The 72,089-nt window shown below is 37.7% G+C and overlaps 2 protein-coding genes across 2 annotated transcripts; both read right to left on the reverse strand.

The window, feature by feature from the left end:
• Positions 1 to 11,424: 11,424 nt before the first annotated feature.
• LOC145100507 (uncharacterized) lies at positions 11,425 to 13,591 on the reverse strand. The gene is made up of 3 exons (XM_079037757.1): positions 13,264 to 13,591; positions 12,434 to 12,874; positions 11,425 to 12,349 (listed from the first exon to the last, which is right to left on the reverse strand). The coding sequence occupies exons 1-3, from the start codon at positions 13,453 to 13,455 to the stop codon at positions 11,549 to 11,551; spliced, it is 1,434 nt and encodes a 477-aa protein (XP_078893883.1). The 5' UTR covers positions 13,456 to 13,591; the 3' UTR covers positions 11,425 to 11,548.
• A 26,210-nt stretch (positions 13,592 to 39,801) lies between these two features.
• On the reverse strand, positions 39,802 to 41,911 carry LOC145103171 (uncharacterized). The gene has a single exon (XM_079040728.1). It carries the CDS (start codon positions 41,487 to 41,489, stop codon positions 40,023 to 40,025), a length of 1,467 nt encoding a protein of 488 aa, XP_078896854.1. The 5' UTR covers positions 41,490 to 41,911; the 3' UTR covers positions 39,802 to 40,022.
• Positions 41,912 to 72,089: the final 30,178 nt, after the last annotated feature.

The raw sequence follows: 72,089 nt of genomic DNA on the forward strand, positions 1-72,089 counted from the left end.
TATAGTTTTATTATTTAAAATAAAACATTTGAAGTAGTGTAAATACTGTAAACAAATGTTTTAGTTGATACTATTGTGAGTTTCATATAACCATGCTAAAATGACTAGTGGCCTCTACGACGTTCTTCAGGCGTCAGAATGTTATGACATTTGTCACCCCAGGCCTGTCGGCCTAGCTGTTGCAAGCAGCTCAGGTATGGGATTGTCAGTCCCGTATAAATCTATACACAAATTCACGCTCTCCTTCCAGGAGACTCTATTTATAAGTTATAGGACTTGAACCTGTACCCTGGTGGGTACAATGAAGTAGTGTCTCACAGTCCTGTATTAACTAGTTTATGTCTAGTGTTATAGTTCTCTTTTGTACTTGAAAATGTATGTATTACCTTGTAGTAGTGTACTTGTAATGTAAAATAATTAAACTTAAATAATTATTTAGTAGTGTATCCTTGAATTAGTGAAATAGAGTAGTGTTCCATAAACTATACCTATTATAGTTTATATACTTGTTTCTGTATAGTGTTCTTGAGCTTGTAAATTAGTGTAGTGGTTCTCAAACTATACCAATTATAGCTTAAATGTATGCTCTGTAATGAACTGAAAACCTTTGCAAATTACCAGTGTGCATAAGGCAGTAATAAAAGATTTATATAACATACCCTTTTGCTCGACATGTTACAAAAGGGTAAACAATTGCAAATGGTTTGAAAACATTTGAATATTAACACAAGATTCCTTGTGGTTTACTTGTATTCCCTATTGAAAACATTGAAAATAATGAAAACGTAGGGGTAGACAATATCCTGTTGAAAGAGACCGAAGGGGTAGGCTAACACCCAGATATGCTAGGCAGTATGTTGATATGTATGGTATGTGGTATTTGGGGAACTCACTAAGCTTCGTGCTTACGGTTTTCATTTTTGGTTTCAGGTATTTTGTTTTCAAAGGAAAGGAGCCAACGATCGCAGCGCATCACACTATGTTTTCCGCACATGAGATCTTTGGGATTACAATCTGATATTGTTTTACGATAACACGTTTTGATTATTGACACTTGGGATTTGACATGTGATGTTAGTATGGATGTTTTTATACTATTGGTTTTATAATAAATTATTTAAAAATAAAATTTTTGGCCCGTAATTTTGGGATGTTACAAGTTGGTATCAGAGCCTTGGTTTGAGGGATTTGGGCACACTCTCGGGTGTGTCTGAACTCAAACTAAGGACTTGGTATGAAAATTTTTCAAAAGTAAAAACCCTTTTATAAAAAGAAGTTTGAAAAGAATTTGAAAAGAGAATAGAACTTTGAAAAGAACAAAGTGTGTGATGCCTGCAATCAGCCGAGCTCAAGTAAGTTTTCCCCTAGATACCCATACATGTTATGTTATGAAATGATATGATTATGAGAACTGCATGCTAGATTAGGGCTAAGGGTCTAGGAAGATGCCTTATATGCATGTTGTATGTGCTTAATGAGTTGCATGATAGTACCGATCAGTAAGTAATAGGATGGCCTGTTTAGGTTATGCTGGATTGTACGACCCTTTGAATCACCATCTTCATCTTCTTCAAGAACAAGCTTCATCCCTAGAAAAATCAAGAACACCAAGATCAACAACAAGCAAAATTAAGAACACCATCAACAATCTTCATCAAGTTCATTGATATTCTTTAGAGCTAGCAGGTGAGGTTCACGTGGATTAGCTTGAAACCTAGTACAATAGCAAACAGAGAACATTATGTTTGGTCGACTAGCTGTTAGGTACATTATGGACCCTATCATCTGAATTGGTGTGTAGATTGTCTGAAAGGTATTAGACATAACAAAGGTTTGTTACAACGTTCATGAGTGCTTATGAATAAGTTTTGAGCATTGGAATAAACCCGCGCTTGTTGGAATCACTTCATGGAATTTATCATGAGTGATCGCAAGACGATAATATCATATGGTCTTAAAACCAAGATATTTGGTTTATTGGTTGTTGATTGATTGTGCATTGATAATGCGAAACCGCATCAATAACTTGATGTCATAAAACACATTGTTGTGTATAATTTGATTAGTGAGTAGTAAATGCATATAAGTCGAAGTTTATCTGTTTCTTTTATGCTAAGAGGGTAAAAGTGATATCAAGGCCCCTCGATGATTTGATTTGACTTATGTGACGGGCCCGGTCAGGACTGAATTGATGTGGTCAATTAAGTTCTATGTCAAATGAATCTGAGATTGAGAAACAAGTTTTTGGACAATAAGTATGACTATGTTCCATGAGATTGTCCGTACGATATCTTAAACAGAGGACTGTACAATCCCTTATCTAAAGGACAAGTTGCTGATAAGATTAGAGTTCGACAGCGTCTTTGAGAGCTACGATTGCTAATTGAGTTATACTTTCATTTGTGGTTACTAGACTTATCCAAGTAGGAGACTGTTGGATTAGTGTCTAAGCCCGTAACCATATTTGGTAAGTAGTTGACCCGGTTATGCATGATCCTTTTGGGTTGCCTTCATCAAAGCAACTTGACTGGAGAAATAATAGAGAAAGAGGTTATTATGATTTATTAATATATTATAAGAATAATATATTAAAGGAGAAATCTTATTTGTTTAATTAATATTGGTCAATAACTAATTAAGAATTAATTATGTGATCAAATGTAATTAATTAAACTAGAGGGGCTGAATTGTAATTATGTGGTAGTTGCAAATTAGGGAATTGGATTCCCCTAGGATAGGGTGGATGAATTCAAGGTGATAAGGCCTTAGAATTTGTCCATGATAAGGATTCAAGGCTTATCTTATGGGCTGCTTGGTGGGCAAGTAACCAGATAAGGATAAGGACTAAAACCCTAATCTCTACCCTATATAAAGACCCCTTAGGCCTTAGAAATCGGCCACTTGATCCCAAGAAGACCTAGAGCCAATTTTTGCCTCTCCCCCCCTCTCTCTCTTGCCTCTCCATTTGATTGTGGTGTTTGTGAGCCATTAGAGGTACTACACTGGTGGTACTTGCTTTCCAAGACAAGGAGATTGAAGACTAGTGTTGTTATTACGATATAACAACAAGAGGTATGTAATCCCTTATACTATATAGATTTCGAAATACCTAGGTGCATGCTAGGGTTCCTCTTGTGTTCATAAAGTTGTGTATCTAATAGTGAAAACATAGATCCAAATCTAGGGTTGCATGCACACATAGGATTGTTTGTATAAAACCCATCAAAAGCAACCCAGTTCGATGCCATGGTAACATAGAACAAAACAAGCGAAGCGTTACGTAGAATGGAAAAGAACTTCGAAGTCAAGGAGGACGGAGCACATTATTTCATGAACCGAATTTGGATCCCTAAACTTGGGGGATTCAGAGAGGTAGTCATGAATGAAGCCCATAAGACATGATACTCCATCCATCCAGGTTCAGATAAAATATACTTGGATCTCAAGCAACATTATTAGTGGCCTAACATGAAGGCAGAAATTGCCACCTACGTTAGCAAATGCCTTACTTGCGCTAAAGTGAAGGTAGAATATCAGAAGCCCTCGGGACTATTACAACAACCGGCAATACCCGAGTGGAAATGGGAAATGATTACTATGGACTTTGTGACCAAATTACCCAAGACAATAGTTGGATTAGATACCATATGGGTAATAGTCGACAGCTTGACAAAATCCGCCCATTTCCTGCCAATAAAGGAATCATACAAGATGGAACGATTGACGAGAATCTACATCACGGAAATCGTGAGACTCCATGGAGTACCAATATCTATCATCTCAGATCGAGACAGTAGATTTACTTCACGCTTCTGGAAATCGCTTCAGAAAGCTATGGGAACACAACTCGACATGAGCACTGCCTACCACCCACAAATCGATGGTCAAAGTGAGTGAACCATTAAAACGCTTGAAGATATGCGTCGTGCATGTGTGATAGAATTTGGAAGGTCGTGGGATACCCACTTGCCTTTAATTGAGTTTTTATAAAACAATAGTTATCACTCAAGCATCAAAGTTGCTCCTTCTGAAGCATTATATGGGCGTAAATGTAGATCACCATTATGTTGGGATGAGGTAGGTGACACTCAGCTAGCAGGAGGACAGACACCAAACAATGCATTAACAGGACCAGAAATCACACGCGAAACGACAGAGAAGATAATTCAAATCAGAGGTCGACTACAAGCATCACGAGACTGACAGAAGAGCTACGCTGATAAACGGCGAAATCCCTTGGAATTTCAAGTTGGGGACCAGGTGTTGTTAAAGGTCTCTCCTTGGAAAAGGGTGATTCGTTTTGGGAAATGAGGAAAACTAAACCCACGATACATTGGACCATTCGAGATTCTTGCCCGAATCGGTCCATTGTCTTATAGACTGCAGCTACCTGCCGAGCTCAGTAGTGTACAGCCCGTGTTCCACGTTTACAATTTGAAGAAGTGCTTATCCAACAAAACTCTCATCATCCCATTGGAAGAAATCGAAATAAACAAGAATCTCCTGTTCGTCGAAGAACCCGTTGAAATCATGGACAGGGAAGTGAAGCGTACTAAGCAAAGTCACATTCCGATTGTGAAAGTTCAGTGGAACGCGAAACGTGGACCGGAATTCACATGGGAACGCGAAGACCAAATGAAGCAAAAATACCCTCACCTATTCTCGCATTCTCAAATCTAGCTTCAAAAAGAATTTTGGGACGAAATTTCCTCTGACGGGGGGATGATGTCACAACTAGGAATTCTAATGCTTTGTAAACATTAAACAAGGATAACATTGTAACTAAAAATTGAAAGCATGTATGATGCTTATTCAATGACAACAAAATTCCATCAAACACCCTATACAAACACTCAAATAGTCAACAAAAGATTGGAAACCCTAGAAATCCCGGTTTAAGTCCAATATGGACTAGGATTTCCGTATGGGGCCTAATGGACCAATAAGCTTCCAATTTGACTATTTTGTGCTTAGAAATCTTAAATGGGCTCTAATTGGACCCACTCTCATGGGACTTAACCTTTATGTGCCTTATAAGTCTAAAATGGACTAGTTTACCTTTAATGTGCCTTGTTGGACCATGACAAATCCAATTAGCCTTAGTGGAATCAAACCCATTCTTTAATGTAATATTTGGGCCGTGAAATACTTTAAAGTCCCAATGGGCCGAAAACCATCAAATTGGGCCTCATATTATGCGACTCAAGCTCAAAAGGCCCAATCCATTCTCTTCCTTTTCTCTCTCTCTCTCGTCCCAAGTAGAAAACAAACAAAAAAAAAGGAAATTAAGGGAATTAAGGAGGGTTAGCCACCTCCTTATTACATGTTGGATTTCCATGCAACTTAACCACTATGTAATCCCAAATCTCATGCACCTAGGTAACTATCACATCCTCTCTTTCTCTCCTCTCTTCTTCCTCTCGGCCGAGAATCACCAAGCACACACACACACACACACACATCTTCAAACTTTCATCCCAAACACTCTCAAGCACATCCTCTTCTCCATCCAAATTTTCGAGATCTTGGAACATTTCAAGGAGGTTCTTCCATAAGAATCATCATCTTTGGTAAGTTGTTGTTTAGATCCATAACCTAGTTTCCTTATTTCATAAAAACTTCTTCCTAACTCATACAATTTTCATGATCTACTCCTTAGAAGCTTCTTAAGTTCGAAATCAACTCTAAGAGGCATGTTGGGACCAAAAATCTCTCCATATCTTCCTCAAAACCGAACCAACAAACCTCAAGGTGAGTTCATACCCCCTTTTTTCGGTTTTTACTTGTTTTTTGGGGGATAATAAAAGTATTATGTGGTGATCTATGTGTGTTTGCATGCTATATGTGAATTCTTTAGTTTTTGGTTGTGATAATATGAAATATTTGTTATATTCTAAAATCTATACCAAAAAAGGTGAAGTAATCATGAACAAAAACTTGAGAAACAAACATATATCATAGATCTAAGGGTTCTTAAGTTAAAGAGGTGAAAAACAAAATCAAAGAACCTTACAAGTGTCATTTTTGCAAAAATAACAAAGATTGGGTGTAAATTGTAAATTTTTGGTTTTATGGAGGTTATAAGTTGTTTATTAGTGTAAAAACTGTTTTTTATGTAAACTATACTTTTTAAAGGGTCAAAAACATAAAATTTGGCATATTGGGCTTTTGATTGGGCCTCACGAGATTTTGAGCCCAAAGTTGCGAAAAAGGAAATTTTGAGGGTCTGAACTGGAAAACTTAACAACCTATGAGTCTAAAGCGTAAATAAACTTTTTCAAGGGTTGAAAATGAATTTAGTACTAAATTGGACTAAAAATGCAAAGTTTTTGATTTTAGGGTCAAAATTGTAAAACATATGGAAATTGGGCCAAAAATGTAACTTTTTACAAATAAAGGCTGGAAATGACAAATGGAATATTTTTGTACTGAAATTACTATTCAAATAAAGTTTGGGTGGAAAATGTCAATAAAAATGGTTTAAGGACCAAAAATGTCAATTTTCATAAAAAGGGACTAAAACTGTCACTTTTATAGAAAAAGGTATATATATATGTGTGTATATATATATATATATATATATATATATATAAAATAAAAACTTCGTTATAAATCAAACGTTAAAATATTTCGTTATTGAGAATAAACATTTAACATACCACGAATACCAACAATACGAACTTAAATTCCATAAAACATAAGCGATTTATAAAGTTGGGCTCAAATACCTTTTATACGTGCTATTGGGCCTTTGTGGCCCAATATCATGTTTATTCGGCCCGATATATTCATACATGTTTATTGGGCCTCCTGCGACCCAATTACATGCCTAAGGAACCCTCAATGGCTTTTACATGCTATTGGGCCTCAGTGGCCCATTGACATTGCTAGTAAGGTCCAAATCAAACATATGCATGATGGGCCAACGTGCCTGTCTCATACTCGACAACCTATAATAACATACATGATTAGTGGGCCTCTGCTACCCTCTTATCGTCGCCTGTTAGACTTATCTCTGTTATTCAACTAAACATAAAATTAGGTTGATAAACAGGGTTATTCAAATTCAGTTGGATTAATGGGAAATAACGGGTGACACTATTAAGTGTCGGTCGTAGTCTGTAGTTATAACCAGAGTCTCCGAGAGGGAAAGCGAGAGTTTGTGTATAGATCTATACGGGGGTGACTCCCCCTCACCTAAGTTGTTCGCTACAGTTAGACTCGGCCAGTCTATGGTGAAAAAATCTTAAATCAATTCCCGCATTCGCTAGAATGCCAAGACAGACGAACTAGTCATTATTGTGCATGGTTATAACGACTCACATAGAGATCCAACACCATTAAAGTAATCAGGGGAAATCATATTTATTCGATTGTGACGATGCGATAATATGAAAAGATCATACTATCTAAGTCGAGAAAACATCGGATTTTCCTGGGAAACAACATTATTCACTTTTACTTTCAACAACGATAACACAAGAATTCATTATGGGAAACATATCACTTTTACATGGTTGAAATCATTCATGCATATCCTCATGGATCATCGCACCTATTTCGTAAACAATTGTTGTTTCAGAAAATATCAGATTTTCTGGGTTTTACAAACAATACAAACTATTTTTATATCAAATATGCTTATGAACTCACCAACATTATATATGTTGAGGTTTTCAAAATTACTTGTATTCACAGGTAACAGATAAGCTGAAGAACAATACCAAGTGTGTTAGGATGTTTCATTTTGAAAATTCTCAAACAATTTATGTTATGGATGTGTAATGTTTAAACAATTCACTTGATGTGAACAATGACAATTGTACTATGTAATGTTGGTGATGTATGTGTTGTTAATGTATATTCATTGTGATGATATTTCAATTTAAGTCACGTGAGCCCTCGGACGTTTCTGTCGTCTGGTTCGGGGTGTGACACAATATATCAAAAGCAAACTTTTTGATATGAGAATAAATAATTTGGAGCTTGATTTGTTAGCAAGAAATGTCTAGTGTTCTATGGCTCATCTACCATTTATCTACTTAGGAATACCGGTGAGTGTCGCGATCTCTCGTGCGACTTACTGGAGTTGCCTTATATCTAAATTCCAATCCAAACTTTCTAAATGGAAGGCCTCAACACTCTCATTTGGAGGAAGACTAACCCTATGCAAATTGGTCTTAGGGAGTCTTGGTACTTTTTTGTTCTCAATCTACAAAGCTCCGGTCAAAGTGATTAACAACCTTGAGAAACTATGAAAGCGATTCTTCTGGGGCGATTGGTAGAAATATAAAAAATTCCATGGATAGCGTGGGAGAAAGACCTTTTGAAACAAACATATGGCGGGCTGAATATCGAAAGTCTTAAAGCCCACAACCTTGCATTACATAGTAAGTGGTGGTGGCGCTTTAAAGAAAACAGAGAGGATCTTTGAAAGAGCTTAATTTTTGCAATATACGAAAAGGATGGGGGTTTAAATGCACCTTAGAGGGAAAAAAGGAAAAGTTGTTGTTGGGGAAACATTGCAAACCTAACAACAATCCTCTCAAAAGAGAACATAGATTTCAAGGGTCTATTCTCAGAGTCTAGATCAGCTCATCATATCAAATGGTCTTGGAATTTAGAGTCTTCAAGGATATTCTCAGTCTCATCCCTAAGGAATCTCACTGATAACTCCATCTTACCTAGAACTACTATTGAGTGGGATTGGAATAATCTTGTCCCTAAAAAAGTTAACATCTTATCTTGGAGAGTTGCTCACGGCAGAATCCCAACTAGAGTGAACTTGCTTAAAAGAGGCATTGGTAACAATCTATTATGCGTTTTGCGTAACCAAGAAACAGAAATAGAAGAACACCTTTTCCTTAGGTGTAAAATGTCTGCTGAGGTCTGGAATGACCTCAAAGCTTGGTGGCAGCTACTCCCGGACCAATTGGTATTACCGTCTGACCTGCTATTCTAGAAGAGTGAAATGGTGTCTAGTACTATAGCCCAATTTCAATAAGCCATTATACTTGTATACATTTGGATAGTTTGGAGCCACAGAAACCTTAAAGCTCATTCAGACGGTCAAGCCTCTCATAATGGTTTGGCAAATAACATACAAACTCTCTCCCACCTCTGGATTAACTCCAGATTAAGGAACAAATCTATTGGATGGAGGGATTGGTGTTTTGACCTTGTTAGCACAAGCTTTCTTATCTAAGCTGGGGGGGGGGGGGGTATAACGTTGTGTGTCTCTTGGTGTCTTGGTGCGTGCCAGATGCAGCCTAGTATATGTTTGGTGGGTGTTTTCTTTTCATTCGGGTAGTCTGAATTTTAGGCTTTTGGCTGCTCGCTGTAGCACTCCTTTCGGGTTTCTTTGTTGTGTGGTGTGGTTGTATCTCCTAGTGTAAGTTGGGGGGGGGGGTATCTATTGGTGTTTGTAGTGTTTTTTTCTCTCCTATCTATTTCTCATCTCCAAGCCCCAATTATCCTCTTTGCTCGATATGCAGCCTGCTGTGTGACGTATACTTTCTTACAGCAGGTGTTTTGCATGCCTCCAATGGGTCTGCTGGATCTACTATTGCTAGCAGCTTTACAGAATTAATGGTGAATTAGATGCATGAAGTGTGGTTTTGCTTTCGCTTGGAGTCATTCCCTGAATGCTGGCTTGGACGATTTTACCCCTGCATTCCATGTTTTAACTGTTGTGACAAGTCCTTGGTTATGGTTCATTTTCAGGGGTGGAAACTCTTTGATGATATGGTCTTTTCAGTTTCTATTAATTTGGTGCTAGCTCTAGTGCTAGTCTGGAGAGTTGGTCATTTCTCTTCTGACATAATTTTATCATTTTATAGATGATATGTGTAGCTCGATTTCCTTTTCTTTTTGTGTAGTTCTAGTGTTGGTCTTGTTTAGCCCTTTTGTTGTACTATTTGCAACTTTGTGTTGTTTTTGTTTTTTAATATATTCTTGCCTTTTAAAAAAAAACATAAATGGAATTAAAATTTTCATTCAAATTTTTATAAAGATGATGGGAGGGAGACTTTGTTGTTCCCATAACATTTTATCGTCAGGTTCAAAAATTTTCTAAATAAAAGCTTTTTCAAAACTGACATAAACATTTTATCGTCATGAAAAGTCCAAAACTTTTCTAGTTTTGAAATATAAATTTTTGCGAGGAAAAGAATTTTGCATAAAGTAAAATAAAATAAAATAAAAAGTTGAACAGATGGTAGGGACTGGGTATTACCATTCCCTTGGGAATTGGACCAAATCTTTTACATTGAACGTTATAAACTAATCCTATGAAACCGGTCTGTTCAAATCAACTTAAGCCCAAGCAGGCATCAAACACTTCCCGATGCGATTTAGCAAGTTAAAAACTAATAAAATAAAATAAATTGTTTTCATTAAAAAATAATATATTATATTATTTCCAAAAAAATAACAAAAGTTTTTTTTGTCCTACGTAAGATGCCGTGAGAAAACTTAAAGAAAACATTCATAAGTACTGAATGTGTACAAAAACAAAAATGTCTTATTTTGAAACAACAAAAATATTAAGGACTAAATATGTACAAAATGATAAATATATTACCATATTAAATCATTTTTCTTGGCTAACCCGGAGTAACCGGTTATAAGGACTAAATGTATACAGTTCAACAAGTTAAAGGGATAAATGTGAACGAAAAAAAAAAAAAACTCAGTGACCAAATATATAAAAACTAAAAGATATATTATCCTTTTAAATCATTATCCTCTTGAAAACTTCAAAACTTTACTAAATAAAATCTTTTTCAAAACTGACAAACATTTTATCCTCATAAAAAGTTCAAAACTTTTCTTAGTTTTGATAAATCTTTGTTAGGAAAAGAATTTTGCATAAAGTAAAATAAAATAAAATAAAAAGTTGAATAGAGAGTGGTGACTCGGTACTACCATTCCCTTGAAAGTTGGACCAAATCTTTTACATAGATACTGATCCTATGAAACCCACCTGTTCAAATCAGTTTAAGCCCAAGCAGCCAATCAAACACTATGCGATTTAGCAGGTAAAACAATAAAAACTAATAAAATAAAATAAATAACTTTCATTCAAAAATATTATATCCGATAATACAACAAAAGTTTTTTAATTCCAATGAAATCAAACATTTCATTTTTTGGTTAATTTCATAATACCATACACTATCTATTTTTTTTAGTAGGTGAAAGGATCTTACAACATTTAATTTCAATAAGTTAGTGAGATATACAACTACTATGGGTTGATATCACAAGTAACGAACTATTAGTATTTTGAAAAAAACATCATTAGTTTAAAAAAGTTAGTATCAAATGTAAGCAACTAAAACGTTATGTTTACAAGTTATTTTCTAAACACAACACTATAGTAATTTACCTTCTGACATCATTTTTTTTTAAAACAACTGTTTATAAAATAAAAAAAATAGTTCGTTACTCATTTAGAGATTAACCCCTTTAACATTTGAACTTTTTTCAAAAACCTATTTTCTAAATAGCTATATTACTAATATCTTTCTCTATAACATTCATGTTATCATACTTGTTTCAAAACCATGGCACAATGCTCTTGTCCTTTAAGATGATCCATATAGTCCACCACGCTAGTCCAACCCACATTGCATACTGTACAAGTTATCAAAGCACCAGATGCTGTTCCCCCTTCTTTCATCATCTTCTTCCTCTTTACATCTCCATCCTCTTCGCTTGCTAATGAGTCATTAGCTTTCCTTTTACCCTTCTCCGAAATGACAACTTTACCCTCTCCATTCACCATATCCTGCAACATTCTTTCTCCTTTCATTCGCTTTCCAGTTTTATATTCGGCTTTTTTGTGTTTCTTCCCTGAAAGGTGCCTGTTGAGCTCATCATAGGAATTGCAACAAACCTTACAAAGTTCACATCGTGTAGAGCTTCCTTCGTTTGGATTTACAACTTCGCCCTTGGTCAACTTCCCCGAATCAGTATGGGTTGAGGGCAAACCCGTCATTTTCTTTGATTCTTGAAGATTCCTCTTATGATTCCTCCCTCGCAGATGCCTGTAGAAGGTATCGCTGCTATAATCGATCTTACAAACTTCACACCATCGAAACTTAACTTCCTTTGAATCCTTAACTTTTTCCACATGCTTGGAAACTGGTGTCTTTGCCATTGAAGCAGTAGGCGTTGTCGATGGTGGGGTTTGTATTGTTTCTGAATCTTTAAGGTTTTTCAGGTGATTTTTCGCTGGATTGTGTTCTACAAGCTTCTGTTCGCTGTTACAAGTGACTTTACAAACTTCTTCTTCCAATTTCTCTGTGCCATTGTTGGAAGACTGAACCAGAGTACCATTGTTCACCTGATTTCAACGAATTTTCATAAATCAATTTTCAAAAAGGGATGCAATTGTACAGTTAACACAGTAATTTTGCTCAATTGTTACCTGGGTTTCTTGTTTCTCACCATGGAGATGCTCTGTATCTATGTTTCGATCATGGCATACCAGATCAGGAATGGTGCAAGTAAACAAAGATTCAATTGAGGGTACATTTTGTAAGAAATCTTCCTTCTTTTTCTTCTTCTTATCTGACTCATGGTAAGAATTAGCGTCTGCAACCGGTGGTGGCGTTTCTTGGATGATCGAAGATGAAACAGAGAGCTTTTGCGTATTTTTTAAATGCTTCTTTCCTTCCTTGTGTTCCCTTAACATTTCCTCGCTGTTACAAAATACATTACAGATCTCACAACGGATGCTTTGCGACTTTTTACTTTCAATCTTTGTTTCTACAACGTCATTCACGATCTGCGGAGGACTAGTTTCCGAGTTTGCAGGGGAATTGGAAGCCATGGGCGCCATTAGAGGTTCAGTGAAGCTTCCACCTGCCTGAATACAGATCGCTAATGATTTCCTTTCCCATTTTATCGAGTAACAAAACAATATTAAATTGATTCAAGATTCGTAATGAACTAATAATTAATTATTTATGAAATTGAAAAAAGAATGTACTGAAACAGACCTACAAACTCATCGTCATGAAGCAAACCCAATTATCCAACTGTATAGCTTACAAAACTTCATCCGTTGACAATAACAACAAATAAACAGTGGACTAAAAAATGAGTAAGGTGGGCCCTACAACCATGAACTATGGTGACGGAGGTACAAATCCGTCGTCGCCCCCACTGAAAGCGAAGGGACTTTCGCAAAAATCACGATCTTGAATTCTTAATAGGGGACAAAAAAGACATGGAACTTAGAGCGTAGGTACTTACATGTTCAGATGGAGTTAAATCACTTGTGTTTGTGTATGTGATGACATCAGTTCGTGAAGCTGCACAAGGGTCGACATCTAATGGTGACATCGGCTTTAATTTATCGTCAGCATTAGGTTTAGGGTTCAAGAATGAACAGGGGTGGATTCCTTGAGGATGAATCATGGTTTTGGAAATGTTAAATGATCGCATTGAAGGATTAGGGTTTGGAAACAGGAAGAAGGAAGATGAAGATGAAGATGTTTGCTGTTCTTACAACATTTTTGTTTCAGGAATCAGGGTTTGAGGGTTTTGAAGATAAAGATTGTTTGTTTGCAAGCTTTTTAAGTCTTTGTTATATTCAAATATACAGCCATTTATGGGAGAATTTTCAGACGAAAAGTGATTGCGTATGTTTGTTATATTTACCATTTATAGATGACACAGCTAAGAATCTGATTTGACATTAAATCATGCAATTATTTAGTTTACTGCTTTTTCTTCAAATAGTAATTATTAGATTAAAAAAAAGTAGGAGTATCAAAATGTTTATAATAATCCGAGAATTTTAGCTAAATAATAATTAAATCCACTCAATGTTTGTAATGTTATAATCCATCTATAAGATGCATGACAGTTTTTTGTACATCCCATCTACAAAAACAAAAGAAACGCCGACATGAATAATTCAATCTATAAAAACAAAAGAAACCCCGCCGACATGAATAATTCAATAGAGAAAAGGTTATAAAAATAACTATAGGGTATATAACAAGTGAGCATACCCGGGGGAGTGATGTGGCCGTATCGATGCTTAGTGGTAGCTCAAGCACATCGCCCTCGAGTGTGGCCTACGACATGAACAAGGCAAAGACATATCTTTGTGTGTGTGTGTTCGAGGGTGTTTGGGCACATCATGCCCATTAAAGCCCAAAATATTATGTTTCATGTATGTGGATCCAATTAGAGCCCATTAGAGTGTTCTAGATTCAAGATAGATAAATTGGAAGTTTATTAGTCTATTAGGCCCAATAAGGAAATCCTAGTCCAAAATAGACTTAAACTGAGATTTCAAAGGTTTCCGATTATTTGTTGACCATTTGGAGTGTTAGAATGAAGTATTTGATGAAGTTTTGTTGTTATAGAATAAGCATCATACATGCTTTCATGTTATTGATTCATAGTTGTTATAGGTGTTGTAGTTACAGGGCACCAAAATTTCTAGTTGTGATATTTGGTAAGCCAAAAAGTAGCTTATAAGCTAGTTTTTTGAAAAGTTACTTAGACTAGTTTTTTAAGAGTTTTTTTAAAAATTTCCAAATACACCCCTTAATTAATTATAGAAACAAATACTCTTACATGTCCTTTTATATAATTTTATATATTTCAGCTATTTTTACCAAACGTCATTTTTTTTATCAGCTAGCTTTTTATTTAAAAGTTAGTTTTTCAACTATCAGCTAGCTTTTCAGCTAGTATGCCAAATATAGTCTTTGTATTAATACTTTCAATTTTGTCATTTATACAATTGTGTCAAATGGATTTATCATTTGAATACTCATCATCAAGTTCAGATTTTGATGTCATCTGCCAATACATACACACGTATTACTTTAGTTATTTATTTTGTTGTATTTTTTAATTAAAATTTAAATTTTAATGTGTTAATTTTGTTTTTTTAATTATAAATATTTTATTAAAAATATAAAAAGTGGAGAGATATAAAAAGATGTTATTTTTTATGATTAGAGATGTCGATAGAAGAATGAAGAGATGGAAAGATCACAATTCACACGTCTTCTTGTGAGAAACATATTATAAAATCGGTGTTCCATATTAACATAGCATCCCACATAAGAAAAAGATTACAACATTTGTATTGACAAAATCATTAAAAAAAAAAAGTATGACATATATATTACAAGATCAGCTTGTAGATATAGAATTATTATATATAGATCACGTATCCTATAAAAAAACATATTACAAAATCACCTTTTTGTAAACAAACGCTTACACGAGAAACCTATTATGAGATTTTGGTTTCGCGTACAAACGTCACATGCCACACGACAATTTTTATTAGAAAAAGCGAAGGAAGCTTTTCATTAAAAATTGGCTAGCAAAAAGTATCACAAAATACAAAGCAAATTTAGAAATACTTAGAACTAAAAGAAGCGCAACTTTAAGAGTAAGGTGCTGTTTGTTTTTCTATAAAAACCTCTTCAAACCACTTATTGCTGCGCGGCGCAGCACACACGCAACACTTTCTCTCTCGCAGCAGTTTGTTTTTTGGAAGACTTCAGACTACAAAACCTCTGCGCGTGTGCTGCGTGGCGCAGCACTTGACATGCCTCTTCTAACCTCTTCAGCTTTTATTTTTTCTAAGTGTTTTTTAAGAATTTTTGTATAACTTTTTTTTTAATTTTTTTTTTAAACTTTGATTTTCTTAAATTTTTATTTACGGACGTGACACAATTTATTTTTATAATTTCCACGATTTTTTTAAACATGATTTTTTTAATTTTTTTTACCCTTTTATTAATAATATTTTCAATTTCAGTTGCATCTTTTTTAACGTGTGTAATTTTTTACGAACTTTATAGACAATGTTTGCAATACTTTCTTAATTTTTTTATTATTTCCTTTTTTAATGTTTTTTAAAAATTAGTTTTTTTTTCTAGAATAAAACTATTAGCTTCTTTTATATTATTTTAAGTTTTTTTTTTTAAAAAAAAAGTTTTATATTTTTGTTTTTTTACATGTTCTTTTTATTATTACTTCAATGTTTTAAAACTAGAATTATTAAATTTCGGTGTTGAGAACTATTTTCAGTTTATAAAATTAGTTTATTTAAATTTCAGTTTACTGTAGCAGTCTGTAGATGTTAAAAAACAAACATGTTTCTTATTATAGGTTGCAGTCGTTTGTTCCACCTCTTCTGCTACAAAGGATTGCAGAGGTGGTCCGCAGACTTCATGAATTTTCACTTCGAAAAAACAAACAGCACCTAAGAGTAAAAATCTAAGGGCATGTTTGCGTTAGCTTTTTTAGCATAAAAATGATTTTTAAGAAAAATATTTAGCTTATAACATTCAGAAAATGTTGATTTTAAAAAATATTTGGATAAGAAAAACTGTTTTTTAGAAGTAAATGGCTTAAAAAGCTAGGATTTTCCAACTTTTTGAAAGTTTTATTTTTTCCTATCCAAAAAGCTGTTTTAAAAAACGTTTTTTAAATATACAAACACTTTTTTAGCTTATTAACTTTTTGAAAAGCTAAAAAACTAATAAGCTATTTTAAAAGTTATCCCAAACACCCACTAAGCTGAAATCTTTGGCTTATGCTTCAACCAATTAAACAAATTTTAGTTGAATATCATCCGCAATATTTAAATAATTAATCCTAATTTTTCTGAAATAATAAAATTTCTCGCAAAACAATAAACCAAAAACCGAGTAAAGCTGACAATTCTCGACACGAAATTAATGGGTTTGGGCTGAGTTATTCAACTCGCTAACCTATCAACCCATTTATTAAACGGGTCATATATAAGTTTCTCAAAAAATAAACGGGTTGACCCGCCAACTCGTTTATATTCTTAATAAAAAAATTATTTTGTTTTTAAATGTATTTATGTATCAAGTATTAATATTTAATAAGTATTATGAGATATATATATATATATATATATATATATATATATATATATATATATATATATATATATATCATTGATTCATAGACCATTTGATTGTTTTGACATTTTGACTTGTGGTGGATGGTCTAAGGTCGTAAGTCGTAACCTATAAGGCTAGGTCTGTAACATGTTTTTATGAATGTTTTAATTTTTATTTGGATATTTAAGATTTAAATGTCTAAAATTTGATATGTTTGCATCAACCATTAAAAATTTATTCATGTTTAATTCTCAATTTTATTTATGAAATCTGACCCACGAACCCGTCAACTTGTGAACCCGTATAAATAAATGGGTTGGCGGGTCATATATGAATTTATGTTCCAAACCCGCCAACCCGTGACCTGTATATTTAAATGGGTCGTGTTTCGGTTGACATATTTTGACCCGCCAACCCATCAACCCACGACACATCAGCACGAACACGACACGATTACCATACGTAAAACCGAGGACAACAATACAGAAAAAAAAAAAAAAAAAAACGCTAGTTTTGGCATTACAAGGATGGAAAGCAATTGATCATGTCTAAGGCCCAATATAAGCTCCACTCCAACCTAGGGCCCACATCTAAACCTCGTTGAGACATATTGGTAGAATGGTAGTAGAAAAGGTAATGGTCCAATCCTTCAAAATCCAATGAACAGAAATGACATAAAATCAGTTGTAAAGACCACCCCCATCATGAGTAAGTTTGGAAATAATGAGATTCTATATAGACCAAGTCTCCAAGAAAAACAATAATTTCAATGGCACCCAACTATTCCATTTTATTATGCTTTGAACGAGAAAATAATTAGCGGAATCGATTACTGCCCTGCCCTTAGGGAGGAGGGAGTCATTCCCTCCCAACCCACTGAGCCCATTACCACATCATTTTTTTTTTTCTTCATCTTTTCGAACCCACAATACACGAAAACCTATCTTTTTGAACCCACTCAACCCACTTAGTTAAAAAAAAATACAAAAAATCAAATGTAAAATCTTAATTAGCAATAGAGTTATCGGCGATACCACTCCCGCTTCAACGAGTGGGTTGATTGGTTTCACTAACCCACTTCATCATCTCTCTCTACTTTCTCTTTTTTATTTTCTCTTGTACCATATGTTTTAAAATTTGTACCTTAGTTGTTTCGTATTTTTTTTAATCGAGTGGGTTGAGTGGGCTCAAAAAGATAGGATTTCTATGTGTTGTGAGTTGAGAAAGATGAAGAAAAAAAAGAAAAAAATTAATGTGGCAGTAGGTTCGGTGGGTTGGGAGAGAACGACTCCCTCCTCCCTTAAAGAGAACAACTATGGGATAACTACATACTTGATCCGATTAACAAACCAAGATATGTAAAAGGGGATTTTGAAGGTTCATAATTAACAAAATTATCTAATTTAGAAACTTCAACATCATCGATTTCAATGACATAATTAACAAAATTAAGAACGAAACAGAGATAAAAGCACATAATAATTCATTTTAACTTGAGAAACTTTATCGGTGATTACTCACTGAAAAAAAAATGACATTGGCAAACATGAGGTATGACAAAATCGGCCCATTATTGGGAAGAGAAAAACCATGAAAAATATTGTTTCCGCAGGCCGACTTCATCACTACATGCCTTTCATCGCTAAAATTAAAGGGAATGGCGAGACCATGTCCCCTTTATACTTGAAAAGATTTGTATTACAAATAAAATCATTAAAATAAATGAGAGTTGCTTTCACAAAAAAGAGTTGAATTCGTCCATGAACATCCATGACCCCTCTTTTGAAGCTTTTAAAGTCAAAAACACTTCCTGTAAAAAACGTCTATCGAATGGATTGGTTGGGGAATAAACATACACCAAATTTATTTCATCATTAGATTTAAACCCCAAAATTGGCCATAAATAACTATAAAATATTGAGATTTTATAAATAACCCCAAATTCTTCTTGGGACATTGGATACAATATCACCTTCGATTTCCTCTCTCAACTCGGGTACAAAGCCAACCAGATTGATGCCAATTGAATTGCAAATGTCCATGGATTTAATGACTTCGAAAGAAGTTGAATTTGCTGAAATGTTGTTGGGACTATATGGTCACCCGGAGCAACACGATGAGAGTCTAACCCAATTAAAAGGTTCACAAGATTCTAAACGCTAATTCCTGGAAGAGGAATCTCGAACAATGTTCTTAAATTTTAGTGATATTCGTTTGTTTTTAAAATTGGAGTTTAAAGGTGTTTAGAATGTGTTGTAGGTTTGGAAGGAATAAACAAATATGATCCAAAATCTGATTTATATGCTGAAAAATGGCGTTGGTGAGATGGAGGAGGAGATGGATTCATATTCAGATTAGGTATGCTGTTAAAATTGGAGCATTGTCCGGATTAGATGGCATGGATTGTGATTTGCAGCCCACCTCATGAATGGGATCCACTATATCAAGGTTATTAGACCTGCACATTCGTGGTCCCATACCAGTCTTGGTTTGGTCTCGAAACGATTCAGTCTTTTTGAGGTCGGTCTGGGAATGATCCGGTCTTTTCTCAGATCGGCCCCGTTCGGTCGTTTTTCCATCCGGTCTTTTTTTGGATCGGTCTTTTCAGACCGGTCTTTTTGCGAACCGCTCTTTTTTTGGACCAGTCTTTTTCGGTCTCGTCTCTCGGTCTTTCCATACGTCTTTTTCGGTTCGATTTACGGGTTTTTATTGTTCAGTTTCGATATTTTTTGATTCTTTTGTTTTGGTTTCGAGTTTTTTCCATTAATAAATATGAGATTATCACCAAAATAATAAATTAAAAATTATTAAAAATGATAATTTAAATTTTATCAAAGAAAAAAATAAAATAAATTAGATAGTTTGGGAATAAAAATTGTATAATTAACACAAAAATTATATATTTATAAAGTTTGGTTACAAGTCTATTTTTCTAGACCGCTCTCAAACCGGTCCGGTCTTTTTTAGGACCAATCTTCGAACGGACAGACTTTTTCTGAACCGGTCCGGAACAGTCTCAAGCCAGCCTTTTTTCGGTCCGGTCTCGTTTTAGACCGGTTCGGTCTCGGTCTTTTTTTGGGTCCGGTTCGAGATCAATCTTTTTGTGCAGGTCTAAAGGTTATCAACATCAAAAATTACCAATTAGTGAGGCCCATACCTATTATGTATTACATTAGTATTAGGATTTTACCCGTCTCACATTGCGGCGACAGTAACGTATTTAAGAATAAGTAGAAAGTAAGTTGTTACGTGTTGAAATGTTGAATAGAACTTAGAAAGACTTAAATTGGCAAACGACAAAAGTCATGGGCCAAAGCCATGCCAAGCAAAAATAATAAAAATTGTATTATATGTGACACATATATAAAAATAAGTAAGATTTCTTTTAAGTTAACGAACAGGAGTTCAAATAATTAAAAATGCTTTATATGAGTTCCAGCTCATATATAGGAAACGTACGTCAAAACATAGATGAACTCGAATTCAAACAAACACGTATATAAAAAAGCAAGTAATTTTTTTTTTTAAAATCAATGAACGAAAGTTCTTAATTTACACTGAAACGTTGACCACCTCTAATTTATACTGACGCATGCCAAAGTTTAGAAAGTCGGAAGGGTGGTAACTATAGGAAAATCAGATCGTATATATTACAAGAGAAAATACAAAAGTTTAGAAAATGAAAATGGTGAAATTGATATTTTTCAAAGTTCAAACTACGGATGGAAATGACATTTTAAAAAATAGAGAGTTAAAAATGTCATTTTACAAAGTATAAATGTAGACGAACTCGAATTTATACCGACACATACATAAAAAAGAAAAAAATATATATTTTTAAGTCAACGAACGAAAGTTCTAAATTAACGTCGAAACGTTGACCACCTCTAATTTATACTGACGCATGCGAAAGTTTAAAAAGTCGGAAGAGTGGTAACTGTAGGAATTACGAGAAATAAAACAAAAGTTTAAAAAAATGATGAAATTGAAATTTGTCAAAGTTCGAACACGGGGATGAAAATAACATTTTAAAAAGTAGATGCTTAAAATTTTCATTTTTCAAAATGTAAACATAGATGAGCTCGAATTTATACCGACACTTATATTAAAAAACAAGTAATTTTTTTAAGTCAACAAACAAAAGTTCTTAATTTACGTCGAAATGTTCACCACTCTAATTTATATCGACGCATACGAAAGTTTAAACAATCGGAAGAATGGTAACTATAGGAAAATTAGATTGTATATATTACGGGGAATAAAACAAAAAAAATTAGAAAATAATAAGATGAAAATGATATTTTTTAATGTTCAAACACACCATGAAAATGATATTTTAAAACGTAGATGGTTGAAATATATCATTTTACAAAAGTATAAGAATAATAACAATAGAAAATTAGTAAATTAGTAGAGGGACTAAAAAAACTATAAATTGAAAATCAAATGAACGCAGGACCCAAAATGTAAAATAAAAAAATGGAAGGAACGAAAAAGTAAAAAAAAGGGCCATCGACTTTACTATTTAGAATAGATATAAATTATCTGGAGGTTTTCCAATAGTCCCTCTTTTGTTGCAATACAGAAAAGGATTTCAGAGTCTCATAATTGAATGGATATTTAATTATGTGATGGCAATAACTTTCAGATGAGGCTGATTATCCTCTATTCCAAACTGCTTAGGTTTCCTTTGATGTCACGGTATCCTTTCCAGCCACCAAGACTTCCTCTCTCCTCTCTGTCACCCTCATTAGTGTTTGTCAAATTTGTTTGGGTTCATAGATTCGAAAATTCACTGTCATTTTTTCAAACATTTGATGTGCACGCCCTTATCACAACCCTATGTTAATTACACTTCAAATTCATGCTCACCATGTATATTTCTGTCATAAACATCGTTCCATTTTTCTAATTAACATAAAGTACCCACATCCTAATGTTAATTACACATAAACCATGATCATCGTGTATATTTCTAGTGGAAGAACACTAGATGATGAAGAAGAAGAATTATATGAACAAGTTAGATTTTAGAGGAACCGAGATAGTATCATGTAAAGGATCGAACCAGTTAAAGAAGAGTCTACGGATGGTACCTTTGGGTCTTTAGGTCGAGATTAAAAGAGCTTCTGACTTAATAACCGGAACGTGGGAATTCTGTATGGAGGAACTGCAACCCAATGGGAAGGCCAACCCAAGTGAGAACTAAGTACTCACCGAACCCTATGTAGTAGGAAATATGACCATAGAAATAAACCCTAAGGCTAGTGAGTGCGGTGTCACATTTGTCGCGGTCTACGTAGGCGCCACGTCAATTTTGCCACACTCCTTCAAAATTGTCAATTTCATGTCATGGATGGCCACACTTGTCATGATATATATTTTTTTTAAATTAATTAAGTTAATAAAATAATCATTTCAAACATATATATATATATATATATATATATATATATATATATATATATATATATATATATATATATATATATATATATATATATATAACTAAAGATTGATTTAACTAGAAAAATAATTAGGATTTATAAGTCAAGGGTTGATTCTGTAATTTTAGAAACTATTTATGTAGAGAAAATTTAGGATGGGTACTTTTTGTTAGTAGACTAAACCCTAGGGACCTTTTATGTTAAATCTGTAAAATTTTGTTGTCTTCTCCATTTAATATTCACAGTACAGGGGAAGTTTCTTCTATTTGTTACCTGCAATTCAAAACAAAAATTAAATTCCCATTTTCTCTCCATTTTGCCTAAACCATACACTATCTCTCATTGGTATAATTCTACCAAGTTGCCGAGCCGAGCTCGGCATGTCGAGGGCTCGCCCGATGTTTGCTGATGTAACATCCCAAAATTTACGACAAAAAATTTCATTTTTAATTTAATAATTATAAAACCATTTGTCTAAAACAACATCATAATATTATCTCATATCAAAATCAATGTATCCATAGTTAAAACATGTCATGAAAAAATAATATCAGAGTATAAATCTCATAGATCTCATGTACGGAATTCCTGGTGTGATGCGTTGCAGTCATGCCGACTCATTTCCCTTCGAAGAGGAAGTACCTGAAACCAAAACTGAAAACCGTAAGCACAAGACTTAGTCAGTTCCTCCATCATACCACATACCATACAATAAACCTACTACTAGGCATATATGGGTGCCCGACCTACCCTGATGATCATATATGGGTGCTCAACCTATCCTTGTCAGGCATACCGGGGTGCCCGACCTACCCCTATCAAACATATATGGATGCTCGACCTACCCTGCTAGGCATATCTGGGTGTTTGACTTATCCTTCGGTCTCTTTCAACCAGCTACGGGGACTATTTCAGGTCTACCACTACCACATAATAACATAACATAACATATTGTCAGGCATATCTGGATGCCCGATCTACCCTCCGGTTTATCTCAGCTGGCTACGGAGTCTAACCTACCCCCTACCACTATCACATAATATCATAGCACACTAGCACATAAAGCATAACAGATAGTGGCATAGTAGACAATTATCATAAAGACAATCATCTCAACTATAATCAACTATTAGTGGGTCGGCATTGGTGCCTTCTGTAACACCGTAAATTACTAAATTTTCAAACCAAATTTTCATTTAATAATCGCATAATTTTCATAACACATTTCTCGAAATCCCCATTTATTTAATTTACAAAACACATCACCATAATTATTTAATTAATAATTTAGGATCCTCGAACATAACTCCTTCTCTGGTGTGTACAATCAAGCCGATGCCTTCCTGCGATCCCGATAAGAACCTGAAACACATAACACATAACACGGTAAGCACGAAGCTTAGTGAGTTCCCCAAAATACCACACACATATAATTAGCCACTCGAGACTATAGCTCTGTAAGACCCTCTAGTCAATGTGTCTCTGTGGGACCCTCCAGTCCCACAACTCTAATGGACCCGGAGCCTCCGGTCCTAACTCTGTGGAGCCTCCGGTCCTAACTCTGAGTAATACACAACATAAATCACAAAGAAATAATGAAGGATATCATGATACATAGATAAGCACATAAGAAATCTCTATCACACAAAATACCACTCATGGTAAAGTATAGTGAGAAGACTCACCTCGGATGATGAACAACCTCTATAAATGTTGCTGCTACGCACCTGCCACTAACTATGTGCCAAACCCACAATTATCCCAATTAGAAACTAAGCCCATACTCTCACTCATTAGGTCTAAAGGTAGTCCACTAACCAGCCCATCAATGACCTAAAACCCATTGGGCCTACCAAGGCCCAATAATAGATGGGCTCTCATAAGGCCTAATTCTCAATCTAAACGACATGCCCAACCCAAGGGCCCAAAGCACAATATAATATTTCACTGATCAAAGTCACTAATACACAAGTCCAAAGATCTAGGCCCAAATACGAGATTTTGCCCAAAAGTCCACAGTGAGGTTACGTGGCGCGTACCTCCCTTGGTACGCTCAACGTACTCATGCATGCATGAAACTGATCGGGGACACTAACCCAATACGCGGGGCATATTGGACCTTACGTTGAACGTACGCTCAGTTTTGCCTAGCCCATTCTCTTGGTCTTAACCCGTTAAGACCTTAGCTCATTTCTTAGATTTGGACTCCCTTATAGCTCTTACTCCATAAAGTCAGTGACTTTAAGCCTTTGCATGGCTGATTAGGTCAAAAACACACAAAACTATTACTCTCTTAACTCAAAATGCTCATATCTCATGCATGGGTTGATTCTCATGATCAAGTCCTCATTTTTATGGATCCTCTCCGCTAGAAACACTTAAAAGGACAGTTATTAAGCTCTGGAGTGCAACAACTCATAAAGCCTCAAGCTTTGGGACCAAAAACCCTAAAATGGTCCATATCATGCATAAAACTAAAGGATGGGAAAGCTTTGAGCTTTATACCTTTAAATGATGCTCCAACCATAGAAAAGCTCAGATCCAAAGCCTGAGTTCCAACTCTATTCTCTTCCATGCTCCTTCTTCGCTCTAATAATCCCACAAGACACTTAAAAGCTCACCATGGTTACACACAAGCACAAGAACGAGGATTAGGGTTTAAGAGGGTTTATGGACTGAGGATGGTGGCCAGGAATGAGGCCATCTCATTCTTTATATAGGGACACTCCTCACAATTAGGGTTTTACTTTTGTGCCTAATATGCCCAGCGTACCCTCTGTTACGCCCAGCGTACTAGGTGGCTCCGCTTACAAGTTACGCTGATGAGTACGCTAAGCGTACACAAACGTATGCCCAACGTACTTCATTGCCACCTTATTCAATTCAAGGACTTATCCTTCCATAACTTCAAACTTCCATTGCTTCCTTGATATAACTCCGTTTCTCAATGAATCTAATGTCCTCGAAAAGGTGTCAAGATGCTCTACCCCTCCAGCAACTCGTCGCAATCCCCGAGACTTCCTCCTGCCCGGGTTGCAGCTCATAACCCTAATCTCGAACGATCTGAAGTAGCTGATCTATCCTTATCTATGAAATCTGCCCCACTCAAACTCCTACACATAAAGATTTCCTTTAGTTACCCATTTTCATGCTCATAACCCCTTAAGGGTCAACTTTGGTCTAAGTCAAGGTCAAGGTCAACACCTTGGTCAAAGTCAACATCTGGTCAAAGTCAATGTTCCGAGTTGAATCAACTCACCAAGTTGACCCATCAACTCGTCGAGTTCCATAAATCCAAAAACTCTGAACTCGCGATCCAACTCGTCGAGTTCTTTCACAACTCGTTAAGTTCCTCCTATCCATGGTATTGGGACTTTCCCATTCTACTCGTCGAGTCATCCTTGAACTCGTCGAGTTTCCGTTTTACATAATTAGGACATTTCAACCCAACTCGTCGAGTTCCTCTATGGACTTGACGAGTTCTTCACTCTGTTGAGCCATCTTAATAGATTAAGCTCCTATCCTTCATATCTAAACCACATACTTCATCTACATACTAGAAATGCCCTTTGAAGGGTAAAGTTTCCAACTTTACCCGTTAATAGTCCTTCTTAATGGGTTTAGCTCAAGCCCTAGTTCTTTAAGACTTAGATCTTGGTCCAAAAGCCATAATACTCCAAACCAAAGCATGAAAACTAAGATCTAGGCCCTAGACACCAAATAAGCATGTAAAGTCTCAGACTTTCCCTCCATGCATGACATTTTGGGGCTTAAAAGGTCAAAATGACACCTTAAAGCTTGCATGGGGCTTCCATGGCCATAAATTTTGCACCTTTATGCCATGAAACCCCTTCTAGACCCCATATCTGAAAGGTAAATCACTTGGGACGTCTATTTCCCAAGGACCAAGCTACTTGGACCAAAAACTCAACAAAATTGGAGATATCTAAGAACATAATGGACAAGTTAGGAGATTTTTACCTTTATTAAACCAGAAATGGAGCTTAACTTCTAGATCTACTCTCCTCTTTTAGGTCCTTTCTCTTTCTTCAAGGATCCTCTTCTTGAACTTCACAAAGAACACACAAAAATGACCCAAAAACACTCAAAAGTGGATTAGGGTTTCATGGCTAGGGTTTGGGGTGATTGAGGCTGCAAATGAGGCCAACCTTTGGAGGTTAAGTTGTTTAAATAGGGTGCAAAACCCTAAAATTAGAGTTTCACTCTGCTAGACCTACTCGTCGAGTTGGGGCTCCCAACTCGTCGAGTAGGTTTCTTAACCCGCGTCCAAGAAATAATTCCTACTCGACGAGTTTGGGGCTCCAACTATATTTGGCAAGTATTTGACCCGATTGTGCATGGTCTTTTTGGGTTGCCTTCACCATAGCAACTTGACAGGATGATTTATAATGAGAGAAGAAATATTATTAATATATTATGGGAATAATATAAGGAATAATAATATTGTTATTTGATTAATATATAAGTCATAAATTAATTAGGAATTAATTTGGTGACTTAAAGTGATTAATTGAATAAAGGGGCATAAACTGTCAATTGTATGATAGTTGTACTTTGGGCTATGATTCCTTATGTATAAGGGAGTGGACGATTTTAGGGTTAGGAAAGGCCTAGAAATCGTCCAAGGCTTATCAATAAGGAGATTGGATTGCTTAGGGCCTAAGTTATCCAATTAGGGTTTAAGAGTGAAACCCTAGGAGGCTCACTAGTATAAATAGACCCTTAAGGCTAAGAAAATCGGCACCCTTGTGATTGAAGAAACCCTGGCCGACTTTTCTTACTCTCCCCTCTCTCTCTAATCATCCTCTTGCTAAGTTGGTGTTTGTAAGCCATTAGAGGAGTGACATTTGTGACTCTAAGCTCCAAGGACAAGAAGATTCAAGCAAGCAATTCAAGGTAATCTTTCAGATCTGATTTCATGTGTTATGATATGAATGTTTTTTCGTTAGATCTATCAATCAAAGTCTTGGATACATTGCATGTTCAATTAGAGAAACCTAGATCCAAGCATTAGGGTTTGTATGTGCACATAGGAATGTTCTTATGGCTCAAACCCATCATTAGCGTCCTTTCCAGAAAATCCTATATTTTCTAAATAAAAGCAGTCTTCTACCAAGACTCGACAGAGTTATGTTGTAAAGAGTAATTTTCCCTTAAACACTATCATTACCAAAATACGGTATTTGACTTTAAAGAGTAAGAGAATATCACTAGTAGAATACTAGGAGAAAATAACATATGCCTCAGTAGAAATACTGCTGACTAAGGCAAAAGAATCATAGACTCCAGGAGAGTATCGAATGAATGATACACCTGGCTCAATCTAAAAAAGGGAAACATAGACCCCAGATGGTATCAAATGTACGATACGGCTAGCAAGGTCTAAAACAAAGAAACACAGACCCAAGACAGTATCAAATGAACGATACAGCTAGTAAGGTCTAAAAAGAAACACAAACCCCAGACAGTATCAAATGAACGATACAGCTAGCAAGGTCTCAAACAAAGAAACACAGACCCCAGACAGTATCAAATGAACGATACAGCTAGCAAGGTCTAAAACAAAGAAGACACAGACCCCAGACAGTATCAAATGAACGATACGGCTAGCAAGGTCTAAAACAAAGAAGTAATCCTAAGAGTATTGTTTCAAGAATACAATGTTAATTATCGTTACCTTAAGGCCATGAATTATAAGGTAAGCATGGAGATAAGAGTACTTGACGCTCTGCAAGCATCGGAATAAATACGAAATTTGTCACCCCTTGGCTTGGTAGGCCGTGGACTGTAGCTAGCAGTCAGGGTGCGGGAGTGTCAGTCCCATATAGATCTATACACATAATGCCCGCTCTCCCTACAGGAGACTCTGGTTACCAACATGACAACGTGGAAATCTGTGTCCTGAAGATGCATCTCATATAGTGAATTCTGATGTAGGTACTGGACTAACGATAGAGACTCACAAATGAACTGACTCCTTTGGAATTCGCATACTAGAAAGAGTAAATAGAGCTTCCTAACTATTCCTATAATAGTTACTAGTGTCTCTGATCTATGAATGATGAATGAAAGGATGCCCTTGCTACCCAAGGGAAATGAACTGGCCGATGTAAACCTTTATGTCTATACGTGTATACATGATATATAACTAATGTTTAAACGACCTTCGGACGGATATCCGATACCCACTAGACCACATCCCAACGAGGAAAAGGAAATAGGGCGAACTAGCCTTCCTAAGTCTTTTAAACATTATTTATATAACTATACAAGTACAGACATGCATTTAACGAAGCAGAAGTATAGAAGTATAGGAGAAAACTTTGGAAAAACCTTTACACATAAGAAATTTACGACTTGAAGTCAGTTTGTTAAACAAGTTTGAAAATCGTTCATAAACACGTTTAGAATATAATTTGATAAAACAATATAAGTAAAGAAAACCTTTGTTTAAAACACTGTTGTAACTGGTTTAGAAGTAAAACATACAGCACGAGAGATAAATTGATGAAAGAATTAAACAAGTAAAGACGTTTTGGAAAACCATCTATAGTATTATACTTGGTAAAACAACTGAAAGTGTAATAAATCCTTGTGCATGTGGGTTATTAATCACATATGATTGATATTATAACTAGCATGTTTTAACTTGTATCCCCCCCCCCATAAAAGCATGTAAAAACATTTAAAAGGTTGATTCAGGGGTATGAACTCACCTGTTGTAAGTGGATCGGGCGAAGGTGCCGGTTGAGTGCTCGGTGTCAAGTAAGGACTTGAACACACTTAGTGACCTATTAACATATGATGTCATATGTTTACATACAATTAGTAATTATAATACTAATTAAACACATATACGCATCCTAATGAACGGAAAACACTTTGGTCAAGTGCTAGGAGTGCCCCGGGTAACATCTAAGGGAGTATATGGCCTAGTTAGGGAGTTTACTCTTTATAGATTTTACGGCCCAATTGACCAACTCCCCATGAGTTTACGGCTGTAAACTCATGGGTGGTGTATCTTTGGATGCTAAAAGGTCTTATATCACTTGTGGAATTATGCTAGGCTCAAATCTAGGGCTTATGAAGGGTTTAAGGCCTCAAAATGACCATTTTAGGGAGTTTACGACAGTAAACATAGAGTTTACGGCCGTAAACTCCTACTAGCCCCTTCCTTTTGTGTTTTGAGGTCTTAAATGGTAGAGGATAAAGTTCTATGCGTTTTTCCAAGTCAAATGGAGAAGTTAGGGCATCATTTGGGCACTTTTTGGGAGTTTACGGCCCATGGACCAATCCTAGGGGGGTTTTCGTAAACTCCTAAGTCTAATGTTTCCTTGATGTTTAAGGCCTTTACTTCAATGGTGGTTGCTTCTAGACATTTTTCAAAGCCTTAGGAGGTGTTTGAGGGCAATTCTAACACCTTAATTGGTGTTCACGGCTCTTGAAGAGGGGTTTACGGTCCAACAATGTTCTTGGGCCGTAAACTCAAGTTTACTCTCCAAAATGCAAGGTTTTGGTTTTTCTAAGCTCGAAGGTGTAAGTCCACAAGTCATATCTAAGCCCTAGGAGAAATTTAGAGGGGTTTTGGGGCTTCAAAACCCCACTTAAGGGTGTTCACGGTCCAAGAGTGTTCTTGGGCCATAAACACATGAGTTTGCCCCTATTTGATGTCTTAAACACGAATTTGTATGTTAACTAAGCTAAACAACAAGTTAGGGTAGATTACTTACTAGTTTGGGGCTCGAAATGGGCGTTTTTGGATCGAAAGCAAGTTGTAGAGAGAGAGTGTAGAGAGAGGTGGAAAGGTTTCAAATGGAGTCCACTCCCCCTTATATAGGGGTTGAGCTTGTGGCTCAGTAGAAATCTACCCAATACTGACATTAAACGGGGCTTTTGGTCGCACCCGATTAAATGGTCATATTTTGACTTGTTTGTAACTAAAACTTTTCAAGGGATTAATGAGGGCGTTTCTAATGTGTTCCAACCCTTAAGAATTCATAATAAAAAGTCCCCATTTAAATTATCCTAATCCAAAAAGGTTAAAGGACAATTTAACAAAGCGGGTTTTATTAACGGACGATGGGGTTAAAAATGACGGGATAAATTTCGGGTTGTCACGGAATCTTCGAGTTGGTCACTTAAACATGTGGCCAAAAATCGTTCCTACTCGAAGAGTCAGGGTATCCAACTCGTCGAGTAGACATTTCAATGATGAAAATAAAGTTGTAGAGAGTCGGGGTGTTACAGGTATGAATCACATGTGCTTCCTTTGATTGGTCATCAGGAGCTTCATCAGTGTGTTTCACATCCTCATGTGGTTCATCTAACTATACAAGGGTAACCTTCATAATAGGTTTAGGATTCAAGAAATAGGTGGGTAGTCTTGTCTCACCATGTTCTGTGTATACCTTCATCACTTTGTGCTTACTAACATACTGAGAAAAGTTTGCAACATCTTCATCATTTCCTAAAGGGTGAAGACCAAAGTAGAAGTCTCCACCGGGCACAGGAAAATGGTAGTATATAACAGGAGGAACCTCGTATCTAAAACCTTTCATGATTGCATAGTTTACAGTTCCTTCGATGTAACAGACATCAGGATACTTGGTGAACTCACCTCCATGGAGTTACTTCAAAAAAATTCAACAAATCAAAAGAGGAAAAAAGGGAAAACTACATACCATAAACAACCTTGGGGTTGAAGGGTTTGTTTAACAACCTTACGTGCCACATTGGTATGTTCATCCACCGTTAATCTCTACAAATCGCAACTTAACTAACAGAACATATTTTGTGTCTAGGGCTTTTGTTGATCTTGGTTAAACAACGACGAGCTACTTTATTGAGGAGATGGACTGATTTTATTGAGATTAAGCGGGAATGATTACAAGGATAAATGGACTAAAATATCCTCAAGTTAGAGGGCCTGAGTAAATTAACAGGACCTTGGTAACGACTGTTAAGCCATTAGACCAAACTTGCAACAAAAAGAAACTATTGGACCATCCTTGCAAGCCCAAATCATTTTTGACCAAACTTGCTAGTTTTGACATACCACAAGGATCATTCTTACAATTTTGTCCTAAATTGATTGTTAAAGTTATAATATACATTTTAAACTATTCCGACGGTGGAGGATGTAACAACCCAAATTTTACAAAGAAAATTTTTCGTTTTAATTAATCAAACCGATTACACATTCCATAGGTTTTCAAAACATTTGTTTCCAAATCACATTCATTACATCATTGTTGTCTTTTTCTGAAAACATCTGAGAGTCCCAAAACATCCAAAAGAGAGGTAGAGTACGCGCCGCGTCATCACGCCTTGCCCTTGCCCTTAGGCTCTGAAGTACCTGCAACAATCAACAACCTGTAAGCGAAATGCTTAGTGATTTCCCCAGAGCATACCACACACAATCCACACAACACATATCCTGATAGCCATAAAAGCTACACACATAACACATAAGCCATGCATATATAAAATCTGTAATAGTGCCATGGGCTACCCCGCATGGTCTTTACCTAGGACTGCCATGGGCTCCCCCTCATGGTCTTACATCCAATGCCATGGGCTACCCCACATGGTCTTCACCTAGGACTGCCATGGGCTACCCCTCATGGTCTTACATCCAATGCCACGGGCTTCCCCTGGGGTCTTCATACACATGCAATCACATATCATAACAAACACAAGATATCTATCACATCTACAGTAATCACATAATGGGCCAACCTTGGTGCCTTAGACCCATAGGTATGGTGAGAAGACTCACCTGACACGAATGCTGCACTAACACTTTTTGACTGAATATACCCCACGAGCTGATCCAACTTAGTTGCCTAAAGAGCGACATATGATAACCAGTCATTACCCTCAAAATCTGCCCTGGTCCACTTCAGTTAAGATCGAGTCAACAGTCCATGTTGACCCTAACTCGCCGAGTGCAACTAGTGACTCGCCGAGTTTTAGGGAAAATATTCTACACGTCGAGTCACCTAGGTGACTCGTCGAGTTGCTCCTTCGACTAGCTGAGTCTATGACAATCTTCATCCGACTCGTTGAGTTGTTCATCCAACTCGTCGAATTTATGGCAACATTCGTCAGGTTCGCCGAGTTGTTCATCCAACTCGCCGAGTCCATGCCTATCTTCATAAGACTCGTCGAGTCACCCTATGCGACTCACCGAGTTCCTACAGATCCGAGGCCATGCAGACCCATTTGAAGCCATGCAAAGCTTCCAAATTACAGATGTAAGCTTCTAAGGTATGCTTCTCACGTAAAGTTGCAAACTTTACGTGAATGCAAGGCTTTTAAGCTCTCAAATAGCAATCTAAGCTTAGAATGGAGTCATACACTTGAGGGGAAGGCTCATGCTAGGCACAAATGATAACTTTATGCATCTAAAGTCCAAAGGGAGTCCAAATCTGAAGTTACAACTTCAGATCTTGGCTTAAACTCAAAAGCCCTTTCTTAGATTTCATGCAAAAGAGGGTTTTTGGTGGAAGTGATCCAAAGAATGGCCTCATACCTTCAGGGAGTGCTTCACAAGGGTGGATCTTGAATCCCCACGAGTTCTTTGCCGCCTCTAGCTTGCTTCCTCAAGTGTTCCCTTCACCAAGTCCTTCCTTCAAGCTTAAACCCACTAAAGATCACACACACACGAATCAGGGTTTTTGGAAGATGAGGAGTTGTAAAGGGAAAGCTAGGGGAGGCTAATGGCCCCTTTAAATAGGGCTCATGGCCCCGAACTTAGGGTTTTATCTGCTAGAATCTACTCGTTGAGTGCCTTCCTGGACTCGACGAGTAGGTCGTTAAACTTCGCGGACTAACCAGCTACTACTCGATGAGTAGGGAAGCCAACTCATCGAGTAGATCCTTTAAAACTTGAACGAAGCAATACTAATATTAGTACCTGAGGATCAGGGTGTTACAGAGGAAAAGGAGACCGGTGATATATTGGTGAGAAAATGAAAGGATTAATGGATTAATAGCACTATTGCTAGATTAGGACCGTTATACCCTTGATACAAATCAATAAATAGGTGGAAATAGCATTATTGCTAGATTAGGACAAGAAATTCTTCTGAAGTGTCAGAGAATAGCACAAACTTTGAGAATCCAAGAACTGACTTTTCATTCCCAATTTCTAGTATATAATGTGAAAACAAAATAACCGCTACTCTACTAGTTCCCACGATCTTATTTTGAGTGGAGAACCAACTAACTTTTCTGATAAGTTCAAATTAAATAACAAAGACATAAAATTAAAACATGCTTGGAATTAAAAAGTCGGAGCTTGTAACTGAATCAAATTGACCCACTTCTCATTTGGGCTTGGCGGTGTTGGGTGAATGGTTGGGTTCTTCCTGTCATCCTCTCCCTCTTCAGAAAAGTTTGTCCTCAAACTTGGAATTGGCTCATTAGGGTCAAGTAGTAGGGTTGTAGATCAGCTACATTAAAAGTAGCAACAATGGCATAAGTACCTGGGAGGTCAATCTGATACGCGTTGCCATTGACTTTGGCAAGGACCTTGAAGAGTCCGTCAGATCGAGGGCTTAGTTTAGAGTGACGTTTCAATGGAAACCTTTCCTTGCGTAAATGTACCCTTACAAGATCACCCGGTTGAAACAAGATGTGTTTGCGGCCTTTGTCACGACGATACTTGAGATGCTCGTTATTTGTAGTGATTCGATTGTGCACCTATTGATGGATGGATTTAATATCAGTTGCCAAATCACTGGCCTGCTGACTGAATTTGGAAGTTGTATCAAGGACTGTCAAATCCAGCGGGGTGGAAGGATTCAAACCATACACGACAATAAAAGGACTGATTCCGGTTGTTTTATTCGGGGCCCGATTGTAAGCAAATTCAGCCCGAGGTAGTAACTCGTCCCACTATTTCAGGTTGGTTGTAATAAGGGCACGTAATAACGAACCAAGAGTGTGATTTGTAACCTCGGTCTGTTCATCAGTTTATGGATGGCTTGAAGTGCTAAACTTGAGTTTGGTCCCCATTTTTCGCCACAATGTCAACCCAAAGTGGCTAAGAAATTTGACATCCTGGTCACTAACCATCATTTGGGTTATTCCATGAAGACAAACAATTTCTTTAAAATAGAGATTGGTGACTTGAACAGCGTCATATGTGGTATGGGAAGCAATAAAATGGGCCATCTTTGAAAACATGTCTACTACAACCATCACAGAATCTTTCTGAAGCTGTGTGCGTGGCAAACCGGTAATGAAATCCAAGCTAACATCTTCCCATGGAGAAGTTGACACTGGTAATGGCATGTATAAACCATATGGTGCAGAATGACTTTTGGCTCGATGACATTGTAAGCAATTCCTGATAAAATGCTCGACATCACGAATTAGTTTTGGCTAGAAAAAATGACTTTTCAGAATGTGAACTGTCTTATCAAGACCCAGATGGCTAGCTAGTCCTCCTCCATGAGTTTCTTATATCAAAACAATTCGAAAACTATGGTGAGGAATTCAAATTGTTGTGTTTTGAACAAATACACATTAACAATGTGGTATTCACCCGCAGAATGAGTCTGACAGTTAAAATACGACTCCCCAAAGTCGGCATTTGTTGGGTATTCAATTTTAAGCATGTCGAGCCCAAGGACTTGTGGTTGAAGGGAAGTAAGCAGAGAATATTTGCGAGAAAAGGCGTTTGCACCCTTAGTGAGTTTCCCGGATTTGTGTTTAATTGTGAAATTGAAGATTTGTAGAAATTCCACCCATTTTGCATGACGAGGTTGCAACTTGTGCTGGCCTTGAATATACTTCAGAGATTCATGATCTGAGTGTAATATAAATTCTTTAGAGATCAAGTAGTGCTGCCAGTGGGTTAAATATCGAATTAGGGCATAGAACTCTTTGTCGTAGGTGGAGTGTCTCCGCTTAGCATCATTGAGTTTCTCACTAAAATAAGCAATTGGACGACCTAGTTGGGACAACACAGCTCCGATTCCGACTCCTGAAGAATCACATTCAACTTCAAAGACTTCTAAGAAACATGGTAGCGCTAACACAGGAGTGGAGGATAGTTGTTTCTTGAGTTCTTCAAAAGCAAGTTGGGCAGACGAATTCCAATGAAATTGCTTGAACTTGGTAATTTTAGTCATCGGGGCTACAATGGTACTAAATTTTTTGATGAATCGTTTATAAAAAGATGCAAGACCATGGAAACTCCGCACTTGTTGTATCGATTGTGGAACCGGCCAGTCTTTGATAGCTTGAATCTTCTTGTCATCTACTCGGATTCCCTGTGCAGAAACCAAATACCCGAGAAAAGTCACTTGACCTGAGAAAATTTCACATTTCTCTAAATTCCCATAGATTTGTTCTTTATCGAGTACTTGAAACAGTTGAAGTAAATGAGAATGATGATTCTCGGGTGAACGGATGTATACTAGGATGTCGTCAAAATAGACGACAATAAATTTTCCCAAAAACAAATTGAGTACTTGATTCATCAAATGCATAAAGGTTCTTGGTGCATTTGATAAACCAAAAGGCATAACGAGACACTCATATAGCCCTTCTTTAGTCTTGAAAGCCGTTTTCCATTCATCTCCTTCAAAGATCCGAATTTGATGATACCCACTTCGTAAATCGATCTTTGAAAACACAGTCGCCCCATGGAGTTTGTCTAGTAAATCATTCAATCTTGGTATCGGAAAATAGTATTTGATAGTGATCTTATTAATAGACTGACTATCCATGCACATTCTCCATTCTCCATTTTTTTTGGTACAAGTAATGTGGATACTGCACACAGGCTAAGGGATTCACGAATGAGTCCCTTCTCTAGCAATTGATCTACTTGTCTTCTCATCTCAGCCGTTTCTTAAGGATTGGAACAATAGGCGGGATTGTTAGGTAAAGGTGAGCCAGGGATTAAATCAATTTTATGTTGAATGGAAGGTCTGGGAGGTAAACCAGGTGGGATTTCAGATGGAAAAACTTGTTTATATGACTGTAATAACGACTGCACGGATGGGTGTTGTTGTAGTGGTGTCTTGCCTTCGTCATCCTCAAGCCCGAGTAACATGATATCTTTGTAGTGGAAATATTCATGTTACTCGGATTGAAGTAGAATGCTTAAGGGCGGTGATGATTTAGGCCGTGGTGATGTAGGTGTAATCGAAATGAGTATTATTTTCTTATGGTTGTGAACAATGGAATAAGTGTTGAGATACCCGTCGTGGATCACTTTCCTATCAAATTTCCATGGTCGTCCGAGTAGAACATGACACGCGTCCATCAGAATGACGTCGCACCAGATGTTGTCAAAATAAGATTTTCTAATGGTAAACTGCAGCAATACTCGATGCTTTACTCGAATTCCTTTCCCTTGATTCAACTAGTGGATCCTGTAGGGCGAGGGATGAGGCTCTATAGAGAGATTCAACTTAGTTACCATGGTTTGAGAGGCGACATTAGTGCAACTTTCTCCATCAATTATTAAAGAGTAGACCTTTTGAGAAATTGTGCAATGCGTGTGGAAAATAGACTCCCGTTGGAGATCTTCTTCCGAAATAGAAGTGGTGCTCAATGCTCGTCGCACTACCAGGCATTCTCCTTCATCGGGACCAATCAATTCTTCTTCCTCTTCAATGGTTGGTGTGGGAGTCGATACTAAATCAATCGCAAAAATAGAACCATTAGCGATCTCAAAGTCAGCTAGTGTAATAATATGTTTGTTTGGACACTCTGACGTTATGTGACCTAACCCTTGACAACGAAAACACCGTTGAGGAGCCTTTGGGATTTCGGTGTTTGTGTTCGTATTAGTTAAAGGTTTAAAAGTTGTGGTAGGATCGGGCTTGGTGCTGCTATGGTTTTTTTTTTTGATAATTAGTGGGTTTGATGAAAGTTCGGTTGGGCTCAGACTTCCCTTTAATTCGTTGTTGGGCATCTACTTTGTGGGCCATTAATGTTAGGTCGGTTAGGGTTTGGTAGGAATATAATAGCACTATTGCTAGATTAGGACCGTTATACCCTTGATACAAATCCATAACATGTGGAAATCTAACCTAGGTTTTTCGATACAGATTCACCACGAAAACTAAGAGTTAGTTGTCCAAGTTCACCTTCTAATTTACCTGTTAAAAATTAGAATAGCAGGGACATGAAATTCTTCTGAAGTGTCAGAGAATAGCACAAACTTTGAGAATCCAAGAATTGACTTTTCATTCCTAATTTCCAGTACATAATGTGAAAACAAAATAACCGCTACTCTACTAGTTCCCATGATCTTATTTTGAGCGGAGAACCAACTGTTCTGATAAGTTCAAATTAAATAACAAAGACATAAAATTAAAACATGCTTGGAATTAAAAAGTCGGAGCTTGTAACTAATCAAATTGACCCACTTCTGATTTGGGCTTGGCGGTGTTGGGTCAATGGTTGGGGTCTTCCTATCATAGATCTTCTTTAATCCGTCATGGACAAGTATAGACCAAAATGGAAGGATTAATAGATGTTCTTCTAAATGTCATACACTGTTCAAGTGACAATATGTGTTTGAAACTCCTCTTTTCATTTATCTTTCTTATATTAGAAATTAAATATTCTTTTACTTTTTGTCCCTACAAATCCTCATATCCAATTAAATAGTGACATATGTAATATTTAATGCTCATTTAATGAAATTTAATAATATTTAGTATATATACTATTATGACACATGTTATCATTTAATTGGATAGACAGATTTGTACGAACAAAAAATAGGATAATATTTAATTTCTCTTTTTATATTACCATACTAGTTGTGAAACCCGTATATCATACGAGTTGATTAAAACAAAATGTTAAATAGAAAAGATTAAATGAGAAATTTATCTGAATTAAAATTATGAAATAACTGAAAATGGAAGAAAAAAAATGCAAAAAATAAATAAATTATAATTATGTGTTTAGTTATTCGATCTATGTACTAAACGGGTAAATTATAACAAAATGCTAAACACAAAAGTGTAAACTATAAATTTATTTGAAATTGAAATTGAAATTCAAAATTTAAAATTTGAAATTAATAGTCATTATGATAGGTTTAATTTATGGAAACTAAATTAATGATATATTGGAAATAAAAAATGAAGTAAATGACAAGTGGAAAATAAATATTTTTCAAAATTATGACAAAATGACATGTGGCCAATTGAATGAAAGAATGACATGTGACAAAATCATTCTTATTTATTAGGGTAGATTTTCTAAACAATAAATTATTCATGATAATTCTCTATGTATTTTCAGTTAGGATTAACATATCAAACTATGTATAAAAAATTATTCAAATCTATAATTAATGGTTGTTATTATTATATTCTAAATATTATTTTAGCTCATGGATTTCATAGTTATAACCTAGTTTCCTTATAAAATAATTTGTTATTGTTGGTCCATGTTATAAACCGGTGGAAAAGAAATTTATGAAAAAAAAAGGTTTATGACACCTCGCTATTTTTACATGTTTATTTATTGAAGAATGAAGATGATGTTTGAACCAAGATAAAAAAATTATTATTAGCAGATAATTTAATACTTGTAAATGATACAATACAAATTTCTATTAAATTAATTCTTATTAATTATACAATTTTTTAACTAACAATTACGTGAGGCGGAATACCACAATTTCATCTACACAAGTATGTCATGTTTAAACAGAATAAAAACAACGTATTTCACAGTAGCAATATTGGTATATTCCATCTATTATATTCATCAATGTTCATAATCTTTTAGAAACATGATTCAAATATTCGTCTAAACCCCAAAATATCATTTCAGGATCAATGAATTTACACATAATAAACACTATAGTCATATTACCTGGTAAAATACCAACTTCACATAAAACTACTACATGTCATAAAACAATTCAAAAATCAAAGTCAATGCTGCAACTACTTTTATTAAATGATAACTTCAAAAGTTTTGATACTTATATTAAGAACATCATTAACATAATAATATAATTAACATGAAACCCAAAGTAAACTATAATCCACTAGCACTATATAGTTATGACTTATGAAAGATTCATAGAGGTGAAACAAGGAGTTGTCAATGTGTGTTGTGATGGTTGGTGACTATACAACCCACTTTTCATCATATTTTATAATTCTCCCCTTCATCTTTTCAACCACTTCACCCTTGTTTTGCTCTCATTTTACAATTTCTCATATCCATATGCTCCTAATTTGACTTTCTCGAATCTATGTGTAGCTACTAACTTTGATTTATTTTCCCCTGTATTCCACAGTTGCACATGTCATATATGTAATAAAGTTGCTCCCTTTTGAAGAAGTGATTGAGATTTCAATTCTAACTCATTTTCCAAAACAGAGAGTAAGAAAATATATTAAAACCCAAGATAATGAGTTAAACAAATGAAATCTCGAATGTTACAAGAATTATCCCTTGATCAAAACAATGTAGTTAAAAGCACAAAAAAAAAATGAAAGTGTTGCGGTAGTGTGTGTAAGTGGTGTTTGTGTGTGTAACTGTGTATGGCTACTATTCAAGCAGCATATTACATCGATTATGCAAAGAATTAATGAAATCTGTACACTCTTAAAATGATGTTACTACTGTTTTTTTAAATTGCTGAGAGCAAACCAAGTAGTGTCGTTGATTCATGATGCCATGGTTCTTCTTCCATTGTATCGGGAAGCATGTTGAGATCAAAAAACCCTCGAACAGGTTCATTCTTTTTCTCAATAAGATTCATGCTTGTTTGTTGATTCAATTTAGCCTCTGCAATCATATGCGATCTCTTGTGACCTCCCAAAGCTTGCCCAGATGAGAAGATTTTCAAGCAAATTGGACATTCATGTGCTCCCAACGCCATTGATTTCTTCAAAGAACGAACACCAAGATTGAAAGCTTTTGTCGTTTGATGATTATCAGATGGTTTTGAATCAAACCCATTGATTATATGCTCATGATCGAAAAAGGGTTTGTTTTCGATTGTGTTTTCACCTTCGGTTTTCGGATCTAGACTTCCCTTTAACTTCTTGTGACTTGCGTTATGCCCACCAAGTGCTTGATAAGAATCGAAGCTTTTGTTACAAGTAATGCACTCAAACTTTCTCTTGCTTCCAAAAAACAACTCACATTCGTCGTTAAAATCATCGTTTTGGATCATAATTTTCTCAACTCCAGTAAAACCCACTTCAGATCTTCCAAGATAATCAACACCCACTTGTGTTTCTGCTAATTTCTTGATCTTGAAACCCTTCCCAATTCGCTTTTTACCCTCAACTTTAGTCAACCCCACAAAAGCAGAGGAATTGCAGTAATTAGATGATTCAAATTCATTGCCCCATTTTCCCTCATCTCTCGAAAGCATCATCAAACACATAGCAATTTCAGATTCTTGATCTTGCTCAATCTCAGATACAATACTCGTTGAAGCATGATTACTACTTATTTGATTGTTGTTGTTATTATTATTATTAGCATTCATCGAGATTGATGATGAAGCTGTTGTAATGGTGGTTGTTGTAACAGTAGCAGTTGTAGCAGAAGTAACTTTATACCTTTTAATTTTTCCGTTTCTTGATTTTGATTTCTTCAAACGTCGATCTTTCACACCAGAATTCTCATTATCCGATTGACTAGTCCAAGAATCTTGATTCAATTTGTTGTTGTTTGCGACTTTTTCAGAGTGACATTTCATGTGCCCAAACAACGCCTTCCAAGATTGAAAACCTTTTCCACATTCTTTACAGAGCTTATCAAGAACCACCAAACAATTCTCCATTTGACTTGAATCATTGACTTTTGGAGTCTTTTTTGGATCTTTCCTCAGCTCATAACCCAAATCATTCGAAGAACCATCGATTTCTACTACAGTATCGTTCTTGATTAATTCTCCGCCATTGTTGACAGATGAGAGCTTCTTCATCTGTTTCTGGTGTTGATGAAGATGATGATCGGGGGAGTTGATCACGTGAGACCTCATGTGACCTCCCAAGGATCTACCAGAAGGGAAGCTCTTGTCGCACAGCTTACACGAGTGTTTCATCAATTCTTGATTACTTTCTTGGATCAAATTCGACATTTTTGGTAAAAAGTACGAAATTCTGATCGAATTGAAGTCAAACAGAGAAGAATTCAAGATCAAAACTGAAAATCGAGAAACACCCAGATCAATAAACCAGATTAAAAGCTAAAATTCTGTAAGATCGAAGCGAAAAACAAAGAACCCATCTCGGATTTCACTCAAGAAAAATATCAAGATCTACTCATAGCAAGTAGCTTTAGTTAGTTGAGATTTGAAGTAAGAAAAAAGATTGACGATAGGCGATGATGGATGATAGATGATCGATGATGAAGCAAAGAAAAGCTACTCTCTCTCTAAACTTTTTTGAGTGATTCTCTCTCTAGAAATATATAGAGACAGAAGAGAAGAGGTGGAGATGGAGAAACCCATGCATGGAAGCAAGGATAAAAAGAGATGGAAGCACGTGTACTCAACTGAGAATCCTACGCTAGTACAGATCCAACGGCTGAGATTTCTCCACATTTGATCATCTCTATGGCTATATATGGAAGCTAAGATCCTCTTCCTCAACTCTTGAAACCAACCAACTGCCCCTCAACTATTCTTTACTTTGAAAGCTTCTTCGACTTTCCGGCGGTTATTCTTTTCTACTTTCTTTCGCTTTCAATTAACTCAATTTCCTACATCCAGAAAATGTACAAGTGGTAATGCATAGTATACAAGTCTCTAGAGCATCATTGTTCTGGATATAGGTGTGTTTTAGCTCTTTCGGATGAATAAATTTAGAGAAAAATAGTAGTGGGTGTGGGTCCCAGAAACACCTCAAGTTTGCCGTCAGTATGATCAACTAATGGCGCCATTAGGTAATGACAAGTTGCACCTGTTTCAAAAAGTAAATGGTAGTATTTATTGGGTGGCAAAATGAGGGGCGGTTTCGTCATTATAAAATGAGAAAAGGCCCACAACCTCCAACCAGTATGTATGTAAAGTAACAAAGTACAAAGCCTGCAGAGTTTAAAACCTAAAAAGCTGAAAAAATAAAAATAAAATAGCGAAAATAGATTTTCTTCTTTTTTTCAAAAAAATAAAAAATAAATAAATAATAATTTAAAAAATTGTCATTTGATATGTATTTTTTTCATTGGTATAGTCTAAATTTTGATATTTTTTTTGTTTCGTGATTCTTTTAAGTTAGTTTCGTTGCAGATTTGGTCTCTAAGTAAATTGAAATAACAATAATATCCGTGGGGTAATTATATTTTTTTTCTTTTATTTTTTTAAATCTAATACTTATTTATTTATTTAAACAATTAAAAAATAAAAGAGTCTCTCTCTCTCTCTCTCTATCTCTCTCTTTCTCTCCCTCTCTCCCTCTGTGTGTGTGTGTGTGGATTGATTCTTGCGATTTTGAGAATGATTTCAGATCCATGAGTATGGGTGTTTATTTTGTAAAACAAAACTAAAAAAATTTGAAGTGTATATGTGTTTACTGTGTGTTTGAGAGAGAGAGAGAGAGAGACTAACATCCCATAATCAAGGTAAAATTTTCATTTTTAAAATCCAACCAAAAATCATAATTGTTTACAAAACATAATTCCCACAAGTAATAATCAAGAATCAGCGTATCCTAAAATCAAATATCATCAAATCAGAAGGATGGGCACGATCATGCATTTGTTTTCCCCCAATCATCTGAAGTACATGAAACATAAAACTTAAATTGTAAGTCAAAACTTAATGAGTTTTCCCCAAATGCCTCACAACAGAACATATACAAATAATATGTATTGGGTCCACAACCACCCGGTTGGATTACCCCTGGCCCACAACCTTCCGGTTGGATTGCCCCAGCTCACAACCTAATGGTTGGATTGTCCCCTTCTGGCCCACAACCTCACGGTTGGATTGCCATCTGCCCACAACTCTTCGGTTGGCTTGCCCGGGTTTGTTGACTGGCAACATAAAGCAATACAATCTCAACCCAACCACACTATGTCGACATGTAAAACAAACAAACACATAATAGCAACTAGATAATCATGCAAATCTTAACAATGCACTACAATATAACAACATTCTAAACTAGAATACAAAATCTACTGGCCCGGCATTGCTACCTTCGACACACAAGTATAGTGAGGAAAACTCACCTCACAGTTTGAAAAGTTAGCAGAGACAAATGCTACTCCAAAGCCAACACTACATGTTACATATACAACAAACAATGACCTAGACTCAAACTACAGTTCAAAATACCCACAATTCCCCTACTCAAACTTTGAGTCAAAGGTCAATGTCAACAAGTCAAAAATCAAGGGAAGGTCAAGCTGGCTGAGTACGCCCTATGTACTAATATATTACATTGGGCGTAGTCGAATACTAAGCGGACCATCGAGGCTTCAGCCTAGTACGCATAACGTACCACTTGGTATGCTCGACATTTTGTGCCTGAACCCCTTTCCTCTTCAAATGTGCTTATTCCATTAAGACCTCCCATCCAAAAACAGATCTAGACTCAACACATTGTTCTATGTCATAAAGTTTCTACCTTTATGACTTTTCATGGCTAGAAAATGCCCAAAAGCTAAAACCCTAACTTGGTAATCTATTAAGACATCACAACTCTTGCATGGAAGGAAAATAAGGAACAAGATCACATTTTTATGATCCCTAACACCTAAAAACGTCTGAAAGGACAACTCTTCTGGTTAGAGTAACCCATACTCATGAACACTAAGCTTATGGGACCAAAAATGAACACAAAACCAAGGCTAACAAGACCTAAGCAAATAACTTATGAAGATCTGGACTTTATATATCCAAAGCATGCTTGAGGGTGACATACTTATGGATCTAGATGGTCTTGAGCTTCCAAGTTGTAACCACTTCCTTCTTCCTCCTTTAAGAATAACAAAAACGCACTCTAAGGCTCAAGGATGCTTGTAAGAACATATTAAGGTTTGCAAGGTATGAAATAGGATTGGAGGCTGATGAGGGAAGAAGTATTGGGGAGTTAATGATGCTTAAATAATGATTAAACCCTAAAAATTAGGGTTTGCACTTTGTCACGTACACTCAGTGTACAAAAACGTATGCCCAACGTACGTACAAAGTGGGGCGTTTCCACTTATGGAGCCATGTGACCACTCTTGCAATTAATTTTCATTCTTAGGGTAAAAAATATCAATTATCATGAATGTTACAATTCTCCCCCACTTGAATCATACTTCGTCTTTGAAGTCCGATGTTGCGAATAACTCAGGGTAGTGCTCTCGCATCTCAACCTCGGGTTCCTAAGTCCATTCAAAACCCTTCTGATGTTTCCACTAGACCTTGACCAAAAATACTACCTTGTTGCATAAGGCCTTCATCTTCCTACCCAAGATTTCCATTGGTCTCTCATGTCACACCCCAAAATCGGAACGACGGAAACGTTCTGGGGTGGATGACGTCATGTCAAGTATCACAACATATGCAGTATAGTAATCAAAGTACAACAACCATTGCATTAATAGTAATAATTTTACATAGGTTACATTTCGTAGCAACATCAAAGTAATACAAGGAATAATATAAATGCAACTCGGTACTAGGCTGTCTCCGCAAAAAGCTCCCGGGATGTACCTGTCTATCGATGACCTAAGAATACAAGTTATTTTAAAAGCGAGTATCAGCATTTTTATAATGTTGGTGAGTTCATAAGTATTTAGTGTCATTTGTATAAATACACGTTTTTATTCAAAATAACTCTATGAAAATTGTAGTTTAGGATCTACAGAGTATTAGAGTTCTTTCTAGAAAATCCTATATTTTCTAAATAAAAGCAGTCTTCTACCAAGACCCGACATATTTGTGTTCTAAGGAGTAATTTTTCCCAAAATACTATCATTACCAAAATACGGTATTGACTTTAAAGAAAATATGAGAAAATCACAAGTAAAAATACTAGGGAAAAATAACATATACCTCAGCAGTAATACTGCTGACTAAGGCAAAATAAATCATAGACTCCAGGAGAGTATCGAATGAATGATACGCTTGGCTCAGTCTAACAAAAGGAAGCACAGACTCCAGACAGTATCGAATGAATGATACAGCTAGCAAAGTCTAAAACAAGGAAATACAGACTCCAGACAGTATCGAATGAACGACACAACTAGCAAAGTCTAAAGCATCCGGTAATCCTAAGTGGGCTGGTTTAAAGGCTTATAACGTGACCTAGTATATAATTAGGAAAATAGGTTAAGATGGTTTCAAAAATACTGTGTTAATTCTTGTTACCTTAAGGCCATGAATTATAAGGTAAACATAGAGATACTCGTAACCATACTGATTGACAATCAAATACTTGACGCCCTGCAAGCGTCGGAATGAATGTGACATTTGTCACCCCTTGGCTTGGTCGGCCGGGACTGTAGTTAGCAGTCAGGGTGTGGGAGTGTCTGTCCCATATAGATCTATACACACAATGCCCACTCTCCCTCCAGAAGACTCTGGTTACCAACTTGACAATGGGGAAATCTGTGTCCTGAAGATGCATCTCGTATTTTGAATTCTATTATAAGTACTGGAATAATGATATAGACTCACGAATGAACTGACTCCTTTGGAATTCTCCGTACTGGAAAGAGTAAATAGAATCTCCTAACTATTCCTATAATAGTTCCTAATGTTTCTGGTCTATGAATGACGAATGGAAGGATGCCCATGCTACCCAAGGGAAATGAACTGGTTGATGGAAACCTTTATGTCTATACATGTATACATGATATATAACTAATGTTTAAACGACCTTCGGACGGATAACCGATACCCACCAGACCACATCCCAATGAGGAAAAGGAAATAGGGTGAACTAGCCTTCTTAAGTCCTTTAAACATTATTTATATAACTATACAAATATAGACATGCATTTAACGAAATAAAAGCATAGAAGAAAACTTTGATGAAACCTTTGGAAAACTTTCATACATAAGAAATTTACGACTTGATGTCATTTTGTAAAACAAGTTTTGAAAATCTTTGGAATCCTTTGAAAAACCTTTCATAAACAGCTTTGAAAATGATTTTTATAAAACAGTTTAAGTAAAGAAAACCTTTGATAAGAAATTACGACTGGATGTCTCTTAAGTAAACAAACTTTGAAAAACTTTGGATAACCTTTAATGATCTAAAAAGGGATATTCATACTTTAACAAGATTTGAAAACATCATTTGGAAATCTTTAAGCTGGATAAACAGTTTAACATGCAAAATCTATTTTGCTATACAATTATTAATCACATGTGATTTATCTAATAACTATACAGTTCAACTTGTATTCCTCCCTATAAAAGCAGTTAAAATCATTTAAAAGGTTATTTCAGGGGTATGAACTCACCTGCTGCGGGTGGATCGGATGGAGGTGTCGGTTGGGTGCTCGGTGTCAAGTAAAGACTTGAACACACTTAATGACCTAATAACATATGAAGACATATGTTTACATATAATTAGTGATTATTACACTAATTAAACACGTATAAGTATCCTAATGTGCGGAAAACACTTTGGTCAAGTGTTAGGAGGCTATTGGGTTGCAATAAGGGGGGTGTATGACCTAGTTAGGGAGTTTACTCTTCAAGAGTAAACTCTTTGGGGAGATTTCGGCCCAAAGACCATATCCCCATGAGTTTATGGCCATAAAATCATGGGTGATGTGTTCTTGGATGTTTAAAGGTCTTACAACACTTGGGGAATTAAGCTAGGTTCAATTCTAAGGCATAGGAAGTGACTAAGGCTCCAAATGAACCATTTAAGGGAGTTCACGGCTGTAAACATAGAGTTTATGGCCGTAAACTCTCACTTGGCCCTTCAATTCATGATTTAAGGTCTTAAATGAAAGAATACAAGGTTCTATGCATTATTCCAAGCCATAGGGGGAAGTTAGGGCATCATTTGACCTCCTTAAGGGAGTTTACGGCCCAGGGACCAATCCTTGGGGGGTTCACGACTGTAAACTCCTAAGGTCATGGTTTCTCTGATGTTTAAGGGCCCAACTTCAATGGTGGTTGATTCTAGACATCTACTCAAGCCATAGGAGGTGTTTAAGGGCAAATTTAACAACTTAAAAGGTGTTCACGGCCCATGAAGAGGGGTTTACGGTCCAAGAGTGTTCTTGGGCCGTAAACTCATGTTTACTCTCCATATGATATGATTTTGGGGTTCTAAGCTCATACATGCAAGTCCTTAAGTCATAGTTAAGCACTAGAAGGGACTTGGAAGGGTTTTGGGGCTTCAAAACCCCACTTATGGGTGTTTGCGGTCCAAGAGTGTTCTTGGGCCGTAAAAAAATGATTTTGAGGCTTTTGGATGATTTAAACACGAATTTGCATGTATATCAAGCTAAACAACAAGCTAGGATAGATTACTTACGATTATGGAGCTCGAAAGAGGCGTTTTTGGATCAAAATCGGCTTTGTAGAGAGAGGGTGTTAAGAGTGGGAAAGGCTTCAATGTGACCACTCAATCCCTTATATAGGGGTTGAGTTTGTGGCCCGGTGGAAATCTACCCGATACCGACGTTAAACGGGGCTTATGGTCGCACCCAATTAAGTGGTCGCAACTCGACGTGGTCGTAATCTAAAAACTTTTCAAAGGGATACTGAGAATGTTTCATGCGTTTCTAATTCGTTTGGACACTCATGAAGTCATAATAAAAGTCCCAATTTAATTAACCTAATCCAAAAAGTTTAACGGAACAATTTAATAAAGCGAGTTTTATTAGCGGAAAATGGATTACTGTGACGGGATAAATTTCAGGTTGTCACATCTCGACATAGCTTAACCGATCATCAACCTGTATATCATCCAAAGGAACCACTGCTGAACCATCAACTACACACTTCCATAGCTGAGAGACATGAAAGGTGTTGTGAATATAACTTAGCTCCTCAGGCCAATCCAGTCAATAGACTACCTTGCCAACCCTGCATATCACTCAAAACGGCCCAATATAGCAGGACCCACATTTTCCCCTCTTCCTAAAGCATATCACACCCTTCCATGGTGATACCTTTAGGAATACCATATCACAACTTGGAACCCCAACTCGGATCGATATCTGTTAGCATAACTCTTTTGTCGACTTTGAGCCGCTTACAACCGCTACCTATTCGATGTTGTTGTAACTTCCACTTGAAAACAGTGTTGTAAATATCGGCCTAGGCGGCCGATTAATCGGCGCCTAGGCGCTTGGCGGTCCTCCACCGTCGATGTTTATAGCTAATCGGACCCTATTATCAGACGTGGTCAAAATTGTTCAAGACGGATTTTATCGGATCTAGGCGGGTCTAGGCGGGCCTAGGCGCCCTAATCGGTAAAAAAAAATTAAGGGCAAAAGTGTCAAATTGTTAGAATTGCTTCTAGGGTTCTTCTCACTCCATCGCATTCATTTCTTTTCTTTTTTGAAATTCTCTCTGTGGTCTGAAGGAATGAAAGAAAGCATGAACTGAAGCTTATAAAACGACGCCATCTTCTTCTTTGCTGTCATCTGTCCTTCCTCTGACACCGTATTTTTCTATAACTCCTTATAACCACTTCGAAATCTAGGCATCTTATAAAGAAAATGCCACAACTAGCAAATTAGGGTTAAGAGGTTGCTCCTTGTACAAGATAATTTCCTCCATGTAACCTTTCAACATTACATTTAGTGAAATTCAAACTTCAATGCTATTAAGTTCCGTGTTCATGCAATGTGATTCAAGCCGAAACAACCTCATGCAAATCCAAAAGTCGATCCAATAAGCCAAGTCCAATCAATTTTGGGCCTAAGTCCAAGGATTCTTGGCCTAAATCCCTTATTGGACCAAGACTTCTTTATTAGGACTTATTGGGCCGATAACCTCTTCAATTGGTCTTTTTTGGCCGAAAACCCATATTTGAGCCCTAATGGGCCGAAAAACTTCTATTGGTCTATATATTGGGCCAAAAACCTTTTATTACGCATTAGTGGGCCAAAAACCCCTATTGGGCCTCCCATTGGGCCAAAAGCTCTTAATTGGTTTTCTTGGGGCCGAAAACTCATACTTGGGCCCAATTTGGGCCGAAAACCTCTTAATTAGACCAAGAACCCTTCATATAATATTAGGGGGTCAAGAACTCTTTTGGGCCAAGCCAAGATTGAAGCCCACTATCCTTTTTGGGCCACCCGTGGGCCGAAAACCCCCCTTGCTCGGTTATGGCCATGAACAAAAAAAACAAATAAATAAGATGGACAATGAGCTTGCCACCACATCATTGTCCAACATGTCTCCAAGCTCTTTAACCTCCATACACCAAGGCACTTCACATCACCTTGGAAGAAGTCAACTTCCACTCTTTCCCCATCCTCTCTCTTGAATCGGCCGACCCTCCTCTCTCCACACCCATTTCAAACTTCCTCTCAACTCATTTCCTCTCAAACACTCAAAATCCCTCTCATCTCCTTTCTTTCCAAAAAAATTGTGGGTGTGTGTGTGTGTTAGCTTCAAGGAGTCTTCTTCAAAGGTTCATAAACTTGGTAAGTTCTAGGCTAAATTCAAGTGTTTTGGTTTCATATTTGTACTAAGATCATTCCTCTTACACCTTCATTTTCGTGGATATGGCCCTTAGAACACCCACATTTCGAGAATCTCACCAAGAACACAAGCTAGGCTCAAAAGTTTCTTCTTCATCTTCTTCTACATCTCGAAAATCCCCAAGGTGAGCTTCATACCCTGCTATTTTCGAGTTTTCATCTTTTTTTGGTGGGGGGGGGGGGGGAATACAAATCAATTCTTGTTTAAATCCTTGGATATCTACATGCACTTGTATGTTTATGTGACTATGTGTGTTGAAATGTTGATTGCCTCATGTTAACACCCCAACAAACTCGAGATTTTTCCAACCTCATGTTGATAGAACAAAGTTATCTTTGTGTAGTTTCACATATTTTGGTATTATGTTGAAGATAGAACAAGTTACCAAGTAAAAATGTATTTTATTTAGTGTGTGTTAAAAATCACAAATAATGTCCAAGAAAATATTATAGCATCTTTGGTTATAAAAGTTTGATAGACGGTGAAAACATGAGAGTTACACTCAAAAATGGTGAATTGTTAGTCACATATATTTTTAACACTAACACTTGTACAAATATTGAAATATTATAAATTTCAAGTATTTTGTGTACTTTTTTTGGAAATTGTGACATGTTCTAGCCTCAACAAAAATAGAATATGTTTGTGTTACAAAACACTCAAATTAATTTTGGTGTGTTAAAACCTGTCACACCCCAAAACCAAGAACGGCGGAAACATTCTGAGGCGGAGGACGTCATGTAATGTATCACAACAATGCAAAGTAGTAAACAAGCAACAACATCATCCATTGCATTAATAGTATAATTTTAATTACATGTGAGTTCTTTCATAGTATAATTCTACAAAATGAACATTCAAAATAAAAGACGAGTCTTCACCGCTCCGTCTTCACAAAACCTGGTAGTCGTACATGTCTATTTGTGACCTGAGAATACAAGTTATTTTGAAGCGAGTATCAGCAATAATGCTGGTGAATTCATAAGTATTTATGTGACTTTGATTTGTAAAACTGTAAAGAAAGACCTGCAAATGTTTGAAGGAAATTTTGTACCGATGAACATGTTTGTAAGTAATTGTAAACGTTTGAAAACCCTAGAAAATCCCATATTTTCTACTAGTATAAAAAGTAGCCCTCTACAAAGACCCGACTGTTTTGAATGTTTGCTTTTAGAAATCCAATATTAGCGCATAAGTGGGTGGCAGTTTAAAAGTCCCAAAACTGAAATGCAATAGTGTTTTTCATGCCTAGAATAGTAGATTTGTGTACGTATAAAATCGCTAAGGTATTTGATAACCCTGTAAATCAACGTGTTTTTAATACTCAGTGTGAGTTTTATAACCATGCTAATGACCCAGACTGCCTGTACCAACGTTCTTCAGGCATTGGAATATTATGACGTTTGTCACCCCAGACCTGTCGGTCTAACTATAGCTAACAGTTTAGGTGCGGGATTGTCAATCCCGTATAGATCTATACACAAGTATCACGCTCTCCCTCCAAGAGATTATGGTATATAATACAGGACTTTAACTGCATACTCGAAAGTACGTGAAGCTGAATGTCTCACAATTCTTAGTATTAAATAGATTTATATATGAAAGTCCATTTGTTTTTGTATATGAAAGTATTTCCTTGACATAGTACTTGTAGTATGTAAAATTTCATGAATTTCTAGTAAACTATCTATGTATTCGTATCTCTTGTAATTGTAATGTGTTCGTATTTCATATAGTCTGTAATGTATTAGTATAGACTCATGAATGAACTGACTCTTGTATGATTCCTTGTACTTGTAATAGTAAGTAGTATCTCCTAACTATACCTATTATAGTTACTAGTATTGTACGTGTATAACCGAAATATGCCTTTGGTACTCAAAGGTACTGAACCAACTGATGGAACCTTTATGTCTATATATGTATACCTGATATATATATAACTAATATTTAGACGACATTCGGACGATTAACTGATGCCCTAAGGCCACATCCCAAGTCCTTTAAACATTACTTATATAACTTTACATATATAGGCATGCATTTGACAATACAATAATATAAAAGAAGTTTTATAAAACCTTTGAAAATTTTAATAACTAAGAAATAATGACTTGATGTCAGTTTGTAAAAACGATTTGAAAGCAGTTTGTTTGATAAGAATAGTTTTAAGTATAAGAAAACCTTTGTGTTGAAACACAATTGTAACAGAGTTTGAAAGGAAACAGACATTATGTAAGACAGTTTGATAAAGAGTTTTAACATGTAAAAATGTTTGAGAAAGTCATTTGAAGTAATATGTTTGGTAAAACAGCTAAACGTGTAGTAAATCCACTTGTATACTAGTTATATATCCCCTATGATTGATTAAATAACAACAAGCATAGCAAAAGATTGATGTTTTTTGCACGAGGATAATCATGTGTTTATTTGTATTCCCCCCCCCCCCCTTAAAAGTGTATAAAAGAATTTACATAGTATTTGAAAACATAGTTGTAGGGGTATGAACTCACTTGATAGATTGAAGAAGGCGAGACGAAAACCAAGCACAACTTTGACTGGAAAAGTTGATTTTCTCGGGATTCTCGGGAATCTCAGGAGCGTAAAACTTCCTTCGGGGCTTGGTTATGAAGACCAGGGCTTCGGTATAATTCTCGCACGCAAAACGGAGTAAAACCGCAAGAAAAGGAGAGAAAATGGGCAATTCTACCCGGAACCCTCGCATCCCTTTTATAGGGGGCTGGAACCCTCGTGTACGCGGGGCGTACCAGCGAGGTTACGCTAGACGTACGCGACGTCAACGCTTACCGCATCCTCGGACGAAGCATCGAAGCGACGTGGACGGATTGAGGCCTAGCATCCGAGTACGTTGGGCATAAATCGTCTCGGTGTGTGTGCATCGAACTTGTAAAATCCGTAACTTTCGTATATGTGCTCCGTTTTTGACGTTCTTTATATGCACGCGTAGGTGAGAATGTACTCTACAACTTTTATTTAGACTTCATCGGGTAGTTTTGACCTTATTTTTAATTGTATATTTTTAATTGGCCGGGACACGAAAAATCTGTTTAAAATCCATAACTTCTTCATCCGATGTCCGTTTCTGTCAGACTTTTTACCGTTGTGCTACCATTGACGAGATCTTCGATTCTCGTTTAGGTTGTGTCGGCCACAAATCACTCGATCATTGTTTCGAGTTTTTAGCTGTCTACTGCCACTTCGGAACTTAGAAAAACCATAATTTCTTCATACGATGTCAGATTTGGGCATTCTTTTTAAGTATGCTCACGGTTTAATGAAATCTACGACTTTCGTTTAGACACCTAAGGCTAAAAATTATTGTATTGAAACTTCGCATTTTACGTCTATCAGCGTTGCCGATTTTTGCCGCGAATCTTAGATTGGTCATAACTTTTTCGTTATAACTCGGATTTTAGTGTTCTTTATATGTACGAAAACCTTGATACGATTCCTACCACTTTATTTAACCCAAATAAAATTTTAGGAAAGTTAAATTTTGACCTAAATTTTACTGGTGTTACATTATATTGTCTCGAAATGTCGGGTTGTCACATCATCCCCTCGTTAGAGAGAATTTCGTCCCGAAATTAATTTTTAAGCAGAATTGATACTACGCTACGGATAGAAGTTTCATTTGATCCTCGCGTTCCCAAGTGAATTCAGGTCCTCGCATGGCCTTCCAGCGAACCTTTCACTATCAGGGAACGACTTTGTCTCTTTTGTTTGCCTTCACAAGGGTAATAACTCTTCCTGGTCAGATGTGTGTTGCATGTTCTCGTGTCTGTGAATATAGTACTCCTTGGAGGTGTTGACTCTGCTCCTCCTTACTTTGGGAGTAGATAAGGATGTTATTGATGAAACGATCCGTCTTTCTTCTTCACGAACTAGACTGATGCTTCCCATGGTGAGAAGCTTGGCCTAATGAATCCTTTCTTGAAAAGTTCGTTAAGCTGACTGGAAAGGCTATGCATATCCGTTGGAGCTAGACGATAAGGCGATTTGGCTACCGGGGTAGTCCTTGGAACTAAGTCGATTCTGAAACTCGTCTTGGCGCTGTGGTGGAAGAGTTGCGTACTTCTGGAATGTTCTGAATGTTTTTCACTTCTTGGCTCGTATCGACGATGTGTGCAAGGAATGTATGCCATTCCTTTCGCAAGCACTTCTGAGCTTGCATACACGAAATGATGAGAAGGTTCGTACTTGATTCGTTGCAGCAAATAACTAGAGTTTCGTGTTTAGGGAGGTTAGGAAGAGCTGCTCTATCAAAGCACATGATGTCGGTTCAACATAGACTTAACCAACTCATACTGTTTATGACGTCAAAATTCTTAGGGTGGGTTAGATGTCGTGAAGATCTAAAAGAAAGTATGATTACTCATGAATTAAGGAAGAAAAGATAGGTACTTGTAAGTTTATTCTCAAGGAAGCACGATTACTTGTAGTCTTGGGCAATCTCTGTCCTGAAGTTCATAATAGAATTCATACCTGGTTCATCAATCATAGTCACGGGTATATGAGTCGTATATAATTAAGATTGAAAAGGTAGTCGAATAAATGATTCTTCTCCAAGTTCACATCCAAACAAGGAAAAGAAGTTAAAGCAGAATCATCAATTCTAAACCTATAGAACCTTGATTATATACCACCCTCGTGTATACACTCTTCAGCGATAGATCAACTGTATGGGTCTTTGGATTGAACTTGACGTACTGTACGAGTGGTACGCTGGGGAGGTTTGTTGAGGTTTCTCTGGAAAAGATAAGATACATGAGGTACTCTACGCATGAGTACTTCAGAGTTCTGAAATGATGGATTCGCTAGAAAGACGGTTACTGAGAAAAAGATGTATGCACAAACTGATATTATGAGGATTTGAATTGAATCAAGTTGAAAGATAATGTCGGACTACTTGGAATAAATAAAGGCATTAGGTTAGATCATAAAGGTGTTATAGAAAAAACCCAAAAGTGCAACTTTTAACAGAGTTTCAGTATTGTAGGTTAGCTACAAGACTACTGTTGCGAAAAAGGTATACTACGAAATGCAAGGATACGCAGCACGAGGATCTCTTTACTGATGGGATCTCACAAAAGATAAGACTCGAGTTGCACTAGTTTTAAACAGTTTAGGAGTTTGCTACAATGAAACGCCTTAACTACTTTAACGTGGGTCCGAAGTAGCCTTTCCTGCGGCGGTGATCCTTAGTATCTTCCCGTCTGTGCCGGAGTTCTTTGTTATTGGACAATCCTTCTTGAGGTGCCCTCTCTCACCGCATTGGTGACATATCTGGCTAGTACTATCATCATTGGTGGAAGTGATGTGTCGAGTCAGAGTTATGTGGACACGGGTGTGTTCTTTGTTCATCCACTTTGAACATTTCCTTTTATAGTGTCCGGTTTCACTACCACTATATTAATCCCGGGTCACTCCGATGTCAGGGGCTTGAGTGATGGGTCGTGCCGGTGCTCCACAGCTACGAGCATGGTGCCCTATTTTGTGGAAATTGTAGCATTGCATTTCATGGCAAGCCCCATTATGGTGAAAGTTACACTTGTCACACTTCGGGAGTTTTCCTTCATATGGTCTGATCGGTGCTGGAATGGCAGGGGTTGCCACTTGTTTCTGTTGCATGGCAAGTCTTTGGGATTGCTTGCGCTCCTTTTGGGTTTGGCACTTTAGTTTCTTTTTCTTGGTTTTACGATTTTGCAAGTCTGTGACTGTTGTCATTTGTTGGCTTCTCGGATCAATACAACAATCGGAATTGTCAACTCCTTTGCCAGTCGTGTTTGCGTTGCCAGAGTTGAGGTTTGCAAGGACAGCTGTCACGACAGCTATTAGCGCGGCTTGGAATGTAGCGGCGTCGATATGAAGGACAGGGGTTTTGTTGTTCGGCTGTTTACTTCTGGGTGATGACATGATTCTGTTATACAAAAGAAAATGAGCTCGTGATTGATTATGGTTTAACCTAGATGTATTACGATCATTCATGTAAAGAGTAAAATGTGTTCTCGAGGGTTGACCTACATCCCTATGATGCAGTCCTAGTAAAGAATAGAGGTAAGTTCATAGAATGGTTACAAGAGGTTTGTCGTCCAAACTGGGGTGCCATTGGTTGGTGGATAACATGGTCCAACCTTTGAAAGAGAATTGGGATTGATCCCTGAGCTAAATTACCATAGCTCAATAACCCGAATAGATTGCATTTCAGATAGAGTTCTAACGATAGTAGGATGAAAGTTTTTGAACAAAGGATGACACAGAAATTAGTTGACTGTCCATATCGTTGGTATTTATGATGCAATAAGTTTGGGAAGATTGACCATATAGTAGGTCTTATATCTGAAGAAGGGAAGTTTTGATAGCATAACGGCTTAACTAAGAGTACTCACGGTACTGTGGTAGTCACATAGAAAAGTGCTACATAGGGTATAGACAGGAAAAATGATTTTTTTATAACAAGGAAGGAGAGATAAAGCATCTTTTACTGGTGACAATCATCCATCTGGTGAACCCTTAGTTCAGCCAGTTGACGTTCCATATCTAGTAGGTGTCTTTCGTACACCCTCTGGCGTACTCGGAGCTCTATGACTTCGGCTCGAGTTTCAGCTAGTGTTTGCAGTAAGGCCTCATGGTCTCCCCTAGATCTCTCGCGAGCATCTTGCAAACGAATGGTACGGAGGGTATGCATTCTCTCATTGGTGATAACTTCCGTGATTTGGTGCTGTCCTGATCTGAATGTCGTTTCAGGTAACTCTGCAGACCAGGATTGACAGAACCCTGTCTGCTAAGCTTCCCTTGCTCAGGTTATAGAAACTTCTGTCTCCGTTAAACAGAATAGGTTGGTCTTGCTCTATGCTTCACGTCTCCAAACACTCAACCCAAGGAGGTGTCAGGCCTTTGGAAAGTTGGACGAGGGTTAGGATTTGGATTGGGAGCCACCGGGGGTAAGTTCTCAACCTCGGGTTCGAATTTAGCACCATCCGAAAAGCCTTCAGCATGGTGATCGTCCAAAGGGATTGGATGATCATTTTCTGGCTCTTCTCTAAAGCATGCATCATTTCCTTCGTTCGGGAAGTATGGGTCGCCGTGGGGATGGGGTCCAACCATGTTATCTATGCGAAAATTGGGGTATAAGAATCTAACACATAAGTAGTTTATAGTAACACACAAAATACTCCTATAGTATTTTAGGTTTATGTTCTATTGTTCTTATTGTAGTATTGTGGGTAAGTTTTTAGACTTGTTGCAACCTCACAACCACACGTAGGCATATGCTAGTCAACCCTCGGATAATATAGTTGATCAGGCTATATCTTCCCAGTTTTGACTATATGTCTCTAAGTCTACTTGTGCTGCCCAACAATCGTAATACTTTTGTTCTGTCCTAGTGACACTGATTTTAGTATGAATGCAGGTATGTATACTTAAATAAATATTTTTTTTATTATTTAAAAGTATAGACTCTTTATCAGAGTATTTTAATCCCTATTGTATTTATAGTCTGTATATGTTTTATGGGTTGATATACTCAATTCGTTATAAACAATGCTCTGATACCAATCTGTCACACCCCAAAACCAAGAACGAAGGAAACGTTCTGGGGCGGAGGACGTCATGTAATGTATCACAACAATGCAAAGTAGTAAACAAGCAACAACATCATCCATTGCATTAATAGTATAATTTTAATTACACGTGAGTTCTTTCATAGTATAACTCTACAAAATGAATATTCAAAATAAAAGACGAGTCTTGACCGCTCCGTCTTCACAAAACCTGGTAGTCGTACCTGTCTATTTGTGACCTGAGAATACAAGTTATTTTGAAGCGAGTATCAGCAATAATGCTGGTGAATTCATAAGTATTGATGTGACTTTGATTTGTAAAACTGTAAAGAAAGACCTATAAATGTTTGAAGGAAATTTTGTACCGATGAACATGTTTGTAAGTAATTGTAAACGTTTGAAAACCCTAGAAAATCCCATATTTTCTACTAGTATAAAAAGTAGCCTTCTACCAAGACCCGACTGTTTTGAATGTTTGCTTTTAGAAATCCAATATTTGCCCATAAGTGGGTGGCAGTTTAAAAGTCCCAAAACTGAAATGCAATAGTGTTTTTCATGCCTAGAATAGTAGATTTGTGTACGTATAAAATCGTTAAGGTATTTGATAACCCTGTAAATCAACGTGTTTTTAATACTCCATGTGAGTTTTATAACCATGCTAATGACCCAGACTGCCTGTACCAACGTTCTTCAGGCGTTGGAATATTATGACGTTTGTCACCCCAGACCTGTCGGTCTAACTATAGCTAACAGTTTAGGTGCGGGATTGTCAATCCCGTATAGATCTATACACAAGTATCACGCTCTCCCTCCAAGAGATTATGGTATATAATACAAGACTTTAACTGCATACTCGAAAGTACGTGAAGCTGAATGTCTCACAATTCTTAGTATTAAATAGATTTATATATGAAAGTCCATTTGTTTTTGTATATGAAAGTATTTCCTTGACATAGTACTTGTAGTATGTAAAATTTCATGAATTTCTAGTAAACTATCTATGTATTCGTATCTCTTGTAATTGTAATGTGTTCGTATTTCATATAGTCTGTAATGTATTAGTATAGACTCATGAATGAACTGACTCTTGTATGATTCCTTGTACTTGTAATAGTAAGTAATATCTCCTAACTATACCTATTATAGTTATTAGTATTGTACGTGTATAACCATATATATATATATATATATATATATATATATATATATATATATATATATATATATATATATATATATATATAACTAATATTTAGACGACATTCGGACGATTAACTGATGCCCTAAGGCCACATCCCAACGAGGAAAAGGAAATAACGTGAGCTAGCCGTCCTAAGTCCTTTAAACATTACTTATATAACTTTACATATATAGGCATGCATTTGACAATACAATAGTATAAAAGAAGTTTTATAAAACCTTTGAAAATTTTAATAACTAAGAAATAATGACTTGATGTCAGTTTTTAAAAACGATTTGAAAGCAGTTTGTTTGATAAGAATAGTTTTAAGTATAAGAAAACCTTTGTGTTGAAACACAATTGTAACTGTTGGGCTGAAGATTTTGTTAAAGATTGCGTCAATTGGGCTCAACTGTTATTTATTTATTTTGTATTCCGGTTTGGGCCTGTCCAACCGAGAGCCCATTATGTTTAATATATAAGTATATGCTTGCATGCATATTAGGTTAACGATTCTTAGAGTTTCATCTAGAGCATAACAATAGCATTTGCAAGTTTCTTTAATCGTTCTTGTAACTTACCAATCCTCTACAGTTGATGTTCTTAATCGAGCTCTTCTGAGGATTTTGTTTAAATCATTCGACATGTTTGATTCACTCTTGTCTTATACTTTTTATCGTGTTCTTGCTGTTTTTATAATTAATTACCTGTTTAAGATCTAGTCGATCTTCATAGATTAAGGTTTAAATCTCATCAATTGGTATCAGAGCAGGAGGCTGTGTAATCGATACACATCTTTTCTGTGAAAAGGTTTTAATTAGGGTTTTTCTGCAACTACCGATATTTATTGAGCCGTCATCTCATTATTGACGTATCTTGATATTTATTGTTTTGCCCTAATCTGAGTTATTACAAGTCTGATCTTTTAACAGGTTTTTTCGATCATAATGGACGAGTCGCAATCAAATCCTATTAATATTTCCAACAGCATCGGTTCGACGACAAAGATTCAAATCCTATATACCCATGACTATGAAGTCTGGGCACATCACTTCGAAGACTACGTGATTGGATATGAGGATAATGGATACCTCATATGGGAAGCTATCATTAATGGACCATTTTCTCATTCTGCAACGTCCAGGATTATTAAGACACAAAAGGAGTATAATGATCTGCTGAAGGATGTTAAGGATATTGCACAAGATGAAAAGGACAAATTCCAGTGCAACATCAAGGCATTAAGGTTAATCAGATTCGCCCTTCGGTCCGACACCATTAGGTTGGTCAGCTCATGCACGGCGGCAAAGGAAGTTTGGGATAGACTTCGCGAACTGTATTCTACAGACGAGGATCTTGAACATTCTATCCAAACCTTGCTCTTATCTGAGTTTGGAGAATTCAGGCAAGGAGCCGAAGAAACGGTGACCCAGACGTTCGATCGTCGCTTCAATCATCTTCTCAGCAAGATGATCAAACATGACATCGAAAGGAAGCTTATCGAGCAGAAGGTTACTTTCTTAAATGGTCTGCGGTCTGAATGGAGAGCAGTGGTGTCTACAGTCAAAGCCCATGAGCAGTTTAAATCATATTCTTTGGCGAAACTGGTGGGTATTCTCAAGTCCCAAGAGAAGATTGTACTGCAGGAGAAGAACGTTGTCTCAAGCCTTGGTTCGTTGGCCCTCCTGTCAAAAAGCAAAGGCGTGATGGAGGATGAAGACCTTAACTTGGAGGAGTATGACCTCACGTCTGAGGATTATGCTATGATGGTGTCTAACCCCAAGAGGTTCATAAAGAAAAGATTCCCCAGCAATAAAAACCGAAACTGGCAGGGGAGTTACAGTTCAGAAAAAGTTAACCATGAACCGAAGGTTGAAGAGCCCACGAGGGAACCGAAGGTGGATGGCGATTCCGGAGTAAGCTGTTACTACTGTGGTGGGAAAAACCACTATGCTAAAGACTGTGTGCTAAAGAAAATGGCTGAAAAGGGTGATGAAAAAGATGAGGAAGCTATGTTGCAGAAAAGGCTGGATGAGTTGAGAAAGAAGAAGTCTACCACTAACCCTTCTATTAACGCTCTTATTGTGCAGGGTTCGGTTGCTGATGACGAGTTCGGTAGCACGGAAGTTTGGTCTACCGACTCAGAAGACGATGAAGTGAGGAAGCCTACTCATGGAAAGGCTTATGTGGCAAAGGAGGAGAGCAGTGGAGGAAGATGCTTCATGGTGTCTGATGTATCTCAGATGAGGGGATACAACACCGATAGTGGAAGCAATGAACCGAAGGTGCAGGAGGACATGTGCTTTACGGCCAAACCACTCAGCCAGCAGTTCAATGAGCTTGATGAACTGATAAAGAAGGTACAATCAATTTTTGTTTCATTTAAAGTACCACAATACTCTTATGAGAAAGAACTAAAAAATGTTAATACAAGAATTTCTCATCTAGATAGTAGCTTAACTCAAACTCGAGTCACCAATTCTAACCTAACTGATCAATTAAGCAGGGCGGCATCGAAGAGTGAGGAGCGGCGTATGTGGATCGAGTTGAAGGAGTCTGAAATAGTTAAAATTAAAGACGAAAACATTTATTTACAAAGAGATAATTTAAAGTTGTTCAAACAGCGGAATGTTTTTTGTTTAATTGCAAAACGTCTTTATTCTAATATTACTCAGCTTCACTTAGATTGTGAAATAGGCCAAAAGATCAATCGCATGATTTTGCCCTTCCTGGAGTTTAAGGAGGATGAAATTGATGCTGAAGCCTATAATTGTGAGAGTGTGATATCGTCTGATGATGTCAATCCGACCTACATGTATGGACTGGACAAAATTGAATCTTTCATTAAATCCAAAGACCACAAGGATATGCTTAAAAACCTTTTGGATGAAAATGATAGACTTAAACTGAGAACCGAAACCATACAAAAATTTGACTCTTTAAACGCCAACGTAAGCTTAGAAAACAAAATTGATGTTGAAAATGCATCTGAGCTTAACGAGGACGACAACATGAGTGAAATTTCTGTAGAGGACACGGTTGACTGCTCAGAATTTGTTAAAAGCGAACCTGAAAACCACAAGAATCTAATTTCTGAAAATTCAGTAGAGTTCGCTCGATTGTCCCAACAAAAATCTCCGATCTTAGTAGAGAAAGCGGTTGTATATCAAAAGGTCCAGACCACTCCAAATCAAGTGTACAAGGTCACTGGAGTAACCGAACATCAGACCGCTGAACTCACAGCTATTGTAAACGAAGACAATGCTGATGGATGTGATGAGTTCTTTTGGTCAGCTCCAATCGATAATGCAGATGAAACGGTGGATTTATCAGAAAGAACCTCGTGGATGAGTAAAGGTAGATACATACCTGAACCCTTAAATAAGCCAGATAATTTCGATGAGCCAAGTACCAGCGGTACAAAAGACATTCCTAAGGAGAATGAAAGTTCGGCAACAGAAGACGTTCCCTCTACTACCTCAGTGCAAAATGAAACTCCAACAGTTCAAAACGAACCAGCCGAGGAAAAACCAAAAACAAAAGCTAATGTTCATCATCAACCGAAGCAGATGAGGAACAAGAAGCGAGAAAGGAACCTAAGATACAGGAAGAATCTCTCTAAAAGGAGACAATTCTGGAAATCCCAGAATGCATACTTCTCACATCAAAACAAGAATCTGAAGTATGAAAACAATCCTATCGGAAAGCCTGACAGTCACAACAACCGAAAGCCAAGGTTCGGTTCACAAGAGGATACCAACCGAAAGCAAAGGTTCGGTTCTGAGAATGACTTCAACCGAAAGCAAAGGTTCGGTTCAGAGAACGATTCCAACCGAAAGCAAAGGTTCGGTTCTGAAGTCAAAAGAGATCAAAACTCTAAGGTCAGTCCCCCCAATGAATAAAAGCAAAAGGGTCACCTAGAGTCTCCAACCAAGAAGTCCTCTCAATCTAAACCCACGTCTTCTAGTTCATCTAATTCTTCTACCTCCACCAATTCATCTTCATCTTGTTCTAAAGCTAATTCTGTTCGTTCTCAAAAATCTCATTCGTCATCTGAACAAAAGGGCAAACAGAAGGTCAATGAATCCAAACCAGAGTCCAAACCGAACGCACCCAATCCTAATAAGATAAAAGTTTTTACCATTAAAAAGAAAGATGAAACAACACTCATAAAACGAACATATCTAGTTGACATTTCTTTTACTGTTCCTGTTCCCATGAAAAGCTCACGTGGACCCAAGAAACTTTGGGTTCCTAAATCTGCTTAATTTTTGCAGGTTATAAGGGACGGGCAGTTCGACGAAGAATGGTACATCGATAGTGGCTGCTCACGTCACATGACAGGAAGGAAAGAGGAGCTCAGGGAATACAGATCTCTTGCAAATGGTGGCAATGTCAAATTTGGAAATAATTCTTTCGGCACCATAAAGGGATACGGGATGATAACAAATGGTGACTTTACTATAAGGAAGGTGGATTATGTGGAAGGACTCCAACACAACCTCATCAGTGTATCTCAGCTTGTTGGAGGTACAGGTCTCAAAGTATCATTCGATGATGAAGGTTCTGAAATTATTGAGAAAAAGACAAAGAAGGTAATTCTCAAGTCGGAGAGAAAGGGTGAAATGTTTCCTCTAAATCTGAAACCCATCAAAGGAAACCCAGCTATATGCCTGTTATCAAAAGCTCAATCTGACGAAAGCTGGTTGTGGCACCGAAGACTCTCTCATCTCAACTTTAAAGATATCAACCGACTTGTCACTGGAGGTCATGTTAGGGGTCTTCCATTGCTCAAGTTCGACAGAGATCATTTGTGTACTGCATGCGAAATGGGGAAGCAGAGTCGTCAAAGTCACCCATCTGTAATTAACACAAAAGTTGTTGAACCACTCGAATTACTTCATATCGATTTGTGTGGTCCTTCATCTATCGAAAGCATCGGTGGTAGCAAGTATATTCTTGTTATTGTTGATGACTTTTCACGATTTACCTGGGTGTTCTTTCTAAAGCTCAAATCTGAAGCGACTCATAAGCTGAAAGTGTTCATCAAGCATATTGAAGTTCAGCTCAAGAAGGTTGTTCGCAACATCAGAAGCGACAATGGTCTGGAATTCAAGAATAGGGAGTTTGAAGAATTTCTTGCAGAAAAGGGAATAAGTCACAACTTCTCAGCTCCCTACACACCACAACAGAACGGAATTGTTGAAAGACGAAACCGATCTTTGTGTGAAGCTGCCCGAACTATGCTAAGTTTCGCTTCCTTACCTCTTTATTTTTGGGCTGATGCTATTTCTGCTGCTTGTTTTACACAGAACAGGTCTTATCTCAACAAACAATTCACGCTCACACCATACGAGATTCTCAATAACAGGAAGCCTAATGTGAAATTTTTCCACGTGTTCGGCTCACGGTGCTTCATCTTTAATTCTAAAGAACACCGCAACAAGTTCGACATCAAAGCCGACGATGGAATCTTTCTGGGATACTCGCTCACATCCAAGGCATACAGAGTCCTAAACAAGCGTTCGAGAAAAATTGAAGAGACATATTACGTGACCTTTGACGACGGCTATGTCAAAAAGCTACAAGCCAAAGAAGACATCGCTGGGGAAATCTTTCCTCAAACTAGGCAAGTCACAGTCTCGATCGCTAACTTATACGATAAATTTCTGGAGCTCTTTGACGAACCAGAGAATGCTTCTCTCTCAGAAGCAGGTGCAGCAGACAACAAGGTTGACCACATGAAGCAGATTGTCGAAGAAGCTGCAAGAAGAATGAATGAGGGAGGATCCACTACTGTTGACCCTCCATCCAACAATGCTTCAGTCGAGGGGGAGCCAAGCTCACAAGTCGAGGGGGAGCCAAGTTCAAATGTCGAGGGGGAGCCAAGTTCAACAACTCCAACCGAAGGTGCTTCTCTAACCGAAGGTGCCTCTCCAACCGAAGGTGCCTCTCCAACCGAAGGCGCTTCAACGCTTGAAAGTCCAGCACCACAAGAAACCCCTGAACTTCAAGTTTCTCAAACCTCATCAATCGAGGGGGAGCATGATGATATGACGCTTGACTACGATAGCCAATCTGAGCCAGAAGAAATGATCAATGCTGAACTAGACCCAACCTTTGATCCAAATTACCCTCCTCTTACCAAATGGACCAGAGATCATCCTATTTCTCAAGTAGTTGGTGATGTCTCTGAAAAGGTTCTGACACGATCGCAACTGAAAGCAAAACAGACATCCTTATTTTCAAGGGTTGAGTTTTGTATGTTTAACTCATTCGTATCAAAAGTTGAACCGAAGACAGTTAACACTGCCCTCGATCACTCCGATTGGGTTCAAGCAATGCAAGACGAACTGAACGAATTTGAAAGGAACAAAGTTTGGCGCCTCATTCCAACTCCTCCAGATGCTTCAGTTGTTGGTCTCAAATGGGTCTTCAGGAAAAAAATGGACAAGGAAGGGAATGTTATAAGGAACAAGGCTCGTCTGGTGGTAAAGGGATACTGTCAGGAGGAAGGAATAGATTATGAAGAGACTTTCGCTCCTGTAGCTAGGCTAGAATCTGTTAGAATATTTCTGGCTTATGCTGCCCACAAAAACTTTGAAGTTTTCCAAATGGACGTCAAGTGTGCATTTCTTAATGGAGAACTCGAAGAAACCGTGTATGTGGAGCAACCTCCTGGGTTCGTGAACGAAAAATATCCAAATCATTGCTACATTCTGGATAAAGCTGTGTATGGCTTTAAACAAGCTCCGAGAGCCTGGTATGAAACGCTAACCAAATTTTTAAAGATGTCTAAATTCAAACAGGTTCGGTTGACCTAACCTTCTTTCGCAAAAAGGAAGATAACCACCTTATGATAGTTCAAATTTATGTCAATGACATCATCTTTGGCTCTACGAATCCCAGCTTAACAGCTGAATTCAGAAAGTTGATGGAGACTAAGTTTGAAATGCGCTCAATGGGTCCTATTAACTTTTTCCTTGGTTTAAATATTAGACAGGGACCCGAAGGCATCTTTATTAATCAGGAAGCTTACACGAAGACTCTCCTAGCAAAGTTTGGAATGATGGGAGACTCAAAAGTCAAAGTCCCAATGGCATTCGGCACCAAGCTAACTCCATCCCTAGACAAACCAGCTGTCGATATCACGCTCTATCGTCAAATGATAGGCTCACTAATGTATCTTACTGCTAGCAGGCCTGACATCATGTTTTCTGTGTGTTATTGTGCTCGATTTTAGGCAAATCCACGCGAACCTCACATGCTTGTAGTGAAGAACGTCTTACGCTATCTGAAGCGAACTGCCTCCTTAGGTCTGTGGTATCCTTCCAACTCAGGCTTCTTCGTTCAAGCCTATTCTGATGCTGACCTTGGAGGATGTGGACTCGACAGAAAAAGCACAACTGGTGGCTGTCAATTCCTTGACGGGAAGTTGGTCAGCTGGAAATCCAAGAAACAAACGTGTGTGTCATTGTCTACTGCCGAAGCGGAATATATTGCCGCTGCATCCTGCACATCCCAAGTGATTTGGATCCAGAGTCAACTTCGAGACTATGGACTCAATATGAAGAAGATCCCACTATATTGCGACTCTGAAAGTGCAATTAGGATCTGTCATAACCCAGTGCAACACTCTAAAACCAAACACATAGCACTGAGGTATCACTTCATCAAAGATCATGTGGAAGATGGAAACGTCGAAGTTCACTTCGTAAGAACCACTGATCAACTGGCTGGCGTCTTTACCAAAGCTCTTCCAGAAGCATCATTCAATAGAATACTGCAAGGGCTAGGTATGATGGAATCAGAGTCAGTACCTCACACTACCTCTCAACCTCAAACGTAAGAAGCGAAACCAACCGAACGTTCGGGTTCGGTTAAAACATCTGAATCGCTCATCACTTCAAAGGTAGTCTTTCTTTGTTGTATATTTCTTGTATAAAAATTGTTTTTCTTAATATTAAAAGTATTTTCCAATTGCACGTCTCAATTCCTTGGTTTCTTAAAATTTTTCAAAACCGAAACCTACTGAAGGTTCGGATTCGGTTTTTCAAAATTTTGTGGAACCGAAACCAACCGAAGGTTCGTGTTCGGTTTCTCAAAATTTTGTGGAACCGAGACCTACCGAAGGTTCGGATTCGGTTTTTTTCAAAATTTTGTGGAACCGAAACCAACCGAAGGTTCGGGTTCGGTTTTTCAAAATTTTGTGGAACCGAAACCAACCGAACGCTCGGGTTTGGTTTTTCAAAACTTTCTGGAACCGAAACCAACCGAACGCTCGGGTTCGGTTTTTCAAACTTTTTCCAACAACCGAAACCAACAGAACGTTCGGGTTCGGTTTTCAAAGTTTTTTTTTTCCCTCATTTTTTTTCTTACTTAATTTTTTTTTAATAAATCTCAAAAACTCCAAAAATATCTTTTTTTTTTTACTTTATTTTCTTTCTTATTGGTTGTTCGTTCGTTTATGGGGATATAATTGCTGAATTACTTAAGTGTCCCTAGAAGCATGCTGCTGTATGTGTCCCAAGCCTCACAAGATTTTGAATAATAGCCTTCATGACCTGGTATACACAAACCTTGTCTTCCCAATAAGGCAAACACATTTATTCTAATCGCGAGCTACCTCACTCTCTTCTCACATGAGTTAAGAGTTTCCTGCTTGGTCCTTATTTTCGCAGCAGAGGTACTATGTTTTCTTACACCATCTCCATTACATTTCTCCATTACATTCGTTTCATCAACGTTACCCTTGAGACTCTCAGAAATTACCACTGAGGTTTATGGTTACACAACATCTGTGTTTATGATCTTAGTTTCGTGTCACTACGGGCTGAGTGAAACCCAAAATTCAACACCTACTGAATTGACGGTGAACAATTAATTTGCTCAAGTTTTCACCAAAGAATTGACGAATGTACATCCATGAAATCTCAAACTTTATTTTGTGTGATTCCTATGAAATTGTTAAACACCATAACATTTCTTCCCATGGGATCCAATTTTAATTTTTTTTATCTGAGATTTTATATTCTTCTAAGCCATTTAAAATAAACTCCTACCTACTTGTTCAACAGGCTACACCGGTCTCACAAGTACTTTGTTCACTTTCTTTCTTATTTCAAGATTAGAATAGCTGAATTAAAGCGAAAGCCACCCTTATTTAGCCTAATTAAAAGAAGCCTTTCAACATTTATTAATAAGTGTTTGATCGTAATTCAACGGGAATCCACACTAACACTTTAAGGTCTCTCTTGACCTTGAAGGAAGAGATTCGTGCCCGGGATCATCAGTTTCGTGTCTTTATTGACATCACAGAATATCCTTAAAAGAGTTGCTTTATTTCTTTTTCTTTTACACTCTTTGCACGAAAATCTTTGATTTTCCAAAATTCCGTTACTAATTATTACAGGCTGTCTTATTACTTTGGTGGTTCATTATGAAGCTGTGGTCAAAAACAATCCACGTGGGTATTTAATTTAAAAGATGCGGTTTAAAAGGATAAGACGAAAGGTTGCTGACTAGGCGGGAGTTAAACGGATTGAAATTCAAACGACGGTAAAAAGGGGGGCGCGTGTGAACTTGAAACGCCCATGCTTTTACTGACATTATGGACGCATGTGCGAAATCCAAGCGTCATCCCTCTGGCATTTAAAGGCGCGTGAGGATTTGAAGCGGTTTTTCTTCTGATACGACGCTTGTTGGGTAGCGTGATCCTAGGAATCTAACACTCTCTCTCCTACGTGATCATCGCATAGAAGATTTGAAACGATTTTTCTCTCTCCAATTCCTCACTATAAAAGGCAGTCTTCACCACCATTTACCTTTTTACTGCTTCCGGAATTTCTAAAGAGCAAATACTCCCAAAAAGCTTCACTGTTCATCATCTTCTTCTACCACCTTCAACAATGGCAGAATCCTCTTCCGTCCATGCTACATCAGAAATCCTTCCCATTCAACCGCAACAATGCTTGGTGATCGATCTCAACCCTATGGCGTAGGACTCCTACATGTCGCCAATCATCGAGTGCCTGAAGTACTCCCAAATCGCCACCGCTCTCTCCAGGATCGAATCTGTTCCCATGGTGGCCCTATCGCAGGTTTATGCGACTGCTTATTATGACAAAGCGGTCGACCGGGTGTTCTTCGAGATTGCTGAACACAAGACATCAGTTTCTCGACAACGTTTCTGCACAATGCTAGGGTTGGCTGTTGACCCATCGAGAATAAACCCGGAGACGATTCCGGTTGGGTATCTGTATAACATGTTTTACAACATGGGGTAGACGGAGGTTCTCACCTCCGTCGCTAAATTCAAGAAGTCCTGCTTGCCGCCACAATGGAACGACATGTTCACGGTCCTCTTCAAGGGCTTGTCGAAACGGAGCTCAGGATCTGACGGGGCTAGTCGACTTTTCTTGTCGATCATGTATGCCGTCTACAACGGGGTTAATTTGGACTTTGGGATGGTCCTCTGGCAACAGCTCGTCCAGAGTCTTTCTTCATCATCTCGACACTCTGAGGTGTCGCTAGCCCGGTTCTGGATTCTAATCACCAAATGGGCGATGGACAAGTTTGACATTCCCACTGTTGCAGGTGCATCGATGTCTTCTATTGGTACTTTTCATACCAAGAAGATCATCGTCTCGGATGCATCTAAATTCTCGTTTATTGGCTCCATTCCGGAGACAATGTATGGCGACGTGCCCTCTGACAGCAGGCTAATACGGACGATCAAGGAATTCAGACCAACTGGTCCTAGGGAACTTACATCGGATATGCTCAGGTCCATCCACGACGCTGACAAACCGGTGAACAGGGGCAAAAAGGCTGACAAAGGGAAGCAAGCGACCAAAGCTCCTACGAGTCCTTCTCCCAAGAAGAGGAAACAGACAAAGGCTGCTCAGTCCCCACAGCCGAAGAGGAGGAAGACACAACCGAAGCGCAAGATCGTTCTTCCCTCTTCTTCAAGTGATTCTGAGGGCGAGAGTTCGGGTTCGGACGGCTCTCAAGGAGGCGAAACCCCTCAACAAGGCAACACACCACCTCGGTCACCTACCCCAGAGATGGAACTTCATAACTCACTAGTTCCTTCACCTCCTCCAACAATTCCTACTTCCATTCCGACCATAATCCCCAATACCACTATTCCACCAACCTCTTTCCCTATACCACCACCCATTTTCACAACTACAACCGAAACACCACCAGTTACCGAAACCCCACCCGTAACCGAACCACCTCAAACCGAAACTCAACCACCACCTGAAACTAACCCCACACCCATTCAACCTAAACCGACCAAACCAACCACACCCCCAGCTTCACCACCCCCTCCATCTCCAGAAAATGCCTCTGATGGAGAAAACCCTTACCTTGGCGGTGAACACATGAACTTTGATTCGGTCTACTATAGTCCGTTTCAGGTTCAGAGTGATGAAGACGATGATGCTCCAGTGACAAAGAAGCATCTAAAGGAGCTCAACGAGAAGGTTGACCTACTTCTCGCCTCATCTTCCAACCAGCAGTCCTCTCTCTCTGAAGCTGCGCTTCAGAAAATTGTTGATGCCTTCTCCAGGGCTCAACATGATTCGGTAGCCTCAGCAACTGCTGCCATCGAAGCCTCTACCAAAGCCTGTGAGGCTGCGACCGAAAAAGTCGATAAACTATTCTCCGACGCCTCTTCTCTGCTGAAATCATTACAGGAGAGTGCGGACTCTACCAAGACAACTTTTGAACCGATTGTTCAACAATTGGCAAAGTTCGTCTCAACGGAGTTGACTTCGTTCGCTACCCTTCGCCAAACCATAAGCGACGACAACTCGGCCCTTCGTGCCTCCATCGATGAGCGACTTGCTAAGCTACAAGAGGATCTTGCGGCTGAAAACTCTTTGATTGACGTTCTCGCAAGCAAAACCACCGCCCTAAAGATCAAGAGCACTCAGCTATCCAACTCTCAACAACAGCTGGAAGCTCTTCGATCCGAAAGGGAGGTCATCAAGACATGTGTTTCGGATGTACACGCTGCCTTATCCAACATCCTAGAAGCACATGATCCGATTCTAAACCATTTGGTGAGGCGAACCCTCGCTGAAAAACTCTCTCCGGCCATGGACCTTCTCAGCAAAATCGAAGGCCTACCTAGTTTTGTGTCCATTCCGAAACAAGGGGGAGATGAGACCGGATCGAAACCTCCTCCTTCCTCCAAAGCTGCTCACACAACCGAACCACCTCCGACTGGTCAAGCTTCGGGTTCGGGTGTGAAGAATAAAGGGAAGAACCTAGCGGAGGAAGAAGATGAAGATGAAGACAAGGAGACCATTGCTGACATGTTAAAATGAAAGAACAGTCGCAATGTTGATGAAGATGTAAATCGTGTGGCGCGAGAGGCTGAAGAAGCCGAACACAAGCAAAAGGAAGCCCACGATCTCCTCGAGAGCAGGAAGACTCTATTCCCTGCATGGACTCGGGAGAGAATGATCAAAGAGGCCATAGAAACTCCCAGCATATTATGGCTCGAGCCGGTGATCGCGTTCGACTGCAATAATACTGTCGACTCGCAGTTCGACATGCCGCTGACTCGAAAGGCGTTTATCTTCCATGCCTTCTCAAACATCTTTGAAGTCCCTCATCCGAACGCTGAGCTTGACAGGGAGCTCATCGACTTCTATCTGGCGGCTGCTCGTCCTCAATATCTTACTTGGAGCGCCCAGAAGATTATGAACGTTCGGGTACTAAAGCCTTATGCCGAAGGGAGGTTCACAAACGTTCGGTTCAAGGTCATTCGAGGATCTGCAAGAACTGCTCATCATATCTCCCTGGCAGATCTACCGAACTTAAATCCTCATGATTGGATTGTCCTGTATAACATCCTTTTGACTAATGAAGCCGAATATGGTCCCATTATAGACCATATCAAAAGGATGTTAGCCTGCTACATCATGGAGGTTGCCCTAATGGATCAGGAGGTCGCCACAGTCTTCAAGAAGAAACCGAAGATAGCTCCTGTGGGATCGGCCAGTGATCTTAACCAAATGCAAATGGGCAAGATCGACCCGAGACACAACTCGGTTATGTTCACTAGAGCTGAAGGACAGAAATGTCTCTTCGCTTTAGCTGACAAACACCTTTACACCACTGCTTGTCTGGAGCATGTGTTATCAATCATCAAGAGGTGTAAAGAGAATTCAGCTGATGATGTCAAGTACTTCAATGACATGATTCAGTGGTACGTCAGGTTTAGACAGACTATACTCTCGCTCACCAAATGTCTGTTTAACACCGTGAAGAAGAAGG

Source organism: Lactuca serriola, chromosome 4, assembly GCF_051521515.1.
Source record: "Lactuca serriola cultivar US96UC23 chromosome 4, Lser_US96UC23_V15, whole genome shotgun sequence".
Classification (NCBI taxonomy): Eukaryota; Viridiplantae; Streptophyta; class Magnoliopsida; order Asterales; family Asteraceae; genus Lactuca; species Lactuca serriola.

Excerpts from the sequence above, each read along its gene's own strand:
- LOC145100507 (XM_079037757.1), bottom strand. The coding sequence starts at position 13,455 with ATGCGATCATTTAACATTTCCAAAACCATGATTCATCCTCAAGGAATC. Across the intron at positions 12,875-13,263 it reads ATTTAACTCCATCTGAACAT|GCAGGTGGAAGCTTCACTGA; the intron begins GTAAGTACCTAC and ends ATCTGTATTCAG. Across the intron at positions 12,350-12,433 it reads GTGAGAAACAAGAAACCCAG|GTGAACAATGGTACTCTGGT; the intron begins GTAACAATTGAG and ends CGTTGAAATCAG.
- LOC145103171 (XM_079040728.1), bottom strand. The coding sequence starts at position 41,489 with ATGTCGAATTTGATCCAAGAAAGTAATCAAGAATTGATGAAACACTCG.